Source organism: Juglans regia, chromosome 11 (assembly GCF_001411555.2).
Source record: "Juglans regia cultivar Chandler chromosome 11, Walnut 2.0, whole genome shotgun sequence".
Lineage (NCBI taxonomy): Eukaryota > Viridiplantae > Streptophyta > Magnoliopsida > Fagales > Juglandaceae > Juglans > Juglans regia.
Window position 1 is genome coordinate 9,828,976 of NC_049911.1, and position 54,102 is coordinate 9,883,077.

Sequence of the window (54,102 nt, forward strand, 5' to 3'; positions counted from 1 at the left end):
TTAATTTTATATAGATGTTTTTAATAATTTTAAATATTAAAAAATAAATAAATAATATTATAATATTATTAAAAAATATTTCCTTAATTATGAAGTAAAAAAAATTATTTTTTTATTTTACTTCGTGATTAAGGAAGTATTTTTTAATAATTTTTTTTACTTCATGATTAAGAAAGTATTTTTTAATAATATTATAAATTTATTTTATTTTATTTTAAATATTTAAAATTATTAAAAATATATATATATAAATAATTGTAAAAAAAACACATAAAAAAACAGATGCTAGAGCCAGCATCACTCTTTTAAGTATTTATATTAGTGGGATCCACAAATAATTATATTAATTTTTTTATATTAAGTAATTGCAGAAAACACTTGATGCCCGTGCATGAACAGTACAACTGATTTGATCAACATTTTCGACGTTTTCTAGGCACTTATGTGAAACGTTTTGCCCCCTTTTTTTTTTTTTTTTGCTTTATTTATTTACCAATTATGTGTAATTATTTTTTTTATCAAATATTTTGTTGAGTCATTAGAAATATTTGTAAAAAAAAAACACAACCTCATTTAAAAAGTATTATACTAAAATATTCCTAAAATATATTATTTCATCATCAATGAAATGTGCAGTGAGACACATGTAATTTACATTTTACACTGATGTTCATATATTCGTGGTAAGACAAACTCGTTGCCCATCAAGAGCACTTCTCAACTTCTCTCTTTTAAATAAACTTTAAAACAATCTTTTACAACCATTATACATGATGAGATTCAGACACATTTAAGTTGCACAATAAGCATAAACCTTTTAAATCCCTCCATTCCACAAATGTAAAGAGCAACTTATCAACAATCAACATTTCTGTTAAGTCTTATCTGCAAGTCTCTTTACTAAAAGTCGTAGGTACAAGCCCCCATTAAACCCTCATTTTTCTTCAAATTTAAAATTTAATATGGGTCGGTTCTTACCCATTTTCTTAAGTGGAGACTTCTTACTTTGTTTTTCTAAGTGCTGGAACATAAATCTTGTACCATTGTTTTTGGTATCACAAGCATAATTAGCCCCACACAAAAAAAAAAAATTTCAAATTTTTTTTACATTATATAATTAAGTTCCTTATTATAATTTTGTGCAATAATGTTGATGTCAAAATAATCTCCAAGATATATAATTATTAATATGTTAATAAGCATATACTGAAAGTTGTCTAATTAAGCTATATTTATATAGTTATATAATTTATTAACTTGCGCAAATATATCATCTAATTAATAAGTACTATATAATATACTAATATGTGTTGCATACATAATATGATAGGTTTGATAAATATAATTTTGTATGTATTAAGTCACTACAATAAATAAATATATATGTATATGTATATGTTACTTATAAAAACATTACTCAAAAAAATGTAAGTACGTAATTTAATATTTAACTTAATGTTGTATGAGGATTCGTGGTCTAATGATGATGTTAAGTTGAGAGATTCCATGTTGATAGCACTAGACTATCTCAAGAAGGCAGATTAGCACCAATATGATAGAAAAATGTGAAGATTTCTTGGATTGAGGCAATAAATGTAACTTAATATATAAGGATAAATAAAAACATATTAATAACTTAATATTAATATTGATGTTTAAGAGTAAGTTTATATTGAGGAAGTATAAATAATAAGATAAAATTTAATGTTGTATTAATTTTATAATATATATGTATATTTTAGTTTGGCTTGGTTTGGTCCAAACCCTGATTGCAAACAGCGTGCACCGGCTGATAAAATATTTTTACAAATAAAAATGGGAAGGTAATAATAAATTAGAAATGAGGTCATAAATTGTACACATGAACCTCATTTGGCCTATCCTAATACAAATTTATGTTTTTGTGTCTTTGTAGTTAATGAGTAATAAAGAGTTATATTACTCATTTTAGTTCAAACTAATATGAAAATATTATGGTATTCATGTGTACATACACACATACACACACATAATGTGACAATTTGGTCCAATGTTTCTAAGGTAAGAATATAGATAATTTTATTGGGTCTAAATTAGGTTTAATGGGTTATTTTGGATAAGCCCACAAGATATAATTTATCAAGGCTAGCTTGTAGACTTTAATTAATCTCACAAGACAAAAAAATTTATTATAAGGCTAGTTAAGGTTTAGTAGAGGGTTTTGGATGGTATTAATAGGCTAATACTTTTTAGAAGCCTAATAAAGATTTATAGAATAATTTTGAATTGTCCACCAAGATTTATTATGGTGGATTAAGGTTTTTATTGGGTTCACTAATTGAGTTAAAATTCATTTAATATTTATGGACCAAGTGGGCCTACATTTAATTAGTAGTATGTCCAAGAATTTATTCAAAGGCCCAATAGTATTTAAGACGAGTTGGACTTACTTTGAAATTTAAGATTAGTCTGTAGGGTCGTTAAGTGATTTAGCCCATAAAGATACAGGCAAGCCCAATAAATTGTTAGACCCTTTAAAAGTCTAGCTCATTTGTTAAACCCGAGAGACTACTCAAAGCCCACAAAGGAGTCCAAAGAAAATACCCAAGATCCCTATCCAAAACCCACCAAAAAGATCCATATATTATAAAGTTATTCACAAAATAGTAATTGGCAGCCTACTCTGGAGCTGACCATGCATGTATTAATATAGATGAGTTTGTTACATTTGTTGTTATAGTTTGAGGTATATCAAGATCTTTAGAAATCACAATTACAAGTTTAAATTCAAATATTTAAAATACAAGAGTAGTTAAGATATGGATGTGGACTGAGGTTGTTGAAGATTTGAATTTCCTGATGGCAAAGCATTATCTTCCAATATTTGTGATGATAACTTAGAGGTCTTCAATTGATCATGTAATAGCTTAACATCTCCCCTCAAGTTAATGGGGAATTCATGAATCAATAACTTGTCTCTTAGCAAATGAAATCGAGCATTAGTTAAGGATTTTGTAAACATATCAACTAACCGAGCAATAGTGGAGATATGTCAAAGAGAAATGTCCTTCTGTGTAACTTTTTTTTCTAATAAAGTGAAAGTCTACATCTATGTGCTTAGTCTAAGCATGAAACATTGGGTTGAAGGCTAATGACAATGCACTGAGGTTATCACACCAAAACATTGGAGCGGTAGATAGTGGAACATGAAGATCATTAAGTACCATTTGAAACCAATAGAGTTCGACTGTGGCAAAAGCCATGGACTGATATTCTTACTTTGTGCTTGAACGAGAAACGACAAGCTGCTTCTTAGCAAAACAAGATATCAAACAGGGTCCAAGAAAAATGGTGTAGCCTGTGGTTGAGCACCTGTCATCAATGCTACTAGCCTAATCAAAGTCACCAAAGGCATTTAGTTGGAGAGAGTCACGACCATATACCAAACTATGATGGAGTGAACCTTTTAGATAACATTACACCCTCTTGGCAGCAGACCGATGAATTGTAGTTGGTTGGTGCATAAACTGACACAATTGATTCACATGAAAGGAAATATCGGGTCAAGTTAGTGTACAATACTACAAATCACCCACCACTTATCTGTACTCTATGGCATCTTGTAAAGGATCTCTTTCAAGCTCAGATAATTTAGCAACAAGAGGACACTAGCATAGGAAGCAAGCTTTTGCCCAATGGTTCACCACCACCGTCGATGCCATAGGTCTACTAATAAATATATGTTGAGTATGCTCAAATATTTGTAATAGGGGTCTATGGACCTTGTAGTGGTCATTGGGCTTTGGGTTGTGCCGTAATATTTGTCATAGGTCTTTAGGCTTCGTAATTGGTCATGGGTTTCTCAGCCAATCTCTCAAGTCTGCAACTTATATAAGTAGGAGATAAGACATTGTAAAAAAAAAAAATCTAAAAAGTTAAATGCAAAATAGTCAGTTTTTTCTATCTCATATTTTGGAGGTCTAGTTACTCTTGAATTTAGCCAATTTTCCATTATTTTCCTTTTCTTTTTTTTGATACATTTGGGGAGGGATGGTTTCAAATCCAAAACCTCCATTTTATAAGCTGGGGGTTTATGTCAATATGACCACAGTCCTTTGGCCCGTTCTTTTCCTTTTAATTGTCCATCTAAGAACTAAAATTAATGATTTTTAATTTAATAATTTAAATTTTTTAAGCACACGAGACTTTATTGTTCTTAACAAGTACTTTCTCATATTTTTCTTTTAAATTTTAATAAAATATGTTTTATCCAAAATTACGAAACCTTTTATATTGGGCTTCTACCTTTCATTTCTCATATATTTGCTTGTAATTCCTCCTTTGCGCCCTCAGCACCCATAGATTTAAAAACTATTCCAAAACTTAATAAAAACAAAATGAAAGACAAAAACATGAACAAAGACAAAGTAATCCCAATGCTCTTCTTCAATATTCTAATTTATATTTTCTTTTCTTCGTGTTTTGATAATTCTTCTTCTTCTTCTTCTTCTTCGTTGTTTAGCTCATTCTCTATTAAAGAACGGAGAAAGAAAATTTCAGTTTTCATTTTTTGCTTTACTCAAACATTTGATCAATGAAATTTTAGGTTTTGTAATTTTCATTTCTGTTTTCTTTCTAAATTATGCTCAGAAGCCAGGTGGAGCATAAGATTTATTTGGGAGCAAAGCCGAACATTAATGTCATATGCTGCATATTAAACTGGTTGTCATATTCGTCCCTTTAACAACAGAGAAAATGCAGTCGGAGGTGCTATTGCAGATCTGAGCTTTTTTTTTTTTGTATAAAAAAAAGGAGATTTGTGTGTTACAGTGGTTCTGGGTGCTATCGGTGGTGGTGTTAGGAGGTGCTCGATTGTCTCATGGTGTAGCGATTTATTTATTTATTTATTTTTTATGGCAAGGGGTGGTGGCGAACAGTAGGGCTTTGGCAAGGATTGTAGCTTAGCAAAAGCTATGAGCCACAGATGTTTGTTGTGTTTCGGAGAATTTGGTGCACAAAAGAATTTGGAACTAACTGTTGTGCAAAGAGACGAGAACTGATTGCGGTGCAAAGTGATGAAAGGGAGGGGCACTGGTGATATAAGTTTTGAAAGGGAGGGACTGGTAGTGACCTAGCTCTTTTCTATTGTGTGTGGTTGCATCTATTCTCATTTTTATGTGATTTCTCACATGGCAGCTCATCAAAGGAGGGCTGATGCTCTTCAAAAAATAGCCCAATCGTTTAGAAGCAGGATTATTATTTTTAACGGAGACAGGGTCTTACACATAATTAGTATTTTGCATTATGACCTGTTGGATTTCAATTCGATTGTTGTCATTATTGTGTTCTAGTTCGAACTCCTGCGCATAGTAAGTATACAAGATAATAGAGTATAAAACTCATATCTAGATAGATATGTACAACTATTCCACAATGCTTTAGATACTCTTTGTGTAAATAACTTTGTCAATTGATTCAGATACTCTTTTTGTGAGAAATTTTATCTAACAAATCCCACAACTATGCCTTCGGAGTAAGTCATTTCTCAATGCTTTAGCCAGAATTTCCAATTCTTGAAATATGTAAATGAATTATTAATTTCAAAGAATTTGTTAAGAATATTTCATATTTTCAAGTAGAATGAAAAAGTCCATGAAAAATACTTTCTCTCAAGGAGCCATCCTCAATACAAGATGTGAAGGGGAAAAAATACACTAGTCAATAAATTGGGCCCAACCCATCAAAATATCATTAGGGACAAAAGAGGGGGACAAGGGAGATATAAGGGATGCAAATGTCAGAGAGGGGGGGAAGAGGGAGACAAGAGAGATATTAGGGCTGTAAAGTGTCAGAAGATTAGGGGGAGAAGGCAAAGGGTTCACGCAATGGAGATTTGCTAACTCAAGGCATGCTAACATGTACAGTATGGGGTCAAGCAAGCCTATAAAAGGGATGCCCAGACAACATTAAAGGGGAATTTCTTTGGACTAAGGAAAGAGAGATATCAGGGCAGACAGATCAAAAGGGATTTTTGAGACAGATAGGAAGAGCTCTAACCTTCTCTACACAGTGAGATATGAGGATCCATTAGTGATTGTAAATAGATATATTATATTGGAGACTTCCCTCCCCAAACCGTCGTGGACGTAGGCATATTGCCAAACCATGTAAATCTTGGTATCATCTCTTTTACTTTCACAACACTTATTTTTCATTCACCGTCATGGACATATGAACCACCACCGTACAACTGCACCATAACACTATCGAGGCTCTAAAAAATTCATATCGCGGCACTACCTGAGTGGATTTGCCCTGGCCCGCGAAACATGACATCAAAAGTAATAGGAGCGGAAAGAAAATCTAAGAAAATAAGAGCGGAAATAAAATCTGAGGAAATAAGAGTAGAAAGAAAAATTGAGGAAATAGGAGCGAAAAGTTGAGGAAATAGGAGTAGAAACAAAAACTGAGAAAATATGAGCGAAAAGAAACTGGGGAAATATGAGTGAAAAGAAACTGAGAAAATAGGAGTAGAAAGAAAAACTGAGGAAATAGGAACACAATAAATTTTCTTGATAATTTTCTGCCCCAAAATGGAGCTAAAAACTAGCGGGTTTCTGTGAAGAGAAAAAAATATAGTAGCCAATAAATTGGACCCAACCCATCAAGATATCACTAGGGATAAAAGAAGGGGATAAAAGAGATATAAGGGCTACAAATGCCAAAGGGGGAAAGAATTGAGACAAGAGAGATATTAGGGGTGTAAAGTGTCAAAGGATTAGGGTGAGAAGGCAAAGGATTCACGTAAGGGAGATTTGACAACTCAAGACAGGCTGGCATGTGCAGTAGAGGGTCAGGTAAGCCCATAAAATAGGATGTCCAGACAACATTAAATGAGACTTTTTTTGGACTAAAGAAAGAAAGATATCAGGACGGAAGGATCAAAAAGGATTTTTGAGATAAATAGGAAAAGCTTCAACCTTCTGTACACAGTGAGATATGAGGATCTATGAGTGATTGTAAACATATATATTATATTGGAGACTTCCCTTCCCAAATCTCCGTGGACGTATGCATATTGCCGAACCACGTAAATCTTGGTGTCATCTCTTTTACTTTCACAGTACTTATTTTCCATTCACCGTCATGAACGTATGAACCACCATTGTACAATCGCACCAAAACACTGCCGGGGGCTCCAAAAAATTCACATTGCGGCACTGCCTGCGTGGATTTGCCCAGGCCCGCGAAACATGACATCAATAGTAATAGGAGCCGAAAGAAAAGTTTAAGAAATAGGAGCGGAAAGAAAAGCTGAAGAAATAAGAGTAGAAAGAAAAATTGAGGAAATAGTTGCGAAAAGCTGAGGAAATAGAAGCAGAAACAAAAACTGAGAAAATAGGAGCGAAAAGAAACCGAGGAAATATGAGTGTAAAGAAACTAAGGAAATAGGAGTAGAAAGAAAAGCTGAGGAAATAGGAGCGAAAAGAAACCGAGGAATTATGAGTGTAAAGAAACTGAGGAAATAGGAGTAGAAAGAAAAACTAAGGAAATATGAACACAATAAATTTTCTTTATAATTTTCAGCCCCAAAATGATGTTGAAAACTAGCGGGTTTTTGTGAAGGGGAAATAATACACTAGCCAATAAATTGGGTCCAACCATCAAGATATCACTAGGGATAAAAGAGGAGAACAATAGAGATATAAGGGCTACAAATGTCAGAGGGGGGGAAGAGAGAGACAAGAGAGATATTAGGGTTGTAAAGTGTCAAAGGATTAGGGGGAGAATACAAAGGGTTCACGCAAGGGAGATTTGCCAACTCAAGGCAGGTTGGCATGTGCAGTAAAGGGTCAGACAAGCCTATAAAATGGGATGCACAGACAACATTAAAGGAGACTTTTTTTGGACTAAGGAAAGAGAGATATCGGGATGGACAGATCAAGAGGGATTTTTGAGACAGATAGGAAGAGCTCCAACCTTCTCTACACAGTGAGATATGAGGATCCATGAGTGATTGTAAACAGATATATTATATTAGAGACTTCCATTCCCAAACCCCCGTTGATGTAGGCATATTGCCGAAACACGTAAATCTTGGTGTCATCTCTTTTACTTTCACAGTAATTATTTTCCATTCACCATCATGGACGTACGAACTGCCACAGTACAGCCGCACAGGAACACTTCCGGGGGCTCAAAAAATTGATATCGTGGCACTGCCTGCGTTGATTTGCCCAGGCCCGTGAAACACGACATCAACACAATAAATAAGACCATGGATAATGAGAAGAGAAGCAACATCATGGCTGAGAGAAAGTACACTATTTAAAAAATAAGAGTTTGCAGAGTATAAACAAGCTTGTATGTGTGTGTGTGTGTATATATATATATATATATATATATATATATATCAAACCTAGAATTTTGTAAGCCACATGCATTATATGAGTTGAAAATTACATGGATGTGATAAAATATGTCACTAATGATTATGGTATAATTTGTGGCTTTGTTGAAATCACAAAGGGCTTGTTTGAGAAGTGAGATTATCTCATCTCATATCATAATTTTTCATAATTTTCTTTCCAATTATCATTAAACTATAAATATTTTTCAATTTCAAATCTTCAATTTTTTCATCTAATCATTACAACTAATTTCTCAAACTTTACAAAGTACAAAAAATGATACAACGTTTTCAAATTTTGAAACAAAAATTATATTCTAACAATATTTTAACTTTATAATATTTTTATTTAACTTTTTCTCTTTTCTTTCCCAAAATCTAATAAAATATCTTAATTTAAACTATTTTACCATTATTTACAAACTATTAACAAAATTTGCATCTCATCTCATTACTCAAACTTGTCCTAAAAGAAGTTGGAGATGGAGAGTAGGTACCAAGATATATGTGTATTTTTTTAGCTCAGTTTTTCAAGTCCAACTTTTTCATGACCGTAGCTAGCAGTTGAATCACATCGAAATTTATTTTATTTTATAAATCAATTTTAAAACGGATAAAATTAATTAATTTTGTAACAAATGAGGTTCATTTTGCCAATTTAGCTGACCTTAGCAACCAGGACATCTATAAGGGAGCTGATATCTTGGTAACTAAATCTTGGTTTGATTTAATAGTTAATTAGCTATTTATCAAACTTTCAAAATTTCCCAACCAATAGCCCATCTATCACAATCATTTTCTTTTCTTAGATTATTATCCAATTAATCCTTTGATTATGTTCCGTTTTTTTCATTACACACACATCAACTGAGGCTCTGTTTGAATAGTAAAAGTATTTCATATGATAATTATAATTTTTTTAAATTCTCATATGAAATATAATAAATAATTCAAAATTTTCAAATCTCAAAATATTAATATTATTAAAAAAATAATATTTTAACAATATTTTATTCAACTTTAATCTAAAATCATCTCATCTCATTTCATTTCACTATCAAAACTGTACCTAAATGTTGGTTAATCTAAAACATGTTATTTAAAAGAAAATGATATGTGCAATCCTTCCCTTTTTAAATAGTGGATAAATCTAAGACTCATATGAAAAATCTACTTTTTAATGGTGGCTCCACTAGCATAAGACTTGCATATTTTAAAATCATATTTAACATTATTCTTATTTAAAGAGTAATGCTAAACAAAACAAGACTCACACACATTTTAAAAAGTATAAAAAATATGTGTCATATCAACGTATATAAATAAAGATGAATCGATGTTAAAATATAAGATAAGAAAGCATTACACTAAGGAAAAATGAAAGAAATGCAGCTAATTTTAAAATATTTTTATATACCATTTATATAATTTATTTTGCAAAAATATCTTATATATAATTATTCCTTATATATAATTAAAATTGTGATAAAAATGCTTTTTAAAAAAGGACAATGATAGATACAAATTTTAAATTGATAAATTTCATATAAATTTTTTGTAAAAAAATAAATCTCACTAATAAAAAACAATTTTTACAAATTTTTAAAGTGAAATTTATTTTTTTATAATAAATTATATAAAATTTATCAATTTAAAATTTGTAGAAATAATTTTTCTTTAAAAAGTAGTGATAAAAATTATTGCACGGGGTTGGTGGGAGAGGGCGACTCAAGTTTCAACAGGCTCAACTGCCAGAAGGCATTTTATCACAATATCTCTTCAATTTATCACAATATATCGTGAGAAGTATAGAAAGGGACTTACTGGTCCATCTCGCAGCGTCCCTAACCAATCGCCCGCTTTCACCTACCCTGTTTCTTCCTTCTTCCTACTTCTTCTTCTTCAACAAAATCCTCAATGTCGAAGCCACACACAATCGCAGCCACGATTCCTCCTCTCTGTCTCTCTCCCAGCCAGGTTCCAATCAGAGCTCGAGCCGGACCCCATGGCTTCAGCAGCAAACCCTTTTTCTCTTTCTGTCTCCTCCAAACCCAACAACTCCGCAGACTTCTTTCTTCGTGTTCAGAGCCCTCCTAACTCGGTTTCGCTCCAGTACTCTTTTGCTTCCCCGGGTTCAATCGAGCTGAATTCGAGTCGGGGAGGGAATTTGGTGCTAAGTTCGAGCCGAGGAGTGAGGTCGGGGAGGATACGCGCGAGTTCTGCTCAGGTTATGGACCAATCGGTGGCTAAAACGGATGCTAGGGCTCCTACCGTTGTGGAAGTTGACTTGGGAAACCGGAGCTACCCGATTTACATCGGATCCGGACTTCTTGATCAACCTCACCTTCTCCAGAGGTACTTAGTTAATCAAATTTTACTGCTTCATTCCACTCATTCTATATTAATTGTTTGCTCTTTTTAAAGTTGATTGATTTGATAACTTTCTTTGATTATCATCGTGTTACAAGTCTGTGTTTTGCTTTACCTGTCAACTACTAATAAAAAAATATCTGTGTTTTGCTTTACAACTACAAGTTCATCCAACCAAAACAAGGGGAAAACAAAAAGATTTTTCGTGATAACCAAGCCAATTGGTTAAAATCATGTGTGGAATCACTATGAATTAGGCCGGCTACTCGCTAATGCGTGCTGAATTTATTACTTTGGTTTTGAGTTATTATTAGGATTTTGATGGACACCAAAGGCTCCTTCTATTCTGAAAATAGGTAGCGTAAGAGAATGTTTTACACTACAAGATTTTAGAGTTCTTGAGCATTGAATGCAGAATTTGCTTTCCCCCCATCTTGTAAATGATCAAACAGACCCAACTTGCTTTAATATTTACACTAACTTGCAGCTTTTATTCTTGTATTGATCCATAATCAATTGATTGTTATGTCATAGGCATGTTCATGGGAAGAGAGTTCTTGTGGTCACTAATAACACAGTAGCACCACTCTACCTAGATAAGGTTGTTGAAGCTCTAACTCAGGGAAATCCAAATGTCTCAGTTGAGAGTGTGATTTTACCAGATGGGGAAAAATACAAGCAAATGGTAGGTATTTTGAGGTTTGAAAATGAATTTTTCATTTCGGGTGTAATGGACATTGCATTAATCGTGTAATTGTATGTTTTATCCTATAGGATACACTTATGAAAATCTTTGACAAGGCCATTGAGTCACGATTGGACCGGCGTTCTACTTTTGTTGCCCTTGGGGGCGGTGTGATTGGTGACATGTGTGGATTTGCTGCTGCCGCTTTCCTTCGTGGTGTTAATTTCATTCAGATTCCTACAACAGTGATGGCACAGGTCTGTTGAGTTCCTTTATTTACTTTTTTGTGGCTTTAGCGTGTACAGTAATATTTCTAAATTGTTAACTTGTCATTATTTATTATTTTTCTGGTTTTTTCCAGGTGGATTCCTCTGTTGGTGGAAAAACTGGGATAAACCACCGCCTTGGGAAGAACTTGATTGGAGCTTTTTATCAACCTCAATGTGTACTTATTGACACAGACACATTAAACACGTTGCCAGATAGGGAACTGGCATCAGGGCTTGCTGAGGTTATAAAATATGGGCTTATCAGGGATGCTGAATTTTTTGAGTGGCAGGAGAAGAATATGCAGGCATTAATGGCAAGGTATAATTTCCCCAAAAGAAAAAGCTTCGAACAATATTCTTCAACCTAGCACTTGAATCTTCAACATAGCGCATTAGACATGAGACATTGACACAACTTGTTCAAGAGTACTGGATGTTCTTTAAGGCCTTTGGAATATATATCTTTTGATGTTGAGCGTAGCTTTATAGCTCATTTTGGCTTATTCATGCAATTATTATGTTATTTTCTCTTTATATGGATCAACTTTTGCATGAGTATGATGGGCTAGTCCATTGCAGGGACCCAAGTGCACTGGCTTATGCTATAAGACGATCATGTGAAAACAAGGCTGAGGTTGTGTCCTTAGACGAGAAGGAAAGTGGACTGAGGGCAACACTGAATTTGGGACATACATTTGGCCATGTGAGTTACGAGTTAGTAATTGTCATAAGTAATCAATATTGCTCTTAAAATCTGGTGTGGCCTAATTGAATTTATGATAATGTTTTATGGAATATTTGGCTCAACTCAACTAATTGTACCTTGCCTTTGTGCAAATGTGAAACAAGTGTTAAAATGTGTATTCCAACCAATTAAAAGAGAGAGAGAGATGTGAATTTCAGCTTGTAAAGGTTATCATTCTACTTTCTAAAGTTGGAACCTAATACAATCTAATTTTCATGATGTGGCACGTCTTTTCAGGCAATAGAAACTGGGTTTGGCTATGGGCAATGGCTCCATGGAGAAGCTGTTGCGGCTGGCATGGTATTTCAATTCAGCTCTTCCCTTACCAGGCATCGTCTTTCCTGTGCCACACATATGTTAATGAAGATTGTTTGCCAATTTTCAGGTCATGGCTGTTGACATGTCATACCGCCTTGGTTGGATTGATGATTCTATTGTGAAACGAGTTGACAATATTCTACAACGGGCTAAGTTGCCCTCTACTCCTCCCGAAGCTATGACTGTGGAGATGTTCAAGTCCGTTATGGCGGTAAGCGAGTGAGGTTGTCATTTATAGATTGGCAGTTCCATCCGTTTATCTCATTCTTAATGTATCTGTCCTTTTGGTATGGCAGGTTGATAAGAAGGTAGCTGATGGGCTACTAAGGCTCATCCTTTTAAAAGGTCCCCTAGGCAATTGTGTTTTTACAGGTGATTATGATAGAAAAATCCTGGATGAAACACTCCATTCATTTTGCAAGTCCTGAAGCTGATTTTGGTCTCAGCTATGTTCAAGTGTTTTACCAGATACTGGTTATCATGTATTAGTCTCTTTTTGTACCTTGAATGCCTTTGCTCATGGTCTTCCTAAATTCTGTTGGCGAGACCTTCTACCATTTTGTAATTTTAACGAAGTGTGGCATGCTCCTCAATAATTCATTACTGGTTTTTCATATTCTTGTTATGTGTTAAACTCAATTACCCCCTTCATCTCAGTTTCAAATTAGAGATCTTGCCCTATGTATCTTTCTTAGCGCGCCTGAAAATAATGTGGCTGTCATTCCTAAATATTTTCTACTTCAAGCTCGGATTCCCCCAAATGCCATTCGACTATCTTACTGCCTTCCTTCAAAGCTGGAGTCGACATACTCCATCTATGACAAAGATTATGGAGCTACCCAAGAAACAACTTGCAGAAGCGGTTTCTCTCTAGCTACCTTATGTGCAGTTTGTAGCTTTTTGAACTGTACAATGAATCCATGATATTTTATAGTTTTAGGATATGCAAATCTCGCGTATTTCTTTTTTTTTTCAAATGTAGATAAATTTGATACTCACATGAAATTTGTTTAGAAAAAATCTACACAACTTCTTACCATTTACACAACCTCCGCACACTACATATTTTTTTAATTTTTATTATTTTTTCTTTTATTAAATATTTAATATATGAATAATGAATAGAAAATTTAAATTATTTTAAAAAGAATAAACTCAAAAAAAAAAATTTTTTAAATATTAAAATATAAAAAAATATGGTGTGTGGAGGTTGGAGAGATTGTGTAGTATTGCTCATATGTTTAATGGTAGATTTCAATTTTTTTAAAATAGAGTGTACAAGACTTGCACATCTTAAGACGGTATGTAATATAACTCATCATCTTAATAATAACTCTGTTTTTTACATTTAATCGATCATTTGCCTTTGTTTTTCTTTCATTTCTTTTTTTTCTTTTTTCTTTTTTAAGTATGGTTTGGGTTTTTATCAGGGCATCTGATCACCCCCCCTCTCTTACCATTATTATTTATTAATTATATGATTTGCTAGGTGGAAAAAACGAATAATGAGTAGAAAATAAGTTTTGTGTGGCTGAAGGTGTGAGTTGATATTATCTTGTGGTGCGATAGAAATTATAAAGTTGGGCTACAAACTATTGGGAACCAAAAAAAAATGCAAAAAGAAGTAAGTTTTGAACGTAAAGGAAAGAAGGATGACCAATTTTTTTTTATTTTATTTTATTTTTTTTGGTTTTTGGAAGAAATGCCATTTCCAATGAAATCCATTGTGATTAGAATTAAATGGTGACCCGGTCAGTCAATAACTAAAATTCAAAAATAATAACGGTCAATTTTTTTTCTCTCTCTACCTCCACCTCCACCTGTTAGTAGGTATAGTGTATTTAAGTCAATATATATTTGTATATTTTTTTTTTAGAAAGAGAAATATTTGTATAAATTGACGTGACATGATATAATTCGTCAAATCATAAAATTATTTTTATTATAAAGTAGATCTGACAAATCACATAAAATTACGTTAATTTATAAATTTACTTTTAAAAAATATAAAATGTTAATGTTTAATTAAGGATCATGTCTAATTTCTTTAGGTAATTAATGACAAAGAGATTGGAAGTTAAAATCGTTTAATTAGATTATGTAATTTTTTTCCTTTTAAAAAAAGAAGAAGAAAGACATAGAAGGTGGCGCATTGCAAAGAAGATCAGGTCCCATAGGCCATACTCGAGGAGATATGAGCCGTTTAATAACTAAGTTCATTATTAAACAGATTATACAGATCATATGATATCATTCATTATTTATATGAGTCATATTAAGATTTTAAAATAACACATTTAATTATAAGGCTTCGTTTGGTTACTAAACATCTCTCAACTCATCTCAATTCATTATTACAATTTTTTCAAATCTCAATATAAAATATAATAAATAATTTAATTTTTTTTAAATTTTAAAATAATAATAATATTAAAAAATAATATTCTAACAATATTTTATCATCTAAACTCAACTCACTTTTAAATCCAAACGCAACCTAAATATCTCGTATTCGAATTGACTCATATAATCTAATAGTTATAACTTGACCCGATAAGCAAATACATATGTCCACCCAATGAGAGGTAGTTCATCACTAGCTATGCCTCCATCGTGGACGGTGGAGTGACTGCGAGCCACTCGTTATGAAGTCGAGGGCATCTTCTCAGTTCTCTCCCAAGAAAGATGGTGCTGTTTTTTTTTATGCTTATTTTTAAAAAAAATCTTATGAATTTTTGGCTGTTGTCGTGTTTGCATTTTGGACACTTGTTCACGTGAGATTGAATGTGATGTGGCAGAAATTTCCTGTTTTTGTAATCAAGGAAGGAGGCAGAGACACTTTTGTCATTGGATTACGATTTTTCTATTATTTTTAATTTTATCTCAATCATACTCTTTATTTAGTAAATTATAAATCATTTTTTGTTACTTTAACAATAAAATCAATAAAGAAAAGTTCTTTTTTATTCAACCATCTACTCGGCCCCGATATTTAGAATCTTTCTGTATATTTATAAATAATAATAAAATATCTGAAATTTTTTTAAATTAAAAAAAAAATAATGTTAAATGTAATTGTAGAGTGTGTAAATACTATACAATTTAAAAAAAAAAATAAGATTCACTATTAAAAAATTATTTTTTTCATATAATTTCCGTATTTATTCACTAAGATTCACTATTAAAAAATTATTTTTTTTTATATAACTTTCGTATTTATTCACTAAGATTCATTATTAAAAAATTATTTTTTATCATATAACTTCTGTATTTATTTATTTTTTAAAAAAATAATTATTAATTACAAATATCATTTATCGTATACAATATATGGAGCTCATTATATATTATGAATAATAATAATAATAATACGTACAAAATTGAGTGGGAAAGTGTAAAAATACCAAGAAAAGCTATGGGATTGGTGGAGCCGCGGAGGGGGAGGGGAGGGTGTTTGTTGGCGAAGATTGGTGGGCTCAACGAACGCTTCAACGGCATTATTTCCCGGCCATTAGGTTCTTACTTCTTCGACTTTTCTCTCTCTCTCTCTCAGTTGTTTCAACCAAATTCCCCCTTTTCTAGGGTAGGGCTCGGATTCCACCACTCCCCATCCCTCATTTCACACTTAATCCTTTTCTTTTCTTTTCTTTTGTTGTTCTTGCCTTTCTAAGTTCAGGATTATATGTTCAATGTATCAGGGTTTCGTTGAATTTTTCTCGGTTTCTTTGTTTCCCCGCACAGATGTGTGATTGAAGAAGAAGATTACTAAGAAGCTGAAGTTGAAGTTGAAGTTTTAGGAGGTGCGCGCGCGCGCGTGTGATCAGGTCCTCAGGTGAAAGATCTGAGGCTCACATTTTCATTTTAATAATAATTAGAGAAGAGAAGGAAAATGAGCGCTTCGAGATTTATTAAGTGCGTCACGGTTGGTGACGGAGCTGTGGGTAAAACTTGCTTGCTGATTTCCTATACCAGCAACACCTTCCCTACGGTGAGTCCCAATTCTTCTCCCTTAGGCACGTTTGAGAAATCTGGGGCGTTGATTATGAGGATCTTTTTTCTCGTGAAGATATGCCTAATTCTGTATTGTTGGAAATGTGATTATAAGACAAACTTTGATCGGTTTTTGTGCCGTCATTGGTTGTTTTGTAAAAGCAAGAATGAGAAAAAAATAAAAGAAGAACGCTTAACTTTGGTGTAAAATAGTTTCTCTTTAGGGCGGGCTGGAAATCAAATGAGAGCTTACGTTCATGTATTATCTTTGTTCAACTAGGTAATGGCATTGAAAACAGGGCATATTGGTTCTCTAATTTGGGTGATAATAATTGAAATTATCTTATGTGTCCTTTGAGTTTGAGGTTGATTGGTCTGATATGTTTCTTATGTATGGCTTATGAATTGGAAATGATTAATGAATTGATTAAAGACTTGGTTTGCATGGTTTTGATCTGGGTTAAGAGTCTATGTTGATGTGGTATTTATGGTGGTGGAATTAATTTTGGGGAACCAGTATGATCTATATTTTTATTAAAAACTTATCATTGATAGGAGTATGTGGAATCTTATATATCCATTTCAAATCCATATCTTAATAAGACTTTTCAATTTTGAGATATTTTGTTTGTATTTCTCTTGCCAACCAAACCAAAAGGACATCTGCAGTCCCATTTTGCCCATTTCTCATGCACGCAAAGTTTGGATAAATGATTTATTGCAATGTGGGGCCCTTTATAACATTAATGCATTTTGTGGGAAAACAGGATTATGTGCCAACTGTTTTCGACAATTTCAGTGCTAATGTGGTTGTCAATGGAAGCACTGTTAACTTGGGGTTGTGGGATACTGCTGGTAGGTCTGCAAAGTCAACCTTTTTCTATCCATAATTGACTATACCCTTCATATTTCTTTCTTTTTACTGGGTCTGAATTTATTATTTCTTTCAAACAGGACAGGAGGACTATAATAGGTTGAGACCTTTGAGTTATCGTGGAGCAGATGTTTTCATACTAGCGTTCTCTCTTATTAGCAAGGCCAGTTATGAAAATGTTTCAAAGAAGGTGAGAAGCTGGATTTTTTTTTTTTTTTTCAGGCAAAGAATATCTTTTCAGATTTACAATTTATAATGTTCTAACAAATTTTGCATTCGCTGGCATCGCTTGCAGTGGATCCCAGAGTTGAAGCATTATGCACCTGGTGTCCCAATAGTTCTTGTTGGAACAAAGCTTGGTATGATTTTTCTCTCATCTAATGTGGCTATTGATGTGGTTATATTAACTGCTGTCCTTATCTTTTGTCTTCTTTTGTTGTTGAGCTTCCTAAGAAATTTGTTTATTTGTTTTGGTCTTTAAGCTTGACTAAACCCTGTTGTTAAACATCTCTGATGTGATTATAAACTATTACAATCTGTGCTTCTCCTATCAATCAATCCTTTATCCAATTAAAGCGACATCTTAACTTAACAAGCTTAGGTGCATTATCAGTAGTTTTGGAGATCAGATTTGAGCAAATATGTTATGCAATTAATAAACTTGGTAGTACTTGTATGATCATGGAACTCTACCATGATTAAGATTCATGTTGGCATTGCCTCTTAGCAGTTCTTTGAATATATAATTATCTTGATCTTATTTCTTGATGTAAATGAGGCTTGTTTGGTAGATGGCTCTTTTGATGCTGATGTTATTATGTGAATAAAATATACTATAGACTTCATGAAATTATTGCCCCGCGAGCTTGTGAAAGGCTTTGAATGTATGTATGGTCAAGTAATACTTGATACAATCATATGTTGTGCAAGTGTTGCACACTTCTTTTGAAAAAGAGTGGAATCCATTATTAAAAAATTAATTTTTTTCATGTAGGTCTCATATTTACTCATTTGTTCTAAAAAGATTGCGCGACGCTTGTGCACTGTATGACTGCAAATATCATTTTTCATGTATGGTGTATGTGCATGTGTGTATATTATGTGATTTCTCATTGTTTTTATTGAAGATGATTATGTACAGTGTCTATGGGAGGACTGTTTTCATTACCAGATTGTCCTAATATAAGTATATGTTATAGTGATTGTTACAATTAAGAAAATTCCTTACTGTTTTGCAATTTATTTGTTGGGCCAGATCTTCGGGATGATAAACAGTTCTTTATTGACCATCCTGGTGCTGTGCCCATTTCAACTGCTCAAGTAAAGAATTTCGTCATTCTGGAAGATAGCTCAATCGTTTTGTCTTTCAGTTCATTTCCACAAGTTCGGTTATTTTTTAATTTCTTAATACTTGAACTATTTTTCTACTTCAAGGGAGAGGAGCTTAGGAAGCTGATTGGTGCACCTGCTTATATCGAATGCAGTTCAAAAACACAGGAGGTAGTATCTACTTTTTGAGCAATTTTCAGGTTTTCTTCTGTTATGCCGAAGGCCTTTAATAATATGCACTTGTGGACTTGTAACTTGTAGAACGTGAAGGCCGTCTTTGATGCGGCCATAAGGGTTGTTCTTCAACCTCCAAAGCAGAAGAAAAAGAAGAGCAAAGCACAAAAGGCTTGTGCCATCTTGTGATCGAATAGGTGTAAAGAGATAAAAGCAATTGTCTGTCTTACCCTTCTTCCCCTTCCTATCTTCTTAATTCCCTTTGCCCTTGAAGAAGCTGTGAAGCATCAGGTGGTTTGTTGTTACTTTCTCGGAATTGTTTTGATCTCTAATTGTCATCGGAGTACATGGTTGCCAACTTTAGTTAACTGCTTGAGTTGTTTGATGTATTAATAACAGTTAGGAAAACACCTTGATTTGCGTGGACAGTTATATTTATTACTTTTGTAGTGTGCTCCAAAGGCTCTCAATTTGTGTTATGTTACACTGCTCGTGTCTCGTTTTAACCACATGTTAATTTCTTGAGAGCGTCATAGAATTTCCTAAAAAATATACTATTAAATGACTGGTACCGGAATAAAATTCGTGTCAGCTAACTTTAGGGACATGGAAATAATTTAACACATGCCAAGTTTAAAGTTGTGCTGAATTTGTTTTTTTTTTTTTTTCCTTTGATATGTAAGGATAAAGTTTTAACCCCAAGGGGTTGGCCGAAGTGGTGAAGGCCTTGGTCTTAGAGTATCACTCCCTCCAAAATCTAAGGTTCAACACCTCATGGGTGAAAACAATCTTTTGAGATCACACTTTTCGGTGAAAAGTCAGCGATTTAACCAGTTTCGTGCAGGGAAACTTTTGAGGGTGTGGTGCATAAAATTGAGATTTACTCCGCAAGGATGGATCCGAAGAGTCCTGTCTTGGAGAGGTTTCCTGACATAAATAATAATAATAATAATAATAAATAAGTTGTGCTGAATCTGAAAGGCCAAGGAGTGAGGCATTTTTTATGAGTACGGTTAGCCACCCCAAGGAAATCCTTGACACGAGGAGGGCCTTCTGCCAGTCAGTCTTTACATGGTTATTAACATGTTGGTTTGCTTGGAAGTCGAATGAACTCTGGCTTGGTGAATGGAAATGGAAGCAGCCCTTGATTTTTTGAGGTGGTCGTTTCATTTGATATTGAGTTTCCTCTGCACTCAGCCATAGCAAGTCTGTTTTTTATGGGTGTTATAAATCAAGCATGCTTGATAATGAAAGGCTACTACATTTGGTGATTGCGTTAAAGATAAGCAAATAGTTAGAGCCAAGCTATTGGAGCTTTACTGCCGTTGTTGAGCTAGCCTAGCAATACCAGTCCATACAAACTTTAACCCCAGCTTATAACGCACATGACATGACATTGATATTAATAGGTCTGCCAGCAATGTAAAGCCAATCAATGTTTTAACAAGTTTGTAAAACACCCGCGTTCCAAAATTGAAGGCTTGTTCATCAGGAAGCTCGAAAAAACTTGAAAATATGGTAATCTCAAACAGGACCTGGACGGCACCTGGTTCGAGCCGATACCATAGACCGAAACAATTGTCAAATGGTAGTTAAAACTCAACATGATGGTGCGGAGAGAGAGCTTAAGGGAGCATAAGGATCTGTAAGGCCTTGTTTGTTGCTTTCCCCTGATGAATGACACTTTCTTTGGACTTCTACACTACTCTGTACCACAACTCTAGGACATTATCCTTCTTACAAAGGGATATCAAGAGTTCAGGACATGCTGTTCTCACAATAATTTCCAAATTGTCTGCGTTCACCAGCTCTTTGAATTTATTTCTTTTTTATTTTTTTCCTTTCTTGTTTCCATGATAAGGATGAATGGCAGAGTTCGTACATCACAGAGTTATTACCTTAGTAGCGACTTCTATCCTTATTCACAACACAAGAAACCATATAAACCTTTTTAGGTCTTCTGGCCTAACTTCCAAGGTACAGGCCTCGGGTTGCATTGTACGAAAGTGGAATTGTGGGTCTATTGATTTATGTATGTTTTCACCCTGGATAGACGAAATGGTACAAAAGTTGAAGAACAGAACTCGGAGCAAAGATAGCTCTAGGGTATCTCATATACATGACATTTGTAAATAGCACAAAAGGGTCGATGGATGTAGTATAGAAATGGGGGGGCGGCATTGTCAGCATATGGATTTTCCTATCACAAAATTAAGGCTAACCTAAATTCAACATTGCATCTGACTAGGATATAGAAAACCACTTTCAACATCAGGAAATACGCATATGCTTGATTGGTAGGTTGTAAAAGGGAGTCAATGCCAATTCTGAACCACTCACCAATAAAAACTTGTCTGCAGCTCTGATATGAGATTTCCAAGCCAGTCACACTTTGATGGGCTCGTATTTCTCGCCTACTGCACCACCTTTCTGTTTCTGGAACTGGATGTACCGCAGCGTGCTGGCGAAGAAAGCATCTGCAGCTGGATCTGGTGTAGCAGTGTCACTATGCATTTCAGTGGTAATTAATTCAATCAGACCCTGGATTGTGGAAACAGTAATCTGAGGATTTCCTTTCTCAAAGAAATAAAGGTACCTGCATATACAATAATGTATGATTATCCCATCTTTTGAAGATAAATTGTAGAAACAGACTGAGATTTGATGAGATTAGGGGCAAACGCCCATTACTTGTTCAGTATCTCAACAAATAGTGTCACCGATCCTGTGTTGCCCCGTGCTGCATTGGCCATTTGTTGAGCAGCATTTGCAATTCGTAATGCACGCTTAAGGCAAAGTAGCACTCTGGTAAAAACATCAAATGATTATAAATAAATAAGCATTACAAAGAATTTAAAGTGACATCAATACAAGGTTCAAACTCCAATGCTAGTCTTAAACTTGCACAAACCAACTAAGTTTATTACATGAGAAATACTTAATGTGACTAGTTTTTTTTTATGAATACTTAATGTACCTAATTAGTACATCCTACTACATTATACAATAATTTAAACCTTTGAAAATTGTCATATTAGCATTATAATCTTCTATCCCCCTACACTCCTTTGTTTCTATGTTAGTGATGAGAAAATTCACTAACTTTGCTTGAAAAGGGACTAATGACAACTTATATAGTGTGCTGAAGTAAAGTGTATAAGTTGAGAAGAAACTCGCATTAGGAAAGCAGAAATATTGCTTATTTTAGATTAAAAAAAGTAGCTGTTTAATTAAATATATTACTTCTCATTTAGTAATTTTAATTTTAAATCACATTAGTAATTTAAATAGATTTATTGTTTATTACTTATAAGTTTAAATTATAATGAGATGGGATAGTTGATAACATAGTTTCAAGTGCATGAAGTTCCATGCTTTGAAAATTATATAGTATCCAGATAACATTAGGGCTGGCAATTTTTGACAAGGCACACGAATTTGAAACTAGTCCTACAAAATTAACATGTCAGGATTGAGGTGTCTAACCTGTTTAATTAAATAATTATGGCTAGGGCTTACCGGGACATGATTTGACACGATATTCTGACAATTTTTGTTTTGTTATAGGTAATTCTGGCAATTTTTGTAACAACCCGCAAACCCAATACAAACCAAACACGAAATTAGTAGGTTAGGATCGTTTAATTAAGAGCATTGCTATATACTATACTCCTATCCCACTTTCATCCAATTTTATAATTGTGGCACTTTCAATCACCCTTGGATCATCTCTTGACATTTTTTTTAAATAATTTAAAGGTTGGTGGGTAGGCGTGGGACAAGGATGGAATGATGGTGTAGTATATAGAATTTTCCTTTAATTTAATGGATCGAGTAAGGATTGACTCATATGTTTGAATCCAACTTGACACAATTTGAACCCAACATGAAAACGGCCCTAAATTATAGATGAGCCAAATTTAGCTGACAGAACATGTAATGCTTGAAAACACCAATTAGACATGTATTTGCAGCATATTTGGGAGGAAGAAAGGGGTTGTGTCGTATGAATGTGAGATTATGGAAAAGCACCTTTCTCCATCTTTCATGTTCTCCTGATCATCAACCCAGAAGAGATTTGAGCATGCATAAACGGCTCTACATTGATCAGACTTCTTTAAAAGCTTTGCAGAATACTGCAAAAAGCCATCATATGCAGGTTTTTAGGAGAATCAGTCTTATAAGTGTTCTACCAGAACAATCAAATCTAGAATTTACCCCTGTTGCCTTGTGTGTTAAGGTATCCCTGTTCTCAACACCGAAAACATGCATCCTCTGAAGAGTTCCTATTATTAAATGTATTGCAGTCACCTGTGCTTTAGAATCCTATTACAGCAAACACATGTAAGCCAAAAATGTGGAAAAAAAAATGTCATAAGACTAGTTCCAAGGTTATCGACCAACTTACCGAAATTTCTTCTTCATACAGAATGTATGCTTGAGTGAAAAATTCATAAGCAACAGGTTCTAGGTCACAGTCATTTGCAGCCTAACAGAAAAAAAAAGGGACATGCAAGTTAGCGAATGTCTTAGCCTATTAATCCCTCAAATGTATAAAAAGCAAACGATTCCATGTACCTCAGCACATTGCAGATACAGCCGTAATGAAAGTTCAGGTGCAGGAACACTTGACAGAGCCTCAATTGTCTGAAACAAGAAAATGGAAGTTTACTAAGAACACTAAAATAGATAAATGAATAAACTCAAACTCAGGAGTAGATATTAGATGTGACCATCTAAAAAACATAATCTACATAGCAAAGACAAAACATATACAGAAACATATTTATATTTTGGATCATTACTTCTTTCAGTAGAAATATACCTGATTCAAAAGCTGAAAAATTTTCTTTGGAGTAGTTGACGTTTCATTCCCGAAAGGATTTTCATCTTGGCCTTGTAACTGCCTAACCAACTACATATTACAGGCATCATACAGTTCATCAGTACAACTATCTAGTTTTTCTTCAGAAAATCAAAAGCAAGGCTTACGGTGCTTATTTCACATTCCAACATATACAAATTTGCGTACTATATGATTTTCAAAACAGAGAGTTTTGCTCCTATGAAGTCACGTCATCAGCTATCTCTTTATTTTTGTCAATGAAAGACTACTATAGCGATCCTTGGGGTTTGATCCCATTTGAAACTGGTCCTTAGGGTAAAAAAAACCCAAAATAATTCCTCAGGTAATACCCAGATATTAAAGTGACCTCTTTGTTGAACTTCCATTAATTAAATGACGAAAATTGTTAGCATGGCAGTCAATTACCATGCCATGACCAATCCTGGACTGACAAGTGACAAATTTTTTTCGATAAGTGGCACATAACACAAATTTGCATGTACACGAATAAATGTATAGTCAGTGTTAAAAAAATTTAAAAATAAAAACACAGTCAGCATGCTGCATTAACAAAAATACTAAAAAATTATAAAAGCATTAGAAAATAAAAGACGAGCAAAAAAACTTAAAAAACTACAAAAAAAAAACAAAAAAAGAAAAAGAAAAACTTAATAGCCTTTAATTAAAAAATAAAATCAAGTAAAATAGTAAACACAAAAAAGAAACTTAAGAAACTAAAAACAATAATTAAATTAAAATTATAAAAATAAAAGAAAATAAACTTGATTAGAAAAACAAAAAATTAATAATAAAAAAGCATAAAAAATAGATTTTTCCATTTCTTTTTTTTGATAAGTAAGAGATAAACTTTATTGTAGATTTTTCCATTTCTAAATTCAGGTTTTTTAAAATGAAAAATAATATATTTAATAAAATTACTTTAAAAAGGATTAATAGTCCTTTAGTTTGGCTAGCGCACTTTTCTGTTTTCTCAACTTATGTTCTTGTATTTTGGCACAATAATTAATAGTTATTGGTCCCTCTCTACATTCAAGCAAAATTTGCAAAATTTCTTATCATTAATATGAAACAAGAACAAGGGATACAAAAACAAATTGTTCAACCAAAAATTCAGTGATCATTATGCTAACATGGACACAATTGTAAAGGTTTCGTTTTGTATAATGTTTCAATGTATGCTGACTCAAATACATAAAGTATTTTTCATTTAATAAATTAAGCTATTTTTGTGCATTGTGTAAGTTACAAATAATCATTTTAAAAAAGTAACACTTTAGTGATGCAGGCCAAATAAGAACAGCCATTCTGCATACCACCAGTGATTAATTATAGCCTCGTTTATTTTCAGAAAACATCTCATTTCATTTCATCTCATCTTATCTAATCTAATCATTTTGTGCATTGTGTAAGTTACAAATAATCATTTTAAAAAAGTAACACTTTAGTGATGCAGGCCAAATAAGAACAGCCATTCTGCATACCACCAGTGATTAATTATAGCCTCGTTTGTTTTCAGAAAACATCTCATTTCATTTCATCTCATCTTATCTAATCTAATCATTACAACTTTCCCAACTTCCAATACAAAATAAAATAAACAATTCAACTTTTTCAAATTCCAAAACAAAAATAATATTAAAAAATATATTCTAACAATCATAGTTTTAAATTTCGTACCGTACCCGGCCGGTACTATATCTATTTCGTACCAGCCAAAATACCGTACGTACCGGCCTCAATTTCGGCCTGTACCGGCCTCAATTTCAGCCAGTGTTTTTTTTTTTTTTTTTCGTTTTTTCAAACTACAAGCTTATTTTTTAACCCACAATTCAGACTAGACTATTTATAATTTATATATATGTATTTATATATAATTTATTTATATATAGACTATTATTTTAGAATATAATTTTTATATATAATTTATTTATATATCGAGTATTCCGAAATGTTATCCCGAAACGCTATCCCGAAACAGTACCGGTACCGAAATATTTCGTTCAAGTGCCTTGACCGGTACAGCATCCGGTACGGTATTCAAAACATTACTAACAATACTTTATTCAACTTTTTAACTTTAATCTCAACTCATCTCATCTCATCTCTGAAAACAAATGAGCCCAATGCTGCTTATCCCAGGAATCACAAACAATTTTGACAACTTAAAACTTGTTAGTATTAACATGCAAGTTATAACAGATCACAATTTGTAGTGTGAGTTGTATAGAAAGAACCAGACCTTGAGACAGGAGAAAATGAGAGAAGGAATAGTAAAGGGTAGACGCTTTGGCCCTCCGGTCAAGATATGCTTCCTTACTGTGCAAATTATCTGCAACCCAGCACATGAAATCACAGTAAAAAGGAGCTCACAGTGAAATGAACTGGAACAAGAAAATTCTATCATGATTCATGATGCAGTAGAAACTTTGGCGTTAAACTTCAACAGAGGAGAAACTTATTCCACAAGGTACTCTTCAGTCTTTACAAATAAGAAATTAACTTGTCGAAGTATGTAAGAAAATGGAACTAGCCACCACAATTTAAGCCCAAATTCTAAGATATGAACAGTCGGAATTTACAAGAAAATCAAATTTACCAATGTCACAATTTAATGGGAGAAAAAATATATATATCCTACATACTTGTCAATATGTACATTTCTCCAGCATTTTTTTTAAGTAAAATAAATCTCCAATATTTCTATAAACCATATGGAAAACCAAAATCGATGGACTTACGAAATAATATTAAAAATCTGAAACATTGTATACACAAATATGAGAAGCTATTGGGCATAAATACATTCTACACATAAATTACCTTAAACATTTCTTCAGGATCTTCATTGTAAAGCATCTGAATGAGACGTGCAAAAGAATTTTGCTCCTCCTTGAAATCATCCTCATCAATCTAATATAGAATTAAAAGAAAAAAAAGGCACACATACACACAAAATGTCTCAGAAACATTACCAGTACTAGTCTTTTTTTTATTGGCAAACAAAAAGTCCCGAGTCATTTTTTTTACAGGTCAAAAAAGTACCAGTCATTAGAATGAAAACGCAAAACAATCAGCAAAATGGCCACAAATAATAACATTTAGCATCATGTAATATGTATATTACTAGAAAGGAATTACAAATGACCTCATCTTGAAGATTCCCCTCTAAATCCTTGATAAGTCCCTTGACTAATTCAAACAATGCCTCAACCTGTAAACTGACAAACCACATTATTACAAACAAACAAAAAATAGGATGTCATGGCACCCCTTCTGTGGTGCCATGACCGGGGTTGAAATTCCCCTTCAACAAGTTTCCTAGAGGGGAAAAAATTAAAAACAACAATAAAAATATACCTTGTCCTCAGTTTCTATACACGTTTTGTTTTTCATAATGCTTTGAATTATAACAGTTGCCATGACTTTGTTCGTTTCAGTGTCCAAGTATTCCATGACACGGGGATAGTTTGAAAGCTTCAAGGCAGTGACAATATCATTATATTTCTCAAGCGGAGCACTTAAAAGTGCAACAATCTGTTTTGTTGCTTTGCTGTCTTCAATCTTTCCTTTGCCAGAGAGTTTTTTAACACATGCTCCCTGAAAGAAAAAAACGGTCACAGGATTACTATCCTAGTATGACCCTGTAAGAATAATCTATTAAAACACTTCCATGATGACATCAAGCAAATGAGCAACCAGTTCGTGACAGCTAAATGAAACTTCACAATATGGACAGTTATTTAATATCCTCTTCTCTAAAACTTACTGATCTTAACAATCTCAATATACCCATTATGGCACATACACTCTACAACCAGCCTTTGTAGCCAAGTGGTAAAGGGTAAAATTGAAGGTTGAATCTTCTGTATGCATCTGTGACTATAAGCTTGTCAGCGCATGTGTTGTGCTTGTGAACAGTAGTGGATGGAGTAGGAGCACAAAACCACCGTACCCACTCTTTTTCCTTTTTGTTCTGATAAGGTGTGGATGGTAGGAGGCCACTTGGATGCTATATTGTATTTTTTACAAGAAACAATGTCTAAAGAGGTACCAAAGGGCACACAACCCAAGTGCATGGGAAGTATATAAAAGGAATCAAATAAAAGAAAAAAAAAAATATGAGAAGAAAAACTACAACCAAATCCCAAAATACGAGTACTCACGAAATTGAGTATGGACATGATATTCCTTCGTTATAATAGTTTTGGTACAAAAAAATGCACAGCCCATAGCATATTTAAAATTTTGAAATTTCAGAAGGATTTCATTTCACACAAAAAACTTGGGATGTAGCAATGTGGAGCCATTCATATGATGAAGGCTTCTTTGTATCTTCACAAGAACCTGTAATAAGCTAAATGAGATGCATCAAAAAGTAACTGAACATAAGCCTCATCATCCACTCAATTTTATAAAGCCCCAAGTTGTTTTTTGTCTCGATTAGTGGGTCTCTGAAGTAGGGAAATCTGAAATTAAACAATCATACTCCTGTGGATGTTGACTGTTTGCTAGGAGTAAAGGAAAGGAAAATAGAAGTGTAAAAAATAAGTAGACCAGTTAAAGCTAAGGGCCTATTTGCGTGTGTTTTGTTGATATCTTAAACAGTTTTCTTCCCAAATATAAAAAATATCCAGTGTAAAAACTCTCCAGCCAAACGGATTTCAAAGAACACACAAAAAGTACATATAAAAAAATCTGAAACAAACAAGAAGTAGAATAAATTAAAAAAAAAAAAAAAAAAGGTAAGAGGGGGAACCCACCCCCTCGCCCCTCACTCCGGCAGCCACCAAGCCACCGCTGCAGTGGCTTGGACCAATCTAGCCAAGCCACATCTAGGATGCTCATATCAAGAACTGTGGGTTTTATTTCTTTTGTTTATGTTTTTTATTATTCATTATTTATTACAAACCCTCCAAAAAAACTTCTCTCCACCAGGTTTTTCCATCCAAACTTGTTCTCAATGGGTCTCATCACTTCTACAAAACTCTATAAAAACTCCTCTAAAATCTTTCTACTACTACTACTCATGAGACTTCTAAAACTCTCAACATCGAAACATCACCTAAGTGTATGTATCATTGGATCTTGGTCTATGAACAGTATATGCTAAGTGAACCCAAAAGGCTGCATGCACAAGTTAAATCACTAGACAAAGAAGCATACCAACACTTGATCTGCATAATCAAGTCGATCAGGGTGGACGTGAAGAGTGAACGTGAGAAGAGAAGAATATAAAGTTACAACTCCAATGGTAGGCATGTCAACATGTGCTTCTATCACCTGCATCAACATAGAGTCACTAAATTACCAACTTCCAGAATTTAACATGGAGAAAGAGAAGGGGGAAAGAGGCATGGGATGAAGAGGGAAATAAAATATTGCGATTGTGCATCAGAAGAATTCTATGCAAGTTCAAATTTAGTCAATTTATGTGGAGATAACACATGGGAAAAATAAAAGCTCAAAAAAGTTGAGCAAAAATTATTCAACTATACCAGTCTCAAATTCTAGTTTTTAGAATGTTAAATGGGAATATGAAATTACCTTCCCAATGGCATTGCTCAATTTGGAGAATGCTTCGACTTGCAAGAACTCAGGCAACACTTCAGCACTTGAAGCAGCATAGTTTGAAAGCCTTTCCATTAACTGGGATAGCACCGTTTTGATGTCAACAGATGGCTGAGAAACATAAAATTCCAGAAGGGTGAGAACCAAGAGAACTTAGAAGAAGGCAAAGCATTGCATTAATAGCAAAAAACAAATTGCTACAGAATTTTTTTTGGCAAGTTTGGTACAAGGGAAGGACATCTTTTCCCAACTACTCTATATTCATTGATCAAGTGGATAAGGTTTTAGTATTATCTCTAATTTGTGTATTCTTTATCTTAAATGGAGACCAATACCGCATGGCCACATGCATTCATTAAACTACAGTGAATGCAATCCATTGCAGTCCAATATGCACTTCAATAAGTAGATGGTGCAGGTGTCACACAGTTCCTGGCTGATGCTCAGCACGTTAAGGTTTAGACATTTCGATGCAACCATCATAAGAAATTTCTAATTTCAACAAAGGACCTTGACTTGCAAGATGGGTTTGGGAAACATAGGCAAGGTTAGTGGAAATAGACAAGGCAATATCCACAGTGGGGAAAAGATATTGACAAAACACAACCAAGTCATGACTACCTCCTATTAACCAGAGAGAGGCTATCGAAAAGGCCCAAAATCACCAAATACATTTGATGTGCAGAACAACCACCAAAGAAACAAATCGTAAATAAAAACATAAACCACATAGAAGAGATAAATCTGGACAGAGACTTAACTAAAAAAAAAGCTTCTATCACCAAATATATACTCCAATAATCCAATAATCCCGTTTGGATTCAGAAATGAGTTGATATAGTTTTAGATGAGTTGAATAAAATATTGTTAGAATATTATTTTTTAATATTATTATTGTTTTGAAATTTGAAAAAGTTGAACTGTTTATTATATTTTGTGTGGGAATTTGGAAAAGTTGTAATGATGAGATGAGATGAGATGAGATGAGTTGAGATGAGTTTCTAATCCAAACCAGGGCTAAATGATGAGTAAACGTTTAACAATATCAAGATGGAACCTTTCCATTATTTATTTTCAAACGGAAGTTTTCCTAATTATTTAACCACTTGACTTTGTAAAATGCTATTGAGTCATGACAGAAGATTTTAACTGTGGAGGAGTTCAACAAATTGCATGCCCCTTTCTTTCTGAAGCCTCCCCAAGGTAGGGTCCTTCAAACCCACCCTTGGGGAGTAAGCATCAGATACAAGTCCCCACTGTCAGAACCATATATCCGTTAATCTAGGAGAACTTCTAATGCAGAATCGAACCAAAGATATGCAAGTCTACAACTCATCCCAAGCCTACCTGTTAACCATTAGACTGCACCCTGACGGTAAATGACCAGTTTTAACATGAGTTTTTTTTTTGATAAGTAATAAGGTATTTTATTTATCAAAGAGTAGGCATATCCCCGGTACACTGGAGGTATACATGTGAATACACCTAATTAGGAACTAAAACAGTTACAAGGAAATCATGGAAGCTGAGACCATGCAAATCTAAAGCAATGGCCCACATAAAAAGAGTCTTCCACATAAAAATCCTAAATTCTTCTGAGGAACGTTCATGATCCTCAAAAAGTCTATCATTTCTTTCACACCAAATGCACCAAAGAATACATAAAGGAGCCATCTTCCACATTACTGCTATCTGTGGTGTCCCAGTAATCCCTCTCCAACTTGCTAGTAGTTCCACCACTCTTCCCGGCATTACCCATGCAATACCCATTCTACAAAAGAAATAATTCCAAACTTCTCTTGCAAACTCACAATGTAAGAGTAGATGGTCCACTGATTCACCACTATTTCGACACATACAACACCAATCTGTAATAATTAAACCCCGTCTTCTAAGATTGTCAATAGTCAGAATCTTCCCTAAAGCTGCTGTCCAGACAAAGAAAGCCACCTTTGTAGGTGCCTTACTCCTCCAAATGTTCTTCCAAGGAAAAATCTGCCTCTGTTGTATGGTAGAAGATTCATAGTAGGAGCGTACAGAAAAAATCCCTTTCCTAGAACTTCCATATATCATAATAACAATCCTTTTGACGATGAAAGATGAGCGATATTAATTCAGTTCAATGTAAACTACAACCATGTCTACTAAATTACTATGAACCAGAAACAATCTAAACATATCAAGAGTTGAACTTATCAAAATATATATGCATGCATACAAACATATATATATATATATATATATATATAAACATAAAGAAGTGATACAAGAATGAATAAAGCATATGATGGCGCCCACCTGAAGCTGAGGGCAAGCACTCAGTAGTACATCAAGAGTTTGCAAGTGGTACTCATCAGGAAACACTTGGATTATGCAATCCATCAAGTAGTGTTGGGCAAGCTCATCTTTACAATTTACAACCTAGGAAAAACAATTGAGATGAAGAATTCATCATGAGATGCTTGGAAAATGGGAATCAAACATCATAAGTCTCCAAAAAGTACACAAGAGAAAACCAGACAGATCCTACCTGCTCCAAGACTCTGGGAAGAACAGTGTCTTTGTACATATCAAGGTCAACGCCCTCAATCTGACTGAGAACATGCAGGTTCTTCCCAACCTAATGAAAACCCAAGGTGGGCAAAAAGGAGCTATCTTTAAGCATACACTGAAAATGTACATTCTATTGTACTGAAAGTACCAGATATGAGCTACTCATATTACAAGATCACGCAGCTCGCTCCTTTCTTTCTCCCGCTTCTCCTTTTCCCGGGCAGGTCCCTGCACACCAGAAATCCCAACAGCAAGCCTCAACACAGGATCAGCTAAGAGTATGATATGATTCACAAGCACTATAACACCAGCATAACCAGAAATCATGCCCTCATGATACACTTTTACCTTCACTACATGCAAGCATCGTGGTCATTGCTATTTAAGGCTCAAGGCACACCTAAGTACTTTGGGGTTCTAAATCTTCACATTTCAAAACAAACAAAAAAGTTGGAAACAGAAAAGCATGTGAAATATGAACAACCTAACATCTAATGGAAGCCATGGTAAGATGGGAATTACAACCAACAGACATAAAAATAAATTCAACCAATAAAAATTAGAGAATAATAATTTCGGTCGGCATAGGAAATTAGTACTAAGTGTCAAAAAAAAGCAATTGCCTTTCTGCTTATGCTAAGCCTTAATGCTTTATGTGGATCACAAAAATAAACTACATAAAAGCTTTACATGGCCTAGAGCATGCCTAGTAATGCTTCTAGTAATACAGATTTTGGTATCACGCATGCCCAAACATTCAAACATGCAATAATTCACAGATAAATTGAACCGACCTGATGTTGCATCCGCACCCAAAGTTTATTCATTTCTGTGAAGTTTTGGAGTACAAATTCTACAGCATCTATGACGGTGTCAGCATCTCTGCCAGAGTGAGAAGCAAATAATTCAATGCACAAGCCACACTACAGTTTCAAACGCACAGAGCACGCACAGGTATACTGATCAACAAAAATGAACACGGTGATAAACAGGGACTACCAGAAACGAGCTAATTTGTGACAGATTTATTTACTAAACTCAGTACTTAATTAATTTAAGTCATATCTCAATACAGCATCAATGTTAAAGCTATGTTCCAGATGGTAGTCAGTATGTGGTCGCACTTCTTAAGCCAAAGAGAGATGGTCAAGAGACTGGAGAAATAGAATGTAATTCTTATACCCAACTGCGAGATGGGTTTGACGAAATAAATAGAATGTAAATAACCAACTAATTCCCTTACCCTTCGTACTCGGAACCAATATCAGGTAATTTATCCCGACTGACTTGAGAAAGGTAACTCCTTAAAAATAGCCCGCGTACAGGATGTTGAATGCCTCGACACATCTCCACAAGATCCTTGAGAACATCCTTAGCAGGAGCTTCCTTAGACTTGATGTATACAGATCCTACCGTGCAGAGTAGATACCTGATGGAGATCACAAAACTCATATATTGAATACAACCAGAAATTTTATTGTGGTCAGATTGATAAATTATGTTTTTTTCATATGTAAGATTGATAAGTAGTGTTACACTTAAATCAAAGCACGGAGTATATATAACTTACAATCTGGGCAAAATGTTACCAGCGTGCTGCACAAGCTCGTACAGATCGATAATGGAGCAGCCACGGCGAGCCTCTTCCTTGAAGAACATCTCCAGCTTCCTCAACTCATCGAATGACCGCATGTCTGAGTGGACACATCGCACACTCCAATAAACAATCATACACAACCTCGTGTTGATCATAGATGTCCCGAATCCAAAGAGAGGAATCGGTGAGAGAGAGTGAAAGAAAGATTAAACTCACAGAGTTCGTAGTATTTGTGAGGGGAAAGCCTCGAAGTCCGAAGCTCGGAGAGCATCTGAGCAGAGTATTTCAAGGCGTCTCGAAGATTGTTCGAATCCTGAAAAGAATCAAGAGGAATCGGCGGAAATTAGGTCTGGAAAAAAGGGGGAATTCCTCCAATTTTTCCCCTTTCTGGTGAAACAGACAGACACTAGGACATCAATAGAGGGAGTTACCAGGGCACGGTGCATGTAGAAGGCGTTCTGCTGGAGGCCGGCGATCCCAGCGGTAAGCCATTTCTCTTCGTCTTCGACTCCGTCGGAGATCATTGTCTGCCGCTCTATACTCCGTGCGCTCAACCGCCCCGTCTAAAATGGCTGGCTCTATTTAGAAATTGGGAATTTGGGATCGGAGACTCTCTCTTGAGGTCTAACCATTTAATTAGAACTATCCATTTGGATATTCGAGCAAACGCAAAAATGTCTCACGTCCAGTCTGCCTCGAAACTTTCGAAACGAAGAAAAGTTCACATTTTCATCAGTTAATGCCTACGTTAACGTCGAATATGTTTTAATTTTTTTTTTTAAACTAATTAAATTCTATCCTACATTACATACTTATTAAGAAAATAAAAATAAAAATAAACAAAACAACGATCACGGCATACAAGCATTTTCCCTAATTTGCTACAAAACTTAACAGAAATATACTTATATTTCTTTGATTCCAAAAGTGAAACTTCCAAAGGTTATCAGTAATTACGGATTCATTAGTCTGTATAATGTTCTTTATAAAATCATCTCTAAGATGCTTGCAAACAGGTTAAAGAAAGTGTTGTCATTTATCATATCTACTAATCAAAGTATCTTCATCCTAGGCAAGCTGCTTATTGATAATGTGATGGTAGCTTATGAATTGCTCCACTCCATGAAAACTTGACAGAAAGGTAAACATGGGAGTATAGCATTGAAGTTGGACATGGCCAAAACTTATGATAAAATTGAATGGACTTATTTCTAAGTCATTATGAGAAAGCTGGGGTTTGTTGAGCGATAAGTAAGGATGGTGATGGAATGTGTAGAAACTGTTCACTATGCTGTCCTAGTGAATGGTCAACTAGGAGAGAAAAATTTCCCTTCTAGGGGTATTCACTTTCCCCTTGTTCATCATTTGTGCATAAGATCTAAGTGTGCTTTTGGAAGATTCAAACAAGAAATGAGAGACCAAAGGTGGTGTTGTAGTGAGGGGGGAATGAGAATCAGTCATTTACTTTTTGCTGATAATTGTGATCTTTTTTGTAGTGCCTCTATGCAAAGTGGAGAAATGTTCAAAAACTACTAGAGATATATGAGGCTGCCTCAAGTCAATGTCTTAATAAGCTAAAAACATCCTTCTTATTCAGTTCCAACATCACACAAAGAGCAAAGGACCTGATTTATAAGAAGCTGGGGTGAATCCAAGTAGCAGCTATGAGAAATACTTCGGGTTACCTACTTTTGTGGGAAGATCCAAGTATATTACATTTAAAGGTACCAAAGAAAAAGTATGGCACAAAATCAACAGCTAGAAGGACAAGTTTATGTCACAGGCAGGGAAAGAGGTACCGTTAAAGGCCATCGTTCAGGCTATTCCAGCATTTACAATGAGTGCATTTATGTTGCCAAGGAAGCTTTGCAAAGAAATATCAGCCTTGATAGGCAAATTCTGGTGGGGCCATAAGCAAAATGTAGACAAGATCCAGTGGAGGATTTGGTACAAGATGGGAGCAGCAAAACAAAAAGGGGGTCTGGTTTTTAGAGATCTAAATGTTTCAATAAGACTATGCTAGCTAAACAAGCCTGGAGAATTCTCTATAATCTTTCTCAATGGCAGCTCAGATAATGAAAGAAAAATACTATAGATTCTCATAACTGTTGGAATCCATTATTGGGTATGGGGCATCTTATATATGCAGGAGCATTAGGTCTACTATGGACCTGTTGAAAAATGGATTAATCTGGAGGGTAGGTAATGGAAGGAAGATCAAAATTTGGAAGGATAGATGAGTCCCTATTCCATCAACCTACAAAATTCAGTCACTTGTTAACAGATTAGACGGTGAAGCAAGAGTAGAAGAGTTAATACAAGAAGATAGGAGCTGTTGGAACAAATTTGTTATTGAAGAGATTTTCACACGAAGGGAAGTAGAAGCCATTTATAGCATTCCTCTTGGTAAGATGGGAGTGAAGGACAAGTTGATCTAGGGCTTTACTAAGAATGGTTTGTTTTCAATTAAAAGTGCCTACCATTTAACTCACTTGACAAAAAGATCATGGAGGGTTGAAGCTTGAGTTTCATCATATGAAGGGAATTGTTGGAACAAAGTGTGGAGTTTACATGTTCCTAGCAGTGCAAAAGTGTTTATCTAGAAAGCCTATCATGAAATTCTTCTTACTAGATGGAATTTGATGAATAAAAAGATTCTTCAATCACATTTATGCCCCATATGTGAGCTGGAGGAAGAGACAGTTTCTGAAGGCAATAGAGGTGTGTGCAGATCCGGGTTTCAGGAATGTGGTGTTTGAGGGTGATGCACAGGCTGTGGTCAAAGCTGTAACTGGAAGTGATGAGTGATGGGCTTGGAATGGACAGATTGATGAAGACATTACGAGGATCCTTCACTTTCATGCATCCTGGAAGGTTCAATTTGTGTTTAGAAAAGCTAACATGATTGCTCACAAATTAGCAAAACATGCACTTCTTGATGAAGGCGAGAAGAAATGAGTGGAAGAGGGACCAGAGTGTATTCTTAATGATGTAATTAAGGATAAGCTTTGTATGGATCCTACTCAATCAATAAATATGCACTTCTTATTTTTGTTAATGTGAGGCTGATTAAATTTTTAAATTTTTAATTATATTAATAAAAATCATTTTTACACTAAACAATTAACTAATTTTTATTAACAAACACACATTTCCACAATCCAAACGATAAATACATTATTTTATGAGAGAAGAAATAGTCTTATTTATACTTAAAAGCGTATAAGAATTTTTAAAAATAAAATAATATTTTTAAAAATATGACCGTTAAAGAGCCAAAAAATTGTTTAAATAAAAAATTTTATCATCCACGTATTTGGCATCCAATGATTGGATGATAAGTAATGAATGATAAATAGTTTTGTTATCATTTAATACCACGTTAGAGGGATATGAAAGGATAATAACAAAAATGATGGTTTACACATTTCTCTTTGTTATAAATGAATTTTTGAAAATTGAACAATTAAAAAAAGTTTTATAAATATATAATTATTAAAATAAATAAATAAGTAATTTTTTAATAGAGTAAAAAAAGAATAAAAAGAATATTTTAATAGAATAGAAAAATAATATAAAAGAATATTTTAATATAATAGAAAGTAAAATGTAGGTACTTTGAAAATGCTGACAGTTAAAATAGAGAAAATGTGGTCTTCAGGTAGATAGATGTGAATGCTCTTGCGGTAAGAAGCTATTAGAAAGACTCCACTTATTTATGAAAAAACAATAATGCCAACAATGATACAAAAAAATCAAAATAATAAAAAAGAATACGATATTTTAATATTAAAAGACCTCTTAGAAATAATTATGATGGGATATTTGTGATTTTCATTAAAATTTAAGACCCCATTTATTTCATAGTTTTAGAAATCCAAATACACGAGTTTAAATCTGTGAAATATGTGAATGAGATGAGATGAAAAATATGTGAATAATAATAAAATAATTTGAGTTATGATATTTTATGAGGTTTTGAAATATGAGAGTGAAAAAGTTAAATAAAAATATTATAAAGTTAAAATATTGTTAAAATATAATTTTTAAATATTATATTTATTTTGGAATTTAAAAAAGTTGGATTATTTTTTTTATTTTGTTTGAAAGTTTGGAAAAGTTGTAATGATTAGTTTGAAAATATTTGTGTTTGAATTATGTTTGATAAAGAAAAGAGATGGATGAGATAAGATGAAATGAAAAATATTACCAAACATCCCCGAGCTTGTTGGGGAACATAACTATTCTCAAATTATTTCACTCATATTCACTACAATTTATAAAGTATTTCACTACTATTAAAATATATTCTTATAACTTGTTTGAATACTAAAAATATTTCACTACTATTCACAAATTCTTAGAGAATATTTAAGAAATGAGATGAGATGAGAAGTTTGTGAATAATTGTGAAATAGTTATGAATAGTAGTGAAAATGGTTGAGTTATGATGTTTTATGAAATTTTGAGAAATGAGAAAAAAGAAATTGAATAAAAATATTATAAAATTAAAATATTGTTATAATATTTTTTTAAAATATTTTTGTTTAAATTTCAAATAGTTGAATTGTTTTTTTTAGAAGTTTGGAAAAGTTGTAATGTTTAGATGAAAATTTTAAAAATTTAAAATTTAAATGATATTTGAAAAAAAAATAAAATTAAATAAGATAGGATGAGATGGTCTTCTAAACAAGCCATTAGTTTTCATTATCATAATATAATTAAAAACACATTTATTTATTTATTTATTTAAGGTAAAAGTTGGAAGTAATTCACAATGTGCCATCAGTGTGAATAGACTAGCCCACAAAATTAAAATCATACAAATTATATCCTTTTTTAACAAATTATATACGTTTTTAGCAATTTAAGTCAAATAGAAAAATGTTGTGTACAAGTTTTAAATAGACAAATATTGTTTAAGTCATTTGTAAAAAAGTGAGTCTCACTAATAAAAAATAATTTTTCTTCATTTTTTCAAAGATTATGTCCAGTTTTTTACAAAAACTTATCAAAACTTATCTATTTAAAATTTGTACAAATCATTTCTTTTAAAGAATTTTCTTGTAACTGAGTATATTTGCCAAACCAAGGGGTTTAAGGCTCAATTCGAATAGGGGAAAGAAAAACAGAATATATATAATATATATACACTATATATAATAAGTGCGGATAACCATGAACAATGATTTTGTCGTCCTCCGTATAATTGTCTGTTTTTTGTGTGTTTTTTCCTTTTTATCCCTCTGTTTTAGTATTTTTGTCCGTTTAAATGGGGCTATTTTGGTCTTTCGGTGTATTTTATTCTTTTTATCTTTCTCTTTTCCAAGATATATACATTGATTTTAACTTAAAACCATCTCTCTCTGCCTTTATTGTTCGATTTTAACTCTCTCTCTCTGTGTTTTCTTTCTTGAAAGTTATCTCTTCTTCCAAAGCGACACTATGTCTTCTCTCTCTGCCTGCATCTGGGTCATCTTTTCGCAGCTCCTCTCTTCTTCGAAAGCGATGCTCTCTCTCTCTGGCTTGTCTCTCTGGTTTGTTTTTTTTCAATTTTTTTTTTCTTTTCGATGTTGTTGGTTTGGAGATTTTACAACGGTTTGTTGGACTTTTTTTTTGCATCGTTCGTTTGGGGATTTCACATGGGTTTGCATGTTGGGTGTTTTCTCTTCGCATTTGCATGTTGTGGATTTTTTGTATTTTTTTGTTTTTTACGGAAACATTAACTTTTTTTTCTTCATATTTGCATGTTGCGCGCTTGCATGTTGTGAGTTTTTATGTTTTTTGCTAAAAAAATATATTTTTTCGTGGGTTTGTTAGGTTTTTTTTTATCTTGTTTGCTGTTTATTTTTTCATATTTTTGGTTTCGTTGATTTTTTTTTTTTTTTGTGATTTCGTTATCAAAGATGTAATTTTTTTGGTTGTTTGATGGGTTTTTTTCTTCTTCTTTTTTGTGTATTTGCATGTTGTGAGTTCTCTATTTTGGATTTTCTCTCTTCGAAATTGTTATTTGTAGCATTGGGTTTGTCTTCGTTACTTTTTTCTTGTAGATGTGCATGTTGTAAGTTATTTTTTTCTCTTCGTTGATGGTTTGTCTTCGGTTTTTTTGGTTTTTTTTTTTTTTTTTTTTTTTTTTTTTTTTGTGAATTTGCATGTTGTGAGTTTTTTGAGTTTGGGTTTTCTCTCTTCGCGTTTGTTATTCGCAACGTTGGGTTTGTCTTTGTTGATTTTTTTTCTTTATAGATTTGCATGTTGTGAGTTATTTTCTATTATTTGTTTTTGTTATTCAAATGTTTTTGAAAAATATATATATATATTATGTATGATGGGGTTTTTTTCTCTGTAGATTTGCATGTTATGTATCGGAGTTTTTTTCGGTTGTGTAGTTAGATGGAAGTTAGTTTACGTTTAGTTATTTGCTTTCCTTTTGTATGTTATTTGTTTGTATGTTATGGTTTTTGTGGCTTTTTCTGCGCTGCATGTGCACTATTAATGTTTTATTTGCTTTCCTTTTATATGTTATTTGCTTACATGTTGTGGTTTTTCTGGACTGCATGTGCATTATTAATTTTCTGCACTACATATAAATTTATTGGTTTATTTAGTTTGGGGATTGTGTTTCTTTTTTCATTTTTGTTTATTTTCTATTCTTTGTTTTTGTTATTCAAATATTTTTGAAAATATATATATTTTTATGTTTGATGGGGTTTTTTCCCTATAGATTTGCATGTTGTGTGTCAGAGGTTTTTTTTTTTTTTTTTTTGTAGTTAGATGGAAGTCGGTTTATGTTTGGTTATCTAATTTCTTTTTGTATGTTATTTACTTGCATGTTGTGGTTTTTCTGACTTTTTTAGCATTGCATGTGCATTATTAATTTCTCTTCTATTGTGAATCTGTACATTAATGAATGGATGGTTGTTTCTGTTGGAATTGTATTTAATCTATGACTTTATGACCCCTATGCATTAAAATCTTACATTTTAATAAAGGAAGTTATCTTGTATCTGATTAAGTTTATATTCTAAGGCATGCCTTCATTATGATTCAACACATCAGAAGTTAAATTTAAAGTGTATATATATATATATATATATATATATATATATTTAAAAGAAATGCTTTTGACTTTAAGTGGTGCAGGAATTGCAAAAAGGTCAAAAGATAGCATTGAGGTCTCGACGTGAAAAGCTGGTGGCAGAAACAACTATATATATTGTCAGCACATTAGGTATTTCTTTTACTTATATTAAAAGAATATTTTTTAATGATTTTTATATTTATTTCCTATAATAATGATAAGTTGTATAACCTCTTATCACCAATTCCTTAAACTCACCCTCATTACCTTTGGTTTTTTATACCCTCTTTGGTTAACTTATCATTTTTGAATTACCAGTCTGAAAGCCTTTCTCCTTGGCTTATTTCAGGTCATCATGTTGGGCATTTCTCTCACACATGGTTCCTGAAATGCAACGGTTAAATCCTTTTGTTTGTTCTTCAGGTTTGAAGAGCCTCTTCTTGATCAAGTTTTGTGGTTAAATTATTACTTGTCTAAAAAATTCAAAGCGATAGGAAGAGGTATATTTAATTATTTAATTTGTATTCTAACCCCTTCTCACGTGTGGTCGGATTTTCTAAAGAGAATATTTAATTGATGTGGGTGAGGTGTGGAGTCAATTTGAACTCAGAATCTCAGTTCTAATATCATGTTACATCTTCATTTGTCCAAAAAATTTAACTGATAGGAAGAAATGAGTTTAATTATATAATTTATATTCGAACACTCATATTTCAAATTTAGTAGACAATTTTTTTCCAAAATATAAGCTTTTAAAATTATTTAACTCACTTTGAGCCATATGGGCTGAAGGTGTTTATGTCCAGCCAAAATTTAAGCTGAATCTCGTGGGGCTTCTTTCTGCTGAAATTATAATAAGAAAGGTAAGTCAAGTAGATAATCTAAATTTAAAGGTCTTGTAAGATCGTATTAAGGACTTTTAAACCATTATGATACATGATTGTTTTTTTAAGTTTTTCCTTTAGGAACTATATTAAACTTATAGCTGAGGGTACTTTGCTGTGACCATGCAGGTTTCTGGAAAAGTAGAGCTTGAGAAAGTGCTCAATGGGCTATTCAGTGATGCTAAAGTTCTGGAATCACGTCGCATGGTTGCAAAACAAGCAAACCATTCTCTTTCCAGGGGCATCGTTGCCAATGTCTAGAACCTACTGAATTTGCATGTTTTCAAACGGGCTCTCTGTTAGAAAGTAAGAAAATGACCTGCATGTTTTCAAATCTGAGATGTTATTGTCTGAGATGTTAATATTATCTGTTTCTGAGATGTGAAGATTTATTTCTATTTTTTTTTCCTTTGTAAATATTGTTTGTTTCCAAAAGTTGTTCCAAAGCATGGGAAAATTAATATTTAAGTTTAAATATGGGAACATAGAGAAGTTCATATTCGATGAAAGCATGTAGACAACCTCTTTTGTTTGTTTTATATTTTTCTTTAGATGTATTTTTTTTTTTTTTGTTGTAAGTGGTTTTATTTTTGTGATTTCTATTTTATTTGTGTCTTTTACATACAGATCGGAGTTGATTTTTTTTTTTTTTTTTTTGAATTTGGTGTAGACCTGATTTCCTCTTCTGTATAGATCTTAGCAGATCTTCATATGTTTGAAGAGAAGATGTTCTAATCTGCAGATTTATTTCTATTTATTTCTTCCGTTGTGAGTCTATAGATAAACGAATGAATGTTGATTTCTGTTGCTTTTTTTTTTTTTCCTTATTCATCGCAACATATCTTCACATATTAGATTCGTTATTATTTCAGATTTCAAATTTGAGATGTTATTGTCTGAGATGTTAATATTGTTTATTTTTTAGATGTGCAGATTTATTTTAATATTGACGTTTTAGTCTAGATCAGTGAACTTTTGCCTAAGATCTGTTAGTGTACACAATGTTGAATATTTTTTTATTTTTTGTTCTGTGCATATTTTTTAATATCTGTCCTTTTTCTCTCTGTGTTTTCATTTGATTGCAATTGTCTGTCTTGCATTTATAGTATTTGTCGCCCAACATAAATGACGAATACTGCATACATTGCTTGCCATGCTCTAGGTTTTAATTTTTTACCCTTCCTATGCTTTGTTTTTACCCATCTGAAGAACTCTAGACAGTTGAGTATAAATCTTTGAAATTTTATTCAAATGTGATGCACTATACATTTATTTTTCTTTTCTTTATCTTTAAGGTCTAAATATTTTTTGTTTGTATTACATCGATGAAGTTTTAGTCTAAGATGTGCAAATTTTTTTCTATCCTTTCTTTTTTTTGTTAATCTGTACATAAATGAATGAATGTTGATTTTTGTTTTCTTTTCCCTATACATCTCAACACATCTTCACATATTAAATTTGTTATTATGTCAAATTTGAAATGTTATTGTCTGAGATGTTAATATTGTTTGTTTCTGAGATGTACAGATTTATTTCTATTTTTTCTTTCTTTTGTGAGTCTATACATAAATGAATGAATATTGATTTCTGTTTTTTTCCCTATACATCTCAATACATCTTCACATATTAGATTTGTTGTTTTGTCTATTTTCTCTTCTATTGTGAATCTGTATATTAATAAATGGATGGTTGTTTCTGTTGGTTTTTTTTCATTAGAACAGATATTTACATGTTTATTTTTTGTTTTTGTTTGATCTTTGTTTTGTTTGTTTTTTCCTCTATTGTGAATCTCTCCAGAAATGAATATATGTTCATTTCTTCTTTTCTTTTTTTCTATTTTTGTCTTTTGTTGTGAGTTTGTACATAAATAAATGAATGTTGATTTCTGTTGCTTTTTTTTTCCCTATTCACCTCAACACATCTTCACATTTTAGATTTGTTATTATTTCAAATATGAGATGTTATTGTCTGTTTTTGAGATGTGCAGATTTATTTCTATTTTTTTCCTTTGTTAATATTGTTTGTTTCCAATAGTTGTTCAAAGCATGGGAAAATTTATATTTAAGTTTAAATATGGAAGCATAGAGAAGTTCATATTCCATGAAAGCATGTAGACAACCTTTTTTGTTTGTTTTATCTTTTTCTGTAGATGTTTTTTTTTTTTTTTTTGTAAGTGGTTTTATTTCTATGATTTCTATTGTTTGTGTCTTCTACATACAGATCGGAGTGGATTAATTTTTTTTGAAGTTGGTGTGGACCTGATTTCCTCTTCTGTATAGGTCTTAATAGATCTTCATATATTTGAAGAGAAAATGTTCTAATCTGCAGATTTATTTTTATTTATTTCTTCTGTTGGAAATCTATACATAAATGAATGAATATTGATTTCTGTTGCTTTTTGTTCCGATTCATCGCAACACATCTTCACATATTATATTTGTCATTATTTCAAATTTCAAATCTGAAATATTATTATTGTGGAAATCAAAAGAATATGTGATTTTTCAAAAGAGTTCTTCTACACTTAAGCCGCTACAGTACCCAACACCACACACTGCCGACGTGGAAATTTTTTTTTTTTCTTTGATGCTACAGTAAAACGCACACGTTTTACTGAAACTCAATCCGACTTTTTCCCCAAATGCTTCATTTCGAAATTGTCTCCCTCGGTCTCGCCCCTGCTCCTCCCGTTCGGTTCCTCCGCATCTTCCATCGTTGTCCGCATGCAGCCTGCCGTCATCCTCGTGCAGCGTGCTGTCTGCCGTCAGCCGTCCTGCTTCCGCCGTCTGCGTTGTCCTGTTCCCGCGAGGTTTTTGTTGTAATGCGCGATTTACTGGTGCAGTGAACATAATCCTCTTAAATGTGAAAGTAGTTTGTATTATTAATTCTTTGGGTGTTGTTTAGACAATGAACTTGGTCTAATTCATGCTGTCCCGATTTCTTTCCCATTTTACTGGTTTAAACATGTGGAGTTGGAGGCTAGACCGTGTAAAACACAGCATTCCTGTAAGACTAGGAATGGCGAAGAAAAGATCCGAAAGAATTACAAAAATGGCAATAAATATCTTGGATGTTATATTGTGAAGTCAGTTTTGTTTTCATAATTTTTTGGAGTCAGTACAAATCATAGTTGTGTTGTTTGTTTCTTCAGAATCTTGTGTAACTTAGATACCGTGCAGAAGGAAAGCTTAAACCCGTTGGATTACTTTTTTTTTTTTTTCTTGTAATGTCGATCTAATGAATGTTAGATTACTTTTTTATAATGTCATCTAATAAATGTTGGATTACTTTGTTTTTTTTTCTTGTAATGTCGATCTAATGAATGTTAGATTACTTTTTTTTTTTTCTTGTAATGTCGATCTAAAAACTCAGTTGAAATAGCGTGATGGACAAAGAGGAAGATAAAAGGCCACTCAGGCCTTCTACACCAATTCCACCGACTCAGGTATGATACACTGGTCATTTATAAAAGGAAGGTGTCTCAATTCCAACTAGTTAATGTATTTTTATTTGTGTATTGTAGGTCTTTCTCTGTCCAAGAAATGCTTACTATCCGCCATTTATGATGCATCCAAATGCATATCCGAATTCATATACATACGCATGGGGTAGCCAGGTTGAGAAATGTGTGAACTTTAAATTTTTTCCCTGAACTGCATTATTACCCATTCTAATACCGTGCATGATTGCAGCCCCCACAAATGACATCGTATCCAACAATGTTCATGTACCCTCCGTCGACTAATGCGGAGAGTTCGGGCTATGTTCAACAAACGAACCAGGTATATTTATTCCTTTCTTAATTTTTTTTTTTTTTTTTGTATGTGTTTGTTGTTACCCGTTCTAACACCGTGGATGATTGCAGCCCCCACCAATGCCACATTTTCCAGCAACTTTTATGTACCCTCCGTCGACTAATGCGGAGAGTTCGGGCCATGTTCAACAAACGAATCAAGTATATTTATTCCTTTCTTTTTCTTTTTTTTTTGTATGTGTTTGTTGTTACCCGTTCTAACACCGTGGATGATTGCAGCCCCCATTAATGCCACATTTTCCAGCAACTTTCATGTATCCTCCGTCGACTAATGCGGAAAGTTCGGGCCATGTTCAACAACCGAACCAGGTATATTTATTCATTTCTTAATTTTTTTTTTTTTTGTATGTGTTTGTTGTTACCCGTTCTAACATTGTGGATGATTGCAGCCTCCACCAATGCCACATTTTTCAGCAACTTTCATGTACCTTCCGTTGACTAATGCGGAGAGTTTGGACCATGTTCAACAAACGAACCAGGTATATTTATTCCTTTCTTAATTTTTTTTTTTTTTGTATGTGTTCGTTGTTACCCGTTCTAACACCGTGGATGATTGCAGCCCCCACCAATGCCACATTTTTCAGCAACTTTCATGTACCCTCCGTCGACTAATGCGGAGAGTTCGGGCCATGTTCAACAAACGAATCAGGTAAATTTATTCATTTCTTAATTTTTTTTTTTTTGTATGTGTTTGTTGTTACCCGTTCTAACACCGTAGATGATTGCAACCCCCACCAATGCCACATTTTTCAGCAACTTTCAGGTACCCTCCGTCGACTAATGCGGAGAGTTCGGGCCATGTTCAACAAACGAACCAGGTATATTTATTCCTTTCTTAATTTTTTTTTTTTTTTTGTATGTGTTCGTTGTTACCCGTTCTAACACCGTGAATGATTGCAGCCCCCACCAATGCCACATTTTCCAACAACTCCGTCAACTAATGAGGAGAGTTCGGGCCAAACGAACCAGGTATATTCATTTTTTAATTTTAATTTTAATTTTTTTTTTGTTTCTTTTTTTTTTTTTTACATATGCATTGTTACCCGTTCTAACACCGTGCATGCTTGAAGCCCCCACCAATGCCACATTTTCCAACAACTCCATCGACTAATGCGGAGAGTTCATAACAAACGAACCAGGTATATTCCTTTCTTAATTTTTTTTTTTTTTTTGTATGTGGCATTATTACCCGTTCTAATACCATGCATGCTTGAAAAAGACTGTCGTAATTGTATTGACAAAGCCAGACAATTAAGGCTGGGTAAAGGTGGTGGCGAAGCACTTACTGAGTACTTCAAGAGGATGAGGTTGCAGAATGATGGTTTTGTCTATGTGATTGATGTCGATGAAGAGCTGAGGTTGAGAAATGTGTTATGGGCTGACGCACGGAGTAGAGCAGCGTACAAGTATTTCGGAGATGTGATCACCTTCGATACGACATACCTGACAAATAGATACGGTATGCCATTTGCTCCATTTGTTGGGGTAAATCATCATGGACAGTCTATATTGTTATGGGCTGGTTTGATTTCAAGCGAAGACACAAGTACTTTTGTATGGTTGTTTCGGGCATGGTTGGAGTGCATGGATGGTCGCGCTCTAAAAACGATCATAACAGACCAAGACCGAGCAATGAAGAGTGCTATTGCAGTGGTCTTCCCACACACTCGCCATAGATATTGTCTATGACATATAATGCGAAAACTGCCTGAGAAATTGGGATCTCACGCTGCCTTCAATGTAGGGTTGAAAACTGCCATCCAAAATGCCCTATATGATTCACAGACATGTGGTGAATTTGAGGAGAAGTGGAGGCAATTTATTAAGAAGTATGACTTAGGTGAAAATGCATGGCTGCAAGGGTTGTACAATGAGAGGTCGTTTTGGGTACCGGTTTACCTTAAGGAAGTTTTTTGGGCAGGCATGAGCACCACACAGCGTTCTGAAAGCATGAATGCTTTTTTCGATGGTTTTGTGCATTCTGGTACAACGTTGAAAGAATTCGTCGATCAATTTGACAATGCACTGCAGAAGAAGGTAGAGCTCGAGACGACCGCTGATTTCAATTCGTCCAACCAAACCATCCCATGTTCCTCCGCATTCCGCATTGAAAAGCAGTTTCAAGCCGTGTATACGAATGCAAAATTTAAAGAAGTCCAAAGAGAGGTGTGGGGAATGATTTTATGTAACTGCATACTTATCAGCAAGGAAGGTTGCATTTCCACCTACGATGTTTTAGATGAAATTACCACTGATGATGACCATGTCAAGAGCATCAAGTACACAGTTTACTTTAACAATGAGGAGGTTGATGTGAAATGCACCTGTGCGTTGTTTGAGATGAGAGGAATTGTCTATAGACATGCATTGAACGTTTGTCAGATGAATAAGATTCATGCGCTACCGGAGAAGTATGTCTTGGATCGATGGAGGAATGATTTAAAGAGAAGATACACAATGGTAAAAAGTAGCTACGATGACTTACGGCAAAATGTAGATTCAGGGAGGTATGAGCTTGTGGTAAAACGATGTTCCAAATTAGCAACCCGTGTATCGTCGAGTGATGCCCATGTTACTGCATTTATGCTCCACTTGGATGAGTTTGAGAATAAATTTAAAGGATTAACACAAGAGTCCGGTTCAACAAAAGTAGCAGAGACTGTGCAGACAGACAAGGGTAAGAAAATATTAAGCCCACATGTTGTCCGAGGGAAAGGGAGGCCGCCAACAAAAAGGAAGGTCCCACCTGTGGAGAAGGCTGTGACTAGGCGAAAGAATAAACAGGTAATAAATTTTTATTTTTATTAAGTACGTCATATTTCTTCCTACGACTTTAATATTTCTTTCTAATTGATGTGTATTTCTGTATTTCAAATTTATTTAGATACGCCGGAAAATATTTGACGATACATCCGAGCAATGTGAGGTATCGGAAGCTCCATAAAGTGGTCAGGTGATACATTTTTCTGTGTATAAATTCTATATTGCTCCCCACTTAGTTAATAAGCAATTTCTAATGATTATTTTTTTGGTATCTTAAATTTATTAAGATACCAAGTGCGGGCAAGGATGATTTTGTTGTTCTAACACAATGCAGTACTGTCGCACAACCAACGCCACCTGACAATGAGTAGGTGCTCCAAGAAGAAGACAAACGGATTGGGAGATTGTAATATCCAAGATAGTAGTTTGGTCTTTGTAATGTTTTATGTGTTATTTGAGGGACTAGTATGTATTTTGGGAGGAAAAACAGATTTTATGTATATTGTTTGGGAGACTGATGGTTCATGTGTTATTTGAGAGACTAGTGTGTATTTTGGGAGGAAAAATAGATTTTATGTATATTGTTTGGAAGACTGATGGTTCATGTGTTATTTTAAAGAATATTATGTATTTTGGCAGGAAAAACAGTTTTTATATATCTGTTTGGGAGACTGATGGTTCATGTGTTATTTTTGAGAATATTATGTATTTTGGCAGGAAAAACAGCTTTTATATATCTGTTTGGGAGACTGATGGTTCATGTGTTATTTTAGAGAATATTATGTATTTTGGCAGAAAAACAGCTTTTATATATCTGTTATTTGAGAGACTATGATGTATAATGCCCTATTTTGAGTGCTGCTATGTATTTTTATTTTTTTTTCCGTAGGAAAGTATGAAAATATATGGGATTCATTAATGTTATTTGTTCCAGCCATGCATACATGTTATTTATTCCAGCCATGCATATATTGTTATTTTGGAAACTTTGAAAATTGTTTACATTAGACAAGGATGATACTTGTTTGTGTGAACTTTGAGTAAGCCTGTGAATAAATAAGGATCATACTTGAAAAAATACTACATGGGATTCATTAATACAACCAAGTACTATTAACATAAGTTAATCCAAACTTGTTCAAAATACATTTATAGTCAAAGCCAACCAAAAATTATTACAATTGATAACACCCAATAAGTACATAATAATATACGTGCATATCTATTCTCTACGCGCTGCTTTTCAATTTTCTCCTCTTGCTTGTAAAGGACACACTCTCTCTCAACTAGTTTATCTTTCCTTTTCTGAACTTCATACTCGCGCAGCAATAAATCGTCCTCCCTTTTTCGAGCTAAATTCTCTCTTGTGCGAATTTTCTCCTCTACTAGAGCAACTATATCTGCCCATATAAAGAATTGACAATTTGCTTCTCCCTGCATGTTTATGTGTCAATTCCGCAAACGTTAAATATGACAAAGAGAAAAAGTAACACAAAATTATGATAAAAAATATGATTTACCGTGTTATACTTCGGACATGCGTAAAATTTCCTTCCAGGATTTTTGCTAGTATGGGAGGTCTTTAATGGAGCTTTCAAGCCACACCAACAAGTTGGTGCTTCCATTTGCAACTCATCATCAATGCATGATGATTGACTCGAGGCCATAAGTGATCTAAATGGAACATTGAGCATATTCAAATAATAATATGGACGGCTGAGTTTAGGCCTACTACACAACAGGAATAATAATAATAATAATAATAATACTATAAAATTGTGAGTGCCACTGTTCATAGTTCGTTGTTTACATAGTTCGTTGTTTACCCTCCTAATTCAAAGTAATAGTTAAAATCTCATATACATAAATGGGGTCCTATTCATGTCATGTTATGCTGACGTTTCTTAGGTAAATTTCCTTGTTATACATTAGTATATTTTATCATTTTGTACATCTTTGCAAGTAAATCCTCCTGGAATGGAGTTCCACCATATTGGTCGACTAATGTGGTGATATGACTCAGAATGAAGAGGGAGAGGGAGAAAGATAAGACTCAGACATGAAGTAGACAAACCATTTGACAACTCCAGCAGCCTTTGCTGTGTCTCTCCCCTAATTTATTGCTAAACTTGAGAGAAGAGAGATGTTTAGGCTTTAGGGGAGTGGATTGTGTCCACTTCAAAGTCTTCATTTATGATGTACATTATTTCTGTAAAGAGTTAAGACTCAAATTACATCTAGCGTTACAAACAGTACAAAAACCCTGTTATTTAGTGAGTTACTATACCAAGATATAAGGCCATTGGTCAAGGCCTGCCCAAACAAACAGTACCAAAAATGCAGCAGAAAACTTGATCACATTCTCGGCAATTACCCAAACTTACTACAAGGAAAACCCCTCTCGCGGCTAACTACAGATGCTCTCTATCTATATATATATTTGTCTATTTCTCTCAAAAGATTGTAAGCAACTTTGGTTCAAAAGTCCAGCACCAAACAAATCTGTGTCGATCTATCAAAGCTGTCCCATAATAGAATAATGGTCTGGTCTTTTGTAACACCAAACAGCTGGGTCAGACCAACACCAATCAGATCACTTTTTACATCTTAAGTCAAATCATTTTACTACAAAAATTACAAATAATTTCATTATTATTTACAAAATTCTCACCTAAGCATCCCTATTTACAACAGTTCAAAACAGCAGTTGTTTGAAGATTGTGACAATGGAAATTAAAACAGCAGCAGTTCAAAACAGCAGTTCAAAGCATCCCTATTTACAAAATTCTCACCTAAGCTCTAGCAGAATTTCTTTCACATCATGCTCTAGCAGAATTTCGTCTCCTTTTCCATGGAAATTAAAAGAATAGCTATTGATCATTTATTAAACTGAACAATTAGCCCTATGTACATAAATAACTCAATTACCTATGATAATATGAGTTAATCATATCTAAAAGTTTATACTTCAATAATCAAACCACATCCAAAAGCATAAAATTCAATAACATGAGTTACCCATAAAATTTATTGTTTCGGCATCATTGGGTAGCAAGCAAGGCATACAGTAAAACATGAAATTACTACTTTCATTCCCATTCGGATAGAATGACCTTACCGTCGTGGAGTGGAAGATGCGCACCAGATGAAAACGAAGTTCCTTTCTCGACTGTTTAGGGTTTCTTTCGACTGGCGAAAAAGGGAGGGGGGAGATTGGGAGTTGGAGAACCTGCAAAATGTGAACAAAGGAAAAAAGGTCAGAACCTGCAAAATGTTGAGAAAGGAACTACTTCGGTTCCCTTCAAAATGTTGAGAAACCAACACTGCGATTTTGGTGGGTGCGGGTCGAGAAATCGCCTATGGATTGCGATTTTGGTGGGTTACGGACAGAGGGAAGTGAGGGAGACAGGGAGGGAACTCTATGAAGGGACGAAGGCTTGGTGGGTGCGGCTCGTTTCGTGGGTGCGGCTCGTTTCACACAGAGAAGCTGAGGGAAGCTGAGGGTGACGGTGACGAAGGCTTGGTGGGTGCGGTCAAAGAGAGCACGATTTCACAGAGAGGGAAGTGAGGGAAACTGAGAGAGACGGGAGGAATGAAGGACGATCCTGCTTCATCTGGGTTCGGAAGTGTAGGAAGTGTAAAACCGTGACGTGGCGACTAGACCAGGTTCGCCACGTCACGGTGTGTGGTGTTGGTTTGTTAAACCGGCTTAGGGATAGATTTATTGTTTTCAAAATGGTGTTATTTGTTCTTTGGTACTTTATTGGAAGTCGTATTAGAAATGGGTGATAAATTAGTTTCTTGTTTGGGATGCACTAGAAAAATTGGTTATGGTTTGATTCATTTAAATATGTTGTAATCAAACTTACGATGATTGTGAGTGTCCTTTCGATCGTGTTTTAAAATTTTATCATGGGACTTAAATGACTTAGATATTACGATCACAACCCATTTATGCTTCAGTCTTCTACGCCTTTTTTTTTTCTTGACGTTTCCATCTATATATAGTTCATATATATATATATATATATATATATAGATAGTTCATATTAATTTACTTTTCCATCTACATATAGTTCATATATATAAATATATATATATTAGCTGTCTTTGGAAGGAAACTTCGTTGGAATGGATCATTTCTTTGGACAAGTTTGATAGTTTAATGTTGGGTCCCACAACCCCATCAACACGTACATCTGATGTATGTAAGTGCTTAAGAAACCACCCACGAATAATGACAATTGAATTACTATTCTTTAAATAAAATTATTCTTTACGTGACATATATTATTTTCCCTACAAAATCCTCAAACTTTTGGAGAATGGAGCCTCATAAAATAGAATGATTCTATTTGAAGGCCTTTATTACGGGTGAATTCAGTCTAATCTGGTTGATCCATAGGAGATTTTTGAGACTGGATTGAACCCCTTCAATTTAAGATTTTTCAACTCTAGACAGGACCGAATTCACATATGGACCAGACCAGACCATTGACTATCGGTCCGGTTGGTCAGTTTGGTCCAACCCAATACCAAATGGTCCAGTTTTTTGACATTCGGCCCAACTAACATTGCCAATCAAGTTTTGGCCCAAATCCCATTTTCAGCTTAAATTATTATTAACATACAAAAAATAGAAAAATAAAACTTGAAAATTATGCAATATGCCAATAACATTCAAACTCTAAATAAAATAAAAATATATATAAAGGGAGAAAAATATAAGTAAAAATTATCCATATTCATCCAAAAAAGGTTACCAATCATCACATATCATCTCAACATCTAAATATCATTCAAATGTAAACACTTTTTAATTTCAAATTTTTTATTTTTTCATCTAATCATTACAGTTTTTTTAAAATTCTAAACAAAACATAAAAAAAATTCAATTTTTTCAAATTCTAAAATAAAAATTATATTAAAAAATTATATTTTAACAATATTTTAATTTTATAATATTTTTATTCAATATTTTTTTTTTCTCATTTTTCAAAATTTTATAATATATTTTAACTCATCTGTATAACCAAACGAGTAAGTAGAACCATCGCTGCGGGGCAATTTCACGCTTTTCAAGCTGCGTCAATGGTTGGAGATTTTGCTTTGACTCAAAACAGCTATTGCAGTTCATCAAATTCAGAGCATTCAGTTTGAACAAGAGGTGGAATCCAATTCTTAAATTAGGGGTTGAAAATGTGATGCTAACGAGGGAGAACAATTCATCGTATCTCCGTCTTTGAATTGAGTTCGAAGTTTTCACCTCTGTTGCTCTTATACCGATATCTACTCCATTTTAAAAAAATTATAATGATAAGATGAGATGAAATGAGATAGTTTTGTATATCCAAACTGGACCTAAAACTCATAACGACAACAAGCACCTAACATAATCACTGTCATCACAAATAAACATAACATAGTAAAATTTTATAAAAGAAAATTCTATTTATAGTCTTGTATGAAGAACTGCGTATGCAGTCTTATTAATGAATGATAATAAAAGAAAAAAATCATTATTTTAAAAATGATATTATTATAATTTTAATTTTTTTAAAATATCATTATATGAACTTACATGAACAATTCTCATTCAGGAACTGTACGTAAACTAACTTTTTAACAAATGCAAGCACCCATTCAAACCCAATTAAATTTTTTAACAATGGGCCAAAACCCATTCAAACCAAAGGCAAAATAGACTATAGAATGTGTTTGATTGTTGAACTCAACTCAACTCATCTTAACTTATCTCAAACTAATCATTAATCGAATTCACTATTGTTTCAACTTAACATAAAAAGTTAAACTCGTTTGAATTTACTTCATATA

At 33.7% G+C, this 54,102-nt stretch overlaps 4 protein-coding genes and 3 long non-coding RNA genes across 13 annotated transcripts; 6 read left to right on the forward strand and 1 right to left on the reverse strand.

Moving 5' to 3' along the window:
* Positions 1–10,258: 10,258 nt before the first annotated feature.
* On the forward strand, positions 10,259–13,394 carry LOC108997690 (3-dehydroquinate synthase, chloroplastic-like). The gene is made up of 8 exons (XM_018974039.2): positions 10,259–10,744; positions 11,294–11,444; positions 11,534–11,701; positions 11,806–12,032; positions 12,293–12,416; positions 12,696–12,758; positions 12,844–12,987; positions 13,073–13,394. The coding sequence occupies exons 1-8, from the start codon at positions 10,395–10,397 to the stop codon at positions 13,202–13,204; spliced, it is 1,359 nt and encodes a 452-aa protein (XP_018829584.1). The 5' UTR covers positions 10,259–10,394; the 3' UTR covers positions 13,205–13,394.
* Positions 13,395–16,151: 2,757 nt separating this feature from the next.
* LOC108997691 (rac-like GTP-binding protein ARAC1) lies at positions 16,152–19,629 on the forward strand. 6 transcript variants are annotated; one of them, XM_018974044.2, is made up of 8 exons: positions 16,152–16,291; positions 16,518–16,764; positions 17,534–17,621; positions 17,721–17,830; positions 17,936–17,999; positions 18,896–18,960; positions 19,075–19,140; positions 19,231–19,629. In XM_018974044.2, exons 2-8 carry the CDS (start codon positions 16,666–16,668, stop codon positions 19,330–19,332), a joined length of 594 nt encoding a protein of 197 aa, XP_018829589.1. In that variant the 5' UTR covers positions 16,152–16,291; positions 16,518–16,665; the 3' UTR covers positions 19,333–19,629. The 6 variants fall into 6 exon arrangements, with proteins under 6 accessions (XP_018829589.1, XP_018829590.1, XP_018829585.1 ...); XM_018974045.2 differs by having other exon boundaries at positions 16,184–16,359; XM_018974040.2 differs by having other exon boundaries at positions 16,184–16,291; positions 16,475–16,764.
* A 1,505-nt stretch (positions 19,630–21,134) lies between these two features.
* Positions 21,135–34,446, reverse strand: LOC108997701 (vacuolar protein sorting-associated protein 35A-like). The gene is made up of 21 exons (XM_018974064.2): positions 34,160–34,446; positions 33,945–34,041; positions 33,702–33,825; positions 33,375–33,560; positions 32,926–33,013; positions 32,303–32,359; positions 32,109–32,198; positions 31,877–31,999; positions 29,555–29,689; positions 29,174–29,290; positions 27,368–27,607; positions 27,156–27,221; positions 26,831–26,920; positions 26,250–26,339; positions 23,969–24,058; positions 23,722–23,790; positions 23,552–23,632; positions 23,362–23,469; positions 23,176–23,279; positions 21,835–21,948; positions 21,135–21,739 (listed from the first exon to the last, which is right to left on the reverse strand). The coding sequence occupies exons 1-21, from the start codon at positions 34,250–34,252 to the stop codon at positions 21,529–21,531; spliced, it is 2,373 nt and encodes a 790-aa protein (XP_018829609.1). The 5' UTR covers positions 34,253–34,446; the 3' UTR covers positions 21,135–21,528.
* Positions 34,447–40,887: 6,441 nt separating this feature from the next.
* Positions 40,888–41,990, forward strand: LOC118343828. The gene is made up of 3 exons (XR_004797605.1): positions 40,888–40,956; positions 41,156–41,229; positions 41,820–41,990. It is a non-coding gene; the product is annotated as an uncharacterized LOC118343828 (long non-coding RNA).
* A 3,620-nt stretch (positions 41,991–45,610) lies between these two features.
* LOC118343826 lies at positions 45,611–46,088 on the forward strand. The gene is made up of 4 exons (XR_004797603.1): positions 45,611–45,645; positions 45,724–45,813; positions 45,894–45,983; positions 46,064–46,088. It is a non-coding gene; the product is annotated as an uncharacterized LOC118343826 (long non-coding RNA).
* Positions 46,089–46,112: 24 nt separating this feature from the next.
* Positions 46,113–46,418, forward strand: LOC118343827. Its single transcript, XR_004797604.1, has 3 exons — positions 46,113–46,153; positions 46,258–46,322; positions 46,405–46,418. It is a non-coding gene; the product is annotated as an uncharacterized LOC118343827 (long non-coding RNA).
* Positions 46,419–46,667: 249 nt separating this feature from the next.
* Positions 46,668–48,922, forward strand: LOC108997677 (protein FAR1-RELATED SEQUENCE 1-like). Of its 2 annotated transcripts, none has more exons than XM_035682869.1 (3): positions 46,668–48,288; positions 48,389–48,457; positions 48,602–48,922. In XM_035682869.1, the coding sequence occupies exons 1-2, from the start codon at positions 47,200–47,202 to the stop codon at positions 48,446–48,448; spliced, it is 1,149 nt and encodes a 382-aa protein (XP_035538762.1). In that variant the 5' UTR covers positions 46,668–47,199; the 3' UTR covers positions 48,449–48,457; positions 48,602–48,922. The 2 variants fall into 2 exon arrangements, with proteins under 2 accessions (XP_035538762.1, XP_035538763.1); XM_035682870.1 differs by having other exon boundaries at positions 48,555–48,620.
* The last annotated feature ends 5,180 nt before the right edge of the window (positions 48,923–54,102 follow it).

Bases quoted from the DNA above. Each gene is read 5' to 3' on its own strand.
- LOC108997690 (XM_018974039.2), top strand. From the start codon at position 10,395: ATGGCTTCAGCAGCAAACCCTTTTTCTCTTTCTGTCTCCTCCAAACCC. The intron at 11,445-11,533 runs GTAGGTATTTTG...TTTATCCTATAG, and splicing joins GGGAAAAATACAAGCAAATG to GATACACTTATGAAAATCTT. The intron at 12,033-12,292 runs GTATAATTTCCC...AGTCCATTGCAG, and splicing joins ATGCAGGCATTAATGGCAAG to GGACCCAAGTGCACTGGCTT.
- LOC108997691 (XM_035682749.1), top strand. From the start codon at position 16,666: ATGAGCGCTTCGAGATTTATTAAGTGCGTCACGGTTGGTGACGGAGCT. The intron at 16,765-17,533 runs GTGAGTCCCAAT...GTGGGAAAACAG, and splicing joins CCAGCAACACCTTCCCTACG to GATTATGTGCCAACTGTTTT. The intron at 17,622-17,720 runs GTAGGTCTGCAA...TCTTTCAAACAG, and splicing joins GGGGTTGTGGGATACTGCTG to GACAGGAGGACTATAATAGG.
- LOC108997701 (XM_018974064.2), bottom strand. From the start codon at position 34,252: ATGATCTCCGACGGAGTCGAAGACGAAGAGAAATGGCTTACCGCTGGG. The intron at 32,000-32,108 runs GTAGGATCTGTC...TGTTTTTCCTAG, and splicing joins TTCCCAGAGTCTTGGAGCAG to GTTGTAAATTGTAAAGATGA. The intron at 23,470-23,551 runs GTAAGTTGGTCG...TTGCTGTAATAG, and splicing joins TGTATGAAGAAGAAATTTCG to GATTCTAAAGCACAGGTGAC.
- LOC108997677 (XM_035682869.1), top strand. From the start codon at position 47,200: ATGCGAAAACTGCCTGAGAAATTGGGATCTCACGCTGCCTTCAATGTA. The intron at 48,289-48,388 runs GTAATAAATTTT...AAATTTATTTAG, and splicing joins CTAGGCGAAAGAATAAACAG to ATACGCCGGAAAATATTTGA.